Consider the following 72,089-nt stretch of genomic DNA (forward strand, 5'->3'; position numbering starts at 1 on the left):
CATTATTCAAAGGATAGATTCATCATCTTTGTTATGAGACTATAACTCAATTTGAGTTGGTATCTTAAATAATTTTCACATCTATATGTTGGAAACATGGAATATTGAGTTGCATGCTCGTTCATAAAGAGGTTTTGGTACAATTCATTTGTTAAATTACATATTTTAAATTGATTAACTTGAGGGGTGCAAATCATATATTTAGGAGACTGGGGGCCTATAGATAAGGATCACTCAAATTCTTTGTTTGGGTCATTGAAGTTTTGAAAGACGACACTTTCTATTTTTCTATTGTTAGTGGAGTAACGGTATGTCTTTGTTTTATCCTTATTTTTAATGTGCTATGTGACATTTCAGTTGTCCTAACACTTTGACATTTTTCAAGTTTGATAACATTTCTTATATTTGGGCTACCTATTTCCTCAAGCAGATGCTTAAAAATTTGAAAGATGTAATTTCAAGTTTGATCAAGTTAGTTTGCTATATTTTTTATTTATTCATTTCTTAAATAAAAAAAAATTGTTAATTTCATGATATAAGAATGTTATTAGCATGATGAAGTTTATTTTAGAAATTAATTTGTTACAAGATGCCATAAATTTTAGAAGCAAGAAATACTAATCAAATAAATATATTATTACTTGGTACAAAAGATTCTCTCTAAGAGGTTTTTTCATATCAATGAGTATTACTTGGAAATATAAAATGGAGGAGCTTAAACATCCAATAAGGCTTTTTTAAAGCTTTGAAAAATCATTCGTAGCATCACTTTTTTTTTTCCTACTCAATTCTTATTTTTTTCTTAATGACAAAAATTTGAAATTTGAAATTAGTCCTTACCTTTCACTCGTTATCTTTCAGCATGAATCTCAATGGTATTCATCAAATAAAATGTTGTTGTGAGATAAAATTCTTATGTTCTGTGAAATAATTTTACCTTTTTTATTTGAATTTTTTTCTTAATGTTTTTTTTTTTTTTTTTTTTGGTGATGAATTGAGAAATATGTTTTTTTTTTATTTCTCAATTGTATGTCATTTTTAATGTTTGTGGTTTCTCTATTTTAATTTCTCAAATCTTGAACCTATACATAGTATTAAGAGGAAATGAGGAAGAATTGAAGCTTTGATAAAGATGAAGATATTTTGCAGTGGATGATTAGAATTTTTTTCATTCCATACTTTTTTTTAGAGCAAATTGTATATAATTTAATGTTTTAGAAGCTTTAATAAGGGTGCATACATAAAAATTAGTATACCTTTTTTTTTCTATGACCATAAAATAGTATATAATGTTTTTGGACTTACTATAAATTTTTGTATTAATTTTTCTATTAATGTGATGAATAAAGGAATGTAGAAGAAGGTTTTAGAAGTAGTAAATGAAATTACCACAAAATGTGTTGGTCCATAAGGATTGTATAAAAGCGGCATAGGACATTAGTGATGCTATTTGGTGTCTCCGGTTTGCAATCAAAACTATCAATGTCACTGCATGAACCTTATGGCAGAGGAAAAAAGGAATTTTGTTATTGTACACACTTTTTGTTAGGGGAGAAATAGGAAGTGTGTTGCTTTATAAACTTGCAAGAATACAACAACCCTCACAAAATATGAACATATAGGAACAAGTGTCCTAGTGGTTGTAACTATTTGCTTTGTCTGCACCTTTTAATGTGATGCCTTGCAATGGCCAGTTTTCACTAAATTAATACGATATAGTCATAAAAATACTTTCATATGGCTACTGCTTGTGATCATTGTTATAACCATCTCTCCTTGTAATGTTAGGCGAGTATGATGGGAAGTTTATCTCTATTAGGATTTTTGGTTTAGACTTTCATTTTTGGCTTATTATTTAAATGTTTGAAATAAATGATTATTTGGATTGTTTAAGTTTGAGGTTGCTTTGACTAATAGCAAAGTGTTTGATATTTTTTTTTTAATAATTATTTCAACCTTTACTTTTAAAGTTAAGTTTTGAGGAATGTAGTGTGTTTTTACCTACTCTAAATAGGTATTTACTAATTGATAATTTTATAATCCAAAGAAACTTGTTTGAGTCATTTACACTTTGAGCTTTTGGGTTTGAAGTATGAAATGATTGTTATGTCCTTAGAGTTGGTTGTGGGACATGATAGAGTGGTATTAGAGTTATGATCTTATTAGGACTTTAATTTAGTTTGGGTTGGGGATAGATGAGTGATGTATTAGTTTAAGTTTCAACTTTGTTTAATATAAATCCTAAGTTTTTCCTTTTTATTCTAAATTTTCTAATTGATTTCTTAGTGACTAATTTAGGTGCGATACTATCTTTTGTTTTAGTATATTTTGTTGATTTGTTAAGTATGTTGGTTGTTAGGACAGAGTCCTTAAAAGCATAACATTATATAACAAATTCAATGCTTATTATTTATTTAATAAAGTTCTAATTGGACTTTAATCTATCATTTGTCTATGCATTATACCTTATGAGCATTCTGACTTGCACTCTTGCATTGTATATGATTTGTTTGCATTAGGAGTTACAAGGAAGATCCAAATTATAGGCTCCTTACAAGTAAATGATTTATTAATATTCGGTTCATAAACTTAGGCAATCAATTTGAGGTTGTTGTACACAAGTCTTAATTAGAGGGATGATTGTTCTTAGCCATTAGGATGGTTTTCCCATGGTAAGTGCACTAATGTGGATGGTTACATATTAGATACGATTTACAATGAGTCATAACGTAAGGCTATTGGATAATCGTTATCAAGTTTGTGCCAAAGTTAGTAATGACCTTCACCTATAGGTAAGATCCTAAAGTGATCATCTATTCCCTATGGATTGGGTTACTATTGACGGAAGCCAATAGTTATAAGTATTCTCAATAAAGACACCATGATATCTCTTAGGATTGAGATAGTGTGTCCTCTTAAGTGATCCTAAAGAGGTGTGTTTAGATAAACTATGACCTCTTTAAGTGGAACTTGACATAAGCTCTCTATGAGCTAGGATATGTTCATTGTCTACACTATAGGAAGATATGAAACTAAAGGACGATAGAGGTAATCTTGAAAGGATGATAACTTTCACCTTATTAGATTATGGATACCAGTTTATTAGGAGATTGCATATAATGGATTGTAGGTCATGGGCTTGAGCACTTAGTGTCTCGTTGTTATTTACATAGGATGCTAGAGTGTAGCTGATTATTTATGTTAGAATATTGAGTTAGCTTCAAAATTAGATATTGAAAGAGCTAATACTATCCTATGAGTCTCTATGGTCCCTATTCGAGCTCATGTACCTTGATGATGTAGTATGTGAGGGTTAAATAGGCTCTTGGTTTACTTATGTTCATAAGGGTATTTTGATCATTTGTAAGGTTACATAAAAGTTAGTGATAATATCTTTGAATTGGGTTAATTAATTAATTAGACAACTTTGTTAGGTTAATTAATCAAATTAAACTCATTTTGAGTTAGATTAAGTGACTTAAACCTAAGGTGGGTTTAAGTCACTTTAGTCCGTAGGAACCTTATAAACTTCTACCGTTTGAGTGCCAAGTTTCGAGGTTGAGTCATCGGGTGGAAAATCGTGGGTTTATGAGACTTCCAATGACTTTGTATTGTTCTTCATGAAAAGGAAATAATTTAGGAATATCCAAATCATTGGTAAACACACTAAACTTATTTTCTAAATCCTGAAATTCTTTTTGAATAAACATATTTCGTTGTGCATAGGATTTTGAAAAACCTAGGGAGAATTACATGCATCTAATTGATCCTGGGATAGAGAATGGAATAATCCGACTTTCCCTATAACTGGCATTGGAGCCCTAAGTTAGAAAAAAAAAAAAAACATGTTAGATCTTTTTTAGGGTGTGTTAATCCTTGTTTTGCAAGGTATTTTATTCATCCCATGACCCCAAGAACAAATGTGTGTGCATGAGATCTTTTAATCTTTTAGTATGAGGATTATGTATTGTGAGTATTGTGTTGGTTGGCTTTTTATGTTTCCTAGTTGGATTGCAAACAATGGGTATAGGATTTTGTCTATTATAAAAATCTTTTTTTTTTTTTTGTTCATTGCTTGGTTTATAAATTCCAAATTATTGGAGTATAGGATTTTGATGTAAGATTTAGCTTTTATCAATCTATGTAACGCGTGAGAGTATGGAAGCATTCCAAATGATCACAACGCGAGCTTGCACATTCCCCTATTGGAAAACGAAGTTATTTAGAGAAACTGACAACCAAAGATGTAGAAATCTATTCTCGGATTTTAAAGGTTTGCAGCAACACTTAAGCGACTAGATTAATGCTTTAATGGTCACAATGGTCAAGCGCTTCTTCCAATGCTTAAAGCACTTCAAGCATTCTTTTTAACACCTAAAGTTGTTTCAACTTAGTAGCCCCAATGGCCTACTTAGGGTTTGTAGGAGTATTTTTTTGGTATTTTTGTAAAGCCATTAACCCTATTTTTATTGCAAGTTTATTTTAGTATATTTTGGAGTTTGAAAATCTGAATATTTGGATTACCAAATATGCAACAAGTCCCTAAAACCATGAGATTTTCTTTTTTATTTTATTCCCTTTTATGATTTTACTTCGTATTGTATATAATAAGAAATACTTGCAAAAGATTTTTCAAAGCTAGTAATTTTGGATTCTCTTATAAAAAATAAATTTTCATGAGAACTCTTTGATTCATGCCTAATTGGTGTCTCAACTGATTCGTGTCCAACTGGTGCTCCTTGATTGAGGGATTAATCAACAAAATTTATAACCTATTACACCATATACTAGGGTAGCAAAGACAAAGCTACTATAGCATAGTGGCTCTAGGATCGTTCACTGGGATGGGTTTTCACTTCACAAATGATATTAATTCAAAGCTGAATTGGTGCCTTTTCATTTCAAGGTTAGCTTTAAAAGAAAACATAAAGATGTTTGAACAAAGATTGGTTTTAAACTAACCAAAAATAGTAACTGATTTTACTTATAAAGAAAAATGTTTCTTAGAGTTTCAGATCACTAGGCTCAGATTCCTCATACAAAAAGGAAAGTTCCGGTCACTTGTTTCTTTTCCTCGCATTGGAGAATTAACATATAGTTTATTCTCCAACCGGTGTTGTACAGATGCTTCCCATTAATGGGTTCAAACACTAAATCCCTCTCACTGATGCACCTTGCAATGGCTCATACCTCTCACCTAGCACTTGCCATTCAAGGTGATCTTTAACTTTGGACTTCCCGTCAAAAGCTCGCAAGAGATAACTAATGGATGTCTCCTTGGAGTCCAAAAGCTTACCAAGTGTTGGCAATTCTAGAAAATCCTACCTTCAACTCACCTCCCAGAGGCTCGCAAGGGGTAAACTAGTGCATCTCCATGGATGGAGATCACTTGCATTACCAAGTGTTGGCCCAGGTGATTTAAAGGAGTTTTAAGTTAACTAAAAAGACAAACACCATTAACGGGTCACTCTTTCTCTTCATTAAAAACTAAAACAACAAAACTTCCAATTTATGCATTCAGAAACTTACCCGACTTTCTTCACTCCAAGAGACAAAGAACCTAGCCACTCATCCTCTGAGGAAAAATCCTCAGAGTTTGGTTGGCTAGAAAGAAAAAGAACAAGAAAACAAAAATATATAGAAGAAACAGAGCAAGTGCTCTGTTCGTTGCTTACATATATCTATGATGGATTCTCCTGGAACAACCTCCTCCGAGAGTCCTCCTGAGAGTTTATATAGGAAGGTAATTTACCCTTCCTTGGATACTTCCTAACTAAGGAATTACATGAGTGGCTGAATACAAGGAGAAAATGGAAATTTAGACACACAAATATCAGAAGAAAAGATCTAAAAGAGTCGGTGCACAACTATCGGGAAGCTTCAGGACCGTTTCGCAGGTGAAAATGAGGTCTGCGAGATTTCGTAGGTGCACAAGAAGGGCTGCGAAATTTCTTTGCAGCAAAAGGCTGATTCAACACCTTTGTGAAGTTGACTTCCATCTTGTGGTGTTTGGCTTCCATCGCGGCGTGAAGCTTCAGGGGAAATCCATAGCACTGTGCAAAAAGGCTGCGAAACCATTCCGCAACAAAAGGGTGATTTCGCAGCACTTTTCTGAATCCTTCCTTCAACTTGGAGCAATTATCTTCCAAAGGCTGTAACTTCCTCATTTCAACTTCGAATTGAACACGGTTTGAAGCATTGGATTGTTGACTTCTTAAGCTTTCAAATGACATATAGCATGCATAAATTGGACATCAGGAAGTGCTCCAAAAGTGGCTGCAGTGACTGTCATCAAGAATGCTTCATGGCTGGATTCTCTTTGCTTCCCCTCTTTGCTTCTCTCCTTGCATTCCGGATTTGCTTATGGCAAAGGACTTCAAAGCTTTGGTTCTTCATGTTTTTGAGCTCTTCATTGCTTTGCCATGGATTCCAAATAACTCTCCTCAATCTTGGATTGCTTTGGTGATCAAATTACTAACAAAAACACCAAAACTTACACAATTTGATTAGAATTGATTGCAAGGGTCCTTAACATATCAATTGAGTTAAAAGGCAATAACTACTACTCAAAAGTGTTTAAAAGAGTTAATTATAAGCTATGAAATAGCACTTTTTGAGTAGTAATCACTCTTCCAGTGATTATTCATTTAAGAATTAGATGTTGTTATTATTGGATTGTCATTCATTTTGGAACTTTCCTATTATATTAGATTAGGTGCTTCTTCAAGCTCTCCTATAGAAAGAGAACAAAACCTAAGATGGTTGAGAGAAGAAGAATCATGTTTTTGGGAAAATAAAATTCAATGACAAGAAATATGATTGTAATTCCTATTTAGAAGATGGAGTGGTGTAGGCCCTCCATTTTTTTCTCATAATACATGTTCTTCATCATATTGATTACCTTTCAACTCATGCTTTTGTATAATACTAACGTAAAATCCCTTTCTACTTAGTCGTTCATTGCATTCTTGGTGGTCCACTTACTATTCAATTTGGTAATAAATCTTGGGCCACAAATCTTAAGACACTTTTTAAGATCTTTTAAAGGGAGTTTTTGAATCTATAGCGTGACTTTAAAGGTACACTAGGTCTTCTCAAAGTTTTAGTGCGATCAGACCTCATTCGAGCACTTTTCGGTGACTGTGAACTTGTTTTAGCATATTTTGGCTTGTGTTGGAGGTTCAACCGATTGCTTGAACAGTTGAGTAGCCCTCCACTGGTTGAAACAAGCAGTCGGCCTATTGATCAAGCTCTTTTAGGTATGTTTTAACTCTTTTTCGAGCACTATTTTTTAATTAATTTTTTAAGGTTCCCAAGAGTGTTTTAGGAGAACTTTTTAAGAGATTTAAACATGGTTCAATGTCTTTTTAGGTTTAAGGTTTAACTTAAGAAGGTTCTAGATGTTTTGAACTTTGGAGACGATGAGGACAAGTTTCAAAATCTCCACCATCCCTTATCCTATAGCAAAGGGCCTTAGGAGCTTAGTTTTGGGTATGATTTTTCATAGTGTTTTAGAGAGGAGATACTCTACCAAAATTGAGAGAGGAGGAAGAAAAACTCTCTTAGAAGGATTTTTGACTTAGTAGCCTACTTGAAGAGCAAATTTCGTCGCTTATAAGGAGAAACTTTGTAAATATAGTTTAATTTCATTTTTTTTTTATCTTTGATTTATAGTCCATTCTTTTTTTCTTTTGATTCTTTAAGGATATATATTTGTTGGGTGAGGATATTAGAGGTCATACATTGAATTTATTGGTTATTTATTCATGATCTATGGTTGTTCTTCTTTTTTTGATTCTTCTTGATTGTTTAATCTATGTTTTATCTTTTTGTATAGAAGTTTTGAAGTTTGGTTTGATTTGATTTTTATTTATTTTGAGTATTTTTACCCTTTTTGAGGTCCATTGATCAAAACATGAGATGAGGCTCATATGGATTTTAAATTCTTGATTTTTCTTGTCTTCATTTTGGGGGGTTTTGGTTTTCCTCTTCATTTTAAAGATTTTTGAAATTCTATTTGGTTAATTTTGAAATAAATTTTAAGAGCTAGAAATATTTGTTTATTTACCAAAGGGAATTTCTATAGAAAATACCTTTTGAGGCCTCTTTTGTCCATTTTTTTTTCTTTCAAATATGGTTGTAAAATTCATTTTCAAACCCTTTTAGACTAAAATTTCAAGTATCTTTAATGATTTTTTTTTTATGTGGTTAAAATCAAACATCCTTCCATAGGCTTTGATCTAACTATTATGATTGAGAAAATTGATAGTTGCTCTCATGATTTTTATAGTTTTAGAAGGTTTTTTCAAACTGATTTTCAATTGACCATTTTTAACCCATTTGAATCCCTTTAATGATCAATCGACATTTGAGATTGTGGTCATTTTAAGTTTAATAACAATTTTCATGTTCTTTGGTATATAATGCATGATTTCATATAAGAATATCCCCACCTATGGGTATTTCTTTGTGAATTCAACATTTTTTATTTTTATTATTTTTATTTTTTTTATGCTTAAGTGCTAATTTGACTTTCCATACCTCTTTTGAGCTCAATTTCATACTTATTTGGGGTTTGAGAAGGATTGAATGCCCTGTGGATTAGTCTATGACTCTTTCTTTTGGCCTACATCACTCATTTTTCAAACTTGTCATTTTAAGATTTTCTTGATTTTGGAAGCATGGATAAATCTCACAAATCTTAATTTAATGAAATTATCTCCAACTCTCATGAGCTTCCTTCTATGATCATTAGAGGGTTGAGGATGTGGATTTAATACATGGAAATTAATTTGGGCACTAGCAAAGTCCACATTCTTTGATTTTCAAAACTCACTCACTTGATCACCTTGTTTTTTTTTTACCTCTACAATGTTTTTCTAAATTTGGACTTTATGGCTTATCCTAAAATATTTTGAAGCTTTGATGATGTTTTGGATTTTCAAAATATACCAAATAATTTTTGTTTTGTTGGAAAAGCTTTCTCCAAGCTTATTTAATAAATTGGTTTTCCCAATTAGTGTCCTGATTCTATTTTGTTTTTTTACATCTAAGATGATTTTGTAAATTGGTGCTGACTCGTGAGTTTTAAATCATTTTTAATATTTTTATTGTATAGTAGACTTCTTAAATAAGGTTTTGGGCTTTAGTTTAATTTAAAAATTATTTTCCAAACTTAAGAATTAATTCCATCTTCCTTCGCTTGTTGTGTTGACTTGAATCTAGACTTGTGGTATGTTCTTTGAAATTTAGGATAATTAATGCATGCTTAAACCTCATAGAAATTTTTCATGTGATATAAACACTTTAAACATTCTGTAAATTTTTTTGTTTGATTTTGTCTCACCTCTATGCTTGTTAAATAAATCTATCTTTGTGTGACTTGTTGTTCTACCCTATTTTCAAATAATGATATATTTGGTTAAATTTGGGATAATTGATGCACGTTTAGACACTTTGGTCTTATTAATTATATTGTAAACACTTTGAACATGTTTAATTTTTTTGTTTTAATTTTATCTCATCTCTAACTATTTTATTGGGATTTATTTTGAGTACTTGTTTGTTGTCCAACTTCTGCATATCTTGTATAAACTTGCTAATCAATCCCCTTCTGCATACTTTTGACTTTCTTTGATCTTTAATTTATATTATAGACATCTTGTAGATGTCAGCCAAGTCTTCTCTTGTAGCATGATTCACTTTTGCTATCTTATTTTGATTTATTTTATGATTGTATACTTATTGTTTTTTTTTTTTTTTTTTTTTTTTTTTTTTTTTTTTTTTTTTTATCTCTATGTATGATTAGTGTATATTAACTTTGCTCCTAAATTAGTTATCTTAACTTCTTGATTTTAGTTGTGTACACGTTGTATAAATTGTTTGGCTCCTGATTTTATATTGGATCTCCTATTTTGCTTGTAAACTAGCCCTCTTGTGTGTTGCCCTACTTTAGGCATTGATACACTCTTTATATTTTTTTGTTTATTTCTGTTCTTTGATATGCGTGTCATGCCTTGAGTAATCTTTATCTCTTGCTCTTACCATCATTGCTTTATAGTATATTTTTGTTGTTGTCTTTTAGTACTTGTTGGTTTATTAATCAATTACCTTAGTTTCATCCGCTTATTTAATAAAAATCTCTTTAGGACTTAGAAGGATGTTACCTTATGGTACGTTTATAATAAATAACTTGACCCTCAGATTTAAACTCAATTTTTTGTGGACAAACTTTTTCTTTCATAAAGAGTCACTCTTAGGTTTTATTTGTGATTTTAACTTTTTTTCAAAAATAAAAAATAAAAAATAAAAAGTGGTGACTCTAACTTTTTCAAAAATCAAATTTTCACAATAAAAAATCGAGTATTGCTATCTAATAGGGACACATGAAAAATGTATGTCCATAGATGACCCAAGAAATCAAGGGATATGAAGTATCACAAGACTATATAAAATTACAGTGGGAGTGACCAATCATAATAATGAAACTCTCACTTAGTAATATTGATGTCAAAGATCTTGGTGAGACACTTAACTCAAATGAGAAATAGTAAAATCACTTAGAGTGGTCCCACTTGCACAATCGAGGGTTAAACATAAAAGATATGTTAATCAATGCCTTGAGATAATTTTTTTAGAAATATTTGGTTAAAAGGGAGGAAATAATCCCCAAAATCGAAAATATAACTCTTTCCATGTTTTTTTTCTAAAAAAGTAATCCATTTTGACATAAATGTCATTTTCTATTTCAAGTATTTACATGTAGGTTTTAAAAGAAATGGTTATTTTTACAAGAAAATAATGAAGATATTTTTGTCCAAATGATGCCAAAAAAGGGTGGGAGGTTAAATTTCAAAAATTGGGTTTTGAGATGCCTTTTAATCAAATAACCCATTTTTTTTTAAGGTTTAAGGTAAGTTTATTGATTAGAGAGAGTCTATACCCTAATAGTAAGTATCATAACCTCTGAAGTAAACTTCATCCTTACTATACTAGGATATATTAATTTTATTTTCTTTGTTTTATTTAATTTTACAAGACTCATTTTGACGGTTGTACACCACTTCTTATTTGAATAGATCATAAGATTTTGTGAATTGATTGCCACATCCTCAAATCCAAATTTGTTAAGCTAAAGAGGTAACATATTAAATTTGTCAAAAGCTATTTGATGATCAATATTTTGGCCCACCAAATTTTACATTAACGAATACAAATTAACAATACACGTCAATCCAGCAAAAACATGATCCCCCACCTTCCAAGTTGTAACCTTAACCTATGACAATCATATATGACCTTTAAAAAGTGCTTCTTTAAAAACTTTACATTAAAAAAATATAAAAATTTAAATCTTGAAACATTATGTTATTTTCACCAAGAAAACTTATATGTACAATGAAGTTTGAAGATGATGGAGGCCCAGCAGATTCACCAACTCGTAGGCATATTGAATCTACCAAATATTTCCCTTAATAAGCTACTCGCACAAGCTACCTTACCTAAAAGATCGAACTTTCTTTTTCTTTTTCCTTTTTTTTTCTTTTCTTTTTTCTAGAATATAAGAATGCTTTCTATTTCTATTTGTTTTTTTTTTTTCTTTAAAGAAATATTTGTATATAAAAATTGGACAAATGGTTCAAAGTATAAAAAAGAAAAGGTAAAGCAGAGAAAAGGAAAAAGAGAAGGGTTTATTTCTCAAATTCTCCGGTGACAGGTCTCACTGGTCTCTCTCCTCCTTTACAAAGCTATTACAGTGAGAAGCATATAACACTTTCGGCCATGGCAGCTCTGGCCAAGGTGGTGGCAATCATGATAGCGTCTATGGCCATCCTAGCGACGGTGGCTGGCGGGGCAACCCCAGTTATAGGCCCAACCCCCGTAGTGGGAGGTGGAACAACCCCAAACCCAGCAGAGGGAGGAGCAAGCTGGTGTGTGGCTAGGAGCGACGCCAGCGAGCAGGGTTTGCAAACAGCCTTGGACTACGCGTGTGGATCAGGCGCAGATTGCACTCCCATACAGACGTCCGGACTCTGTTATCTCCCAAACACCCTTCAGGCCCATGCCTCCTACGCCTTCAACAGCTTCTTCCAGCGCAAGTCCATGGCTCCTGGCTCTTGCGACTTCTCCGGCACCGCCAACATTGCCCGCACTGACCCCAGTTTGTGCCTCTTTCTCTCTCTCTTTTCCTCTCTCTCCTCCTTCTCTCAGCTGTCTAAATATTTTTCTTTCGTTTTCGTTTGTTTTTAGGCTATGGATCTTGCGTCTACCCATCTTCTCTAAGGTAAGTTTGCCCTTCTCTTTATTCCTTTCTTTTCCTTTTTTTCATTAGAAAACCCTCCAAAATCCCATTTAGAACAGGTTCTTTTTGTTATTGGTGTTTTTTTTTCTCTTTCTTTCATCTGCGCCTATTATTTAATCTTCTTCCCTCTTGAAAATAGAAGGTGATGAACCCCATGAATGTAGAGGACCCAGTTGAGGGCAGAGTGACAGACAGGAAGAGAGGTGTGGTACTATTCTGGGTGTAGTTTGGATGTATTACACGTGTCTATGTGCATGGGATGGATCGATAGTAGCCGTTGCTTTTTAAGACAAAAAGCTAATCTAGTGTCAGATCCTTACGATTTCCCTCTATTCCATGTCTCGAGATGCTCGCTTCATGCCTTTCACCCTTGTTTTAGACCGTTGGATTCGCCCCATCTGGTCTCAATTTCAAATCATCCGATGGGTATGACCCCACTGATCGATCAGGCGTTAATGAGTTATGAAACAGTGTGTTTTTACGTTATGCAATGGTACCATAATTTCATTTCACTCAACAGTTTTGGACATGTAAATACAACCGTTAAATTTCTGGCTATATTTAAGCTCTTCTTTTTTTTTTTTACCCTTTTTTGCGCTACGGGGTCCAGAAACCGATTTAAAAAACATTGCTTTTAAAATCAGTCATTTAAAAATATATATATTAAAATATTTTTTTCCTCACTTTTGAAAATTGCTAGCAAATTACAAATATTATTATCCTTCTTTTTTGTGTCCCAAAAAGAAGAGAAGTGATTATTATTATCGACACTACCTTGTTATATGATTAACACTAAATTATTATGCAACCTCTGATGATAATATAAATAATAAAAGTCGAGTGTTGATATGAAACTTTTCTGTGCTTTTTGAATTACTGTCTCCTACAGAGACCAGGTTACTATTGAATATGTTACGCATAATAAAAATTTGTGGTAAAAAAAAAAGGGTGCGCCATGATGTGTCCTGGATTTTGTGGTGTATTTGTGTCACCTTTGCAGTTGCCACTTGGGAGATGGAAAAATGTTTAGGAGAGGGTGAATATTGGCTATAGGTATGCTCTTATTGTTTCTACAGACATGGATTATGCTTCAAATTTTAATGGGTCTTTGATCTGTAGAGTACCCGCTTAACAGTGCCAAAATTCAATTAGTTTGAACATGTTTCATATTGAAAGAATAGTTCTTGTATCAAAGGTGACCATGCGGACGAATGATGTGTTTTTGAGATTTCCTAGCAATCAACTTACGGATCCAGTCGGTAATGAGTGTATGTGGAGTGGGAGTGCAAATATTCAGGTTTGATGAGAATGTGGCATGTGCAAGGTGGCCATGCTCAGGATTGAATATGTATTCTGAGCAGTGTCCTTTGGGAGGCAAAATGAAGGTGCTACATCCTCCCTCCTTGAAGGTTATGGGAGTTTGTCCACTGTCAAACACAACTCCCCTGCTTATCTTCCTACTGCCCTCTTTTCAATGCTGCCTTGCGTATGCTACTGATTCAAGCTTTTTCCCTATTAGCTATTGGAACGTCTTGGAAAGAGGCTAAATGCCTTGTAGGTTTTCCCTAGATGTGTTTTAAAACCAAACAAAAGAGACGTGGTTATTTATTCATTGATCAGTTTGATCAAAGTAGCATTGTTGCATGATTGTTGCTAAATGTTCCTTTTCTTGTCCCATTTAAGTTAGCCTAAATTAGCTTTTTCCCTGAAATCCCTAAGGATTCCCATTTGGGGACCAAAGGTTATATCTTTACAAGTGGTCCTAAAGTTAGTATTTCAACCTTGGCCTTGCCCCATTGTAGACTGGGGGTGGGAAAAGAAAATCTATATGCACCCTCAGTGACCAAGTATTATTGCACTGGATTGGTGCTTTGTCCAAACCTGAACTTTGTTGACATAATTGTCCAGATTTTGACAACCCTATTCACTTCATTTATCTATATATATGTGTGTGTGTGCACGAATGTGTGTGGAATTAAACCTGTAACCTCCTTAGCTGCATATTGAATTATGAACAAATATCATCAGATTGGCTTCATCCAAACCAACTATGTGTAGATATCTAAATTTTACCACCCTAAAAAATTATTTGATTGATCTAAATGTGATTCAGCTGCATAACATCAAAGATATCCCATACGAGTTGGCTTAACATGTCCAATTTGGCAAACTGACACCTGGTCTGCTTCTTAAATTAGATAGGGCAAGAGACCACTCCACAGCTGGAATATTTTTGTTTCTTTGTTTCTTCAAGCATCTGTTAATTTTTCTTGTGCATGACAATCAGCAGCTTTGATTTTGCATATCTGCAGCACGGCAGGAGGGATGTCTACTCCAGCTTCAACACCATCCACACCAGGTGTTATATATCCACCACCATCGCCGATAAGTTCTACACCACTCGCAGGCATTTCTGGAGGATACAATCCTGGCTTGGGCCCTACAGTACCAACCACCAACAATTCTGTGACTTCTATGAAGTTGTCTGTTTTTTCTATCTTAATGCACATCACTTTCTTTCTTGCCTTGCTATTTACTTTTCAACCAATGTTAGTCTTTTAAGCAGGGTATGCTAGTGTTCTAAGCAGAGTTGCATTGTCCTAGCTCTGGAACAGGCTTATACAGTTTTGCTAGAAGTTGGAGCCATCTTTGCTTACTGTCATTTAGCTTTCTTGAATACCATTCCTCATTTGGTTTTCTTTTCCCTTACTCAGGTAGATTAATGCACCAGAGCCAAGCTAGGGTATTTTTGCCTCCAGGAAAGCTTGACTTTTGTAGGTCTCACAAATTCTAATCAATCATTGAATTTAATTGTTGCAATTTTCCATTTTTAAAATACTATGAGCAGGAGAAACAAATCAGTTGGTTACCATTCATAAATCCTGTTTTATTATTTATGGTGGTAGTAGTTTGCCTAACCTAGCAAGCTCTCCGAGATGTTTAATTCCTAGTTTACAACCACAAAATTGATATAAGAATGTGGAGTACTAGATGAGTTATATAGGTAACTGCATTTCATTTAGAAATGTTTAGAAATTACACAACCAGTTTATACAACAAGGACTGTTTTATATGATTCTAAAACTTCACAATGACGATAATCGAGTTGGGCTGTTCCTCCGAGCCTATTACTCCTGTATGGTGCGGTACCCTTGGGCTATTCCTCCGAGCTTATCACTTTGGATGAAACCTTAAAACTGAAGAAGAATGGAAACAAAATGAAATAAGGAAGAAAGGTAAAACACTTGTATGGTTCTCTCTCTCTCACATACACGGTTCATAACCATGTTTCTGTATAAAACACTAGTTAGTGAGTCAGAGAAGATCCCTGCAGACTCTTTTGTTGGATTTAATTATATGGGTTCGTTAGAAACAAGCTTAAATTACCTTGGTTTCAACGGGGCACCTATCAGGTTGCCTTACAATGTAAATCTGGTCTCCTGCAAGGTTGTAAAAGTCCTGATTCCGGTGCCATGTCCATAGTGCAACGGTCTCATTTTTCATCTGCAAAACATACATTAGCATTCAGTTTGTGGTTCCCAGTGGTTAGCCATTTTAAAATGATTTAAGTGCCCAAACTCCTGTATGAGGTACCTCCCTAATAGGGATGCAACCTTCATGGATTTTCGATGCATTTCCTTTTGCAAACAGCAGTGATAGGCTCATCCTTAGTTGAGCTGGTTTCACTATTCAATGATACAACTTTATGGCATCTGTTGAAAGATCTAGGTTTCTGTCAGTTTGGACAAATTCCCTATAAAAAATTGTTCTCTCTCTCTCTCTCTCTCTTTTCTTTTTAAACATGACTAGTAACCTTGCAAAACAAGTGTGTTCGTCAACATAACTACAACTAAAATAGGTTCTAGTTCCATTGTAAAGATGTAGTCTCAACCATGTGGATATTGGTCCAGAGGATGATCTATTTCCAATTGTATAAATATTATTTGTTTTGGTCTCAATAGGATTTCACGGTTTTGAAACACATTTACATGATTAAAAGGAACTCATATGTAAAAAGCATAAGAAAATTTTTTCTCTTATCTAATTTAGGATATCACATACACCATCAACATTCAAAGATATGCTGCTCTCATAGCAGACCTTAATTTGTCTGGTGTAGAGGTAAGGTTGAGCCACCATAGATACTGAATTTATGCTAGGAAATCACATGTATGAAGGAAAGAAAAATAAGAGTGTGCATGCTTGTGTTTGTGGAAGGGATTGCAAGAGAGGAGGTACCTCTAGGATGCCATGGCCAAAACTGGTTTCTCTGTATGCACTATAATCAGGCTGCCGGTCCCAACAGAAGCGACCCGCTGCAGGGCCTGAAGTAAAATTGAATGCACAGAAGCCACCCATATATTTATCTGGTGTTGTAGATGGTTCAGGGCACTGACCAGGTTCATCAGCATGTGGAATCGCCATCTTTTCTCGATTACCGCCATCACCAACTGTGATATACACAGGGCCACAGGGGTCCAGTGTATAGTTATATACTCGGTTTGATCTCTCATAGGCATGAACCTGTTGCCCAATGAAACAATAGATGCCTGGAACTCATCAGGTTCACCTCTACTTCACATACAGATCAAGGGTCTCAACAGATGAAGTCATATATGGGGGGACCATCTTAGATTTCAGCTATCAAAAATATCATTGCAAGAAAGGACCGTCATAGAAATAGCTCTTCGTCCAACAACTCCAATTTGGGGATGAGGAAAATGGGATTATTATCAGATTCATAATGTGAATTTTCTCTAGACAAATGTCCATTTTGGTCTTTTAGCTCTTGCATGTAATCTTCCCTAGTAGCAACACTTGAGCAGTCCAAAGGGCCACTATTTAAAGTTCAAATTGTGATTGATGGTTTAAGGCCCCTTGTCAAGATTTGAGCCTATCTGCTATTCTAAATACATCATTTTCACGCGAAATAGAACAAAAGAAATTTATTGACATAAGAGGGGATATGGCACAAGTGAATGAGAGAAAGATGAGTCTTACATGTCCACTGAAGATGATGTCAACACCATAATTGTAGAGTAAATCTTCCATAGCCACTCTCATACACTCGGCTTCTCTGTAATGCGCCTTGTAGGTGCTGTACCAAGGTGGGTGCCAAGTAGCTACCAACCATGGTGTTACTTTTCTGTCTACCTTTTTCAGGTCTCTCTCCAACCACTTGTATTGTTCCTCTGTAATGGAAAAACTATAGAATCTTACAATGTGCCCGCTAAATTGACATGGCTACCATAAGCCAAATAATGTCCGTTCTTTAGAGCAGATTATGGCACCACCCATCAGACGATAGCGACCATATAAGGCAGACGGATTAGAAAAAAGAATGATCACATAAATTATAATAAAGAAGAAGGTAGCTAAAAATGAGAAAAAGTTGAAGCTATTCATTTACCTGATTTGTCATAAGAAATATAGGCACCAAGCATTATGACGTGTATACCCCCAGCATTGAAAGAATAGTAGAATGTAGATGATGATCCACTTTCTTTTGATGGAAATGCAAATCGAGAACTGTAAGCCACAAATGTCTGATTTTCAGCTTGTTCTTCTATCTCATGGTTCCCTTCTACCGCCATTATCGGAATTTTCGATATCAAAGGCTGCATAAACCTGAATACAAGTATCCCATGATTGCATTAGCTACATTACTACAAAGTTGTTTACACAAATTAACCAGAGAGGTCACTCCATCTGCATGCTTCAATTTTTAAAATCATTTTCTCATTGTTTCTTTCCCAATATAATTCTAAATGCAATAATTCGGAACGCCAAGAGAGCTGTAGAAAAAGGGTTAAGAGTTGCACCTTCCCCAGTAGTCCCATCGGGGCTGATAGGTTTCATGGATGGGAGTTTGTGAAAAAGAGCAAGAGTAGCAATCAGACCCAGTTCCATTTGTGAGATACATGTTAGCATAACATACATCCCCGACGAATACAATAAGATCTGGGTCGTTGCTCATCAAGTGACTAATTGTTGAAGTCGTATTGTATGTAAGGCCAAGGTCACCCACCACTGCTATTCTGTTGGGGTAACTCCTCGGACCAGATGCCGCCATGGTCTTGAAGTAGTGTATATCACTCAAGGCTGGTATAGATGCATCGCCACATTGATAATAATATACTGTATCAGGTTTAAGCCCTGCAGAATAGCATAACGAAGTTATGAATGAATAATGAACACAGAAAAAAAAAAAAAGCAATGAGAATTAGAGTTATCAGACCTGTGAGACGAACATGGTGTATAATTCCGGAGGTGTAGTTCTGAAGGCCTTCAAATGGATAGAGTTGGTTGTAAACCAGAGAATGGCCGTTGGACATGTGAACCAATCGATGCTTTTTCTTCCCATAAAAAACTTGGCTTGCTACACTTTTAGGATCTAATGGTTTTATGTTGTCCCCAATTTGAAACTCCCCTGCAAATGCAATCCAAAGTCCAAACCCAGTAAATTTATGATAGTGCCTTGTTCCATAGGTAGGAATAGGATGCTTGTTTCCATAGTTCCAATAATCCTAGTATCAACTCACTTATTTTCATGATTTCAGGAGAAACAAACAGTAATTTTTAGCCAAAAACATTGCCCTTGATCCACCATGGAATCTCAGCTTCACTGGGGTGTCCTATTAACAAGTTTGCATGATTTAAGTGCAAGTCATCCTTGTCGAAGTTTCGAAAACTTGAAATCTCAGCTTATTCAGATTGGAAGAAAAGGGAGATGTTCCATCCATTCCCACCACCTATTGGAGCTCTATTCCAGTAATTCAACAACTGCTTCCGTTTTGTTTTTCTTTTATTTTGCAGAAACAAAACAAAACAACCCCAACCCATGTTATGTTTTGGCTTCACTTTGAAGACTTGCGACAGAGTCCCACCAGTCAGAAAAAAGAGATAAAAATAAAAAAGAGGATGAGAAATGAAGTAAACCTGTAACCCAAGAGATCCAAACAGAATCATAGGTAGCAGAGAGGGTGACAGAGATTTGTTCAGGCTCAAAGCCTTGGACCGTCCTCTGAAGTCGAGGGTCAGTGTGAGGCAAATCCACAGCGTTTCCGCGGAAGCTGGTGTCAAGAGGAACAGTGAGGGGCTTGAAGGGCCCATCAAGAGTGGTGGGAATACCATCGCCATCAACACACAGGAAGCTGAATGCAGCCAACACAGCAAGCGAAATTGCACTCACTGATGCCACACCCATTTCCAAACTCCAATAAGGTGCCCCGAAACCTCGGATGCACACACACAGAAATTAAGATGGCAACAGGCTGAGAAGAAATATATCTAGACAATGCGATATATGCACATTAAATATACACTTTCCTAAATGACGAGTAACGTGAGGGTGGGAGTTACGCAGCATGGGCCTTGCTTCATGCTTCATCAATTCGCTCTACTTCCTCTTCCGCCCAACTCTTTTCCATCCAAATTCACTTTGAAAGTACGAAAAAAAGAATAATATTTCTTTTAATAAAAATTCGAGATTTTTGCCAATTTCTTCTTCAAGCTATTTCTATTGTAATAAATATTCCTACGTAATGCTTTTTCTTTACTTCTTAAAATCTCTAAGAACTATGTATGATACTTTCATTGGTTCTTTTAAAACCTACATTAACAAAAATTTCCAAATATTTACTTCTTCTATTCAAATTAAATACATGTATTACAATAATTTGCTCTACATATATTCCCCTCTTCGATTGTTATTTATTTCAATCACTTTATTATCAATATGCCAAGTATTTAAGTATTTTTTTAACTACCTAAAGCACTTAAATCTCAAATATTTTGTCTATATTTTTAACTTAAAAGCCACATTATAATAATTTTGTTATCCATATTTACAATCTAATAAGTGTTTTGTTGACCATTTTCATCTTTGTTTGTTTTTTTAAACCCAAATACTAAGGCCCTATTTGATGATTATTTTTTAAAACAGTTTTGAAAAATTCTTTTTTTTAATGTTTTATAAAACAAAAGCTTGTTTGAAAACCTAAAATATTTTTAACATGTTTTTAATATTTTTAAATATGTTTTAAAAATAATTTTTATATTCAGTACTTTATTTTTAACCATTTTACATGTTTGTATAATTATTTTCTAAAACAACACTAAAAAACCAAGTGAAAACCACATAAAACAATTAAAAAATATATCTAAAAATATCATATTTTTTATTCTTAAGAATAGAAAATGGAAAATAATTTATGATTGTCAAATGTGTTTTCTTATTTTATTTTATTTATTTATTTATTTTTTGTTTTGAAGAACATAAAACTATTATCGAAAATAGTTGCCAAACAATCCCTAAGAGGTCTAACTCATTCATTTAATTACTCTTTCTAAGATTCTTAAATGCTTATGTAATTTCTTTTTAGCCATGTTTGACATGAGGAAATGTGAAATGGAAATAAACATTTTATTTTCATTTCTATTTCCTAAAATAAGAATGAAATTGGTGATTCCAATTTTTGTATTTAGATGCACCTAAGAATATAAGGTTATAATAATTATTTGTTTCCATTTCACTGCTTAGTAATAATGAAAATATAAATGAAAAAAAATGACAATAATATTCTCACATATAGTTTTAAATATTTTTTTATTTAAAAAAATATCATTAAGAGTTTTCTTTTTGGTTAAATAATAATATTAATAAAAAAATGTTTATTTAATAAATAAAAATCAATCATCAAAAGTCATAAAAACCTAATTAAAAGATAAGGATAAAAAATAATCATTTTAAAATGTCATATATCATTTCTTATATTAAGGGAATCAAAATATCTCTTCTTAGACATCAATGAAAATTCCATTTATGAGTAAGATTTCATTGCTATTAAAATTATTTTTTATTTCATTCTTATTATCGTATAAGTTGTCCAAACATATGAATGAAATGGAAAATGAATGAGATGTTGATTCCTACTTTCCATTCCCTAGCACCAACCATCCTCTAATAGTTTATTTCCATCCACATGATTTCCTCCCTAATAATTATTTTAAATCACTATATTTTAGTTTCCTTTTCAGTAACTCTTGAAAATATTTTATTGCCCATGTTGGAAATCATTTGAAAAATTCAGGATCCAACAAAAAAAAAAAAGTCGTTTCACCATTTAATTATTCACCTTAGTTCCTGAATGGAACCAAAGCAAAAATTGAGAACCACTTCATTTCATAGTACATAAGTCTTTCACTTCTTTTCAGAGAACTTTTCTTCCCTAGTTCTCTTTTTTTTTTTTCAAAGAAAAATAAAGTGAGCAAGAGAGAGTGAGACTGAGAGAGAGAAAGAGATCTATCTCCTTTATTATTATTTATTTATTTAGTGGGGTGGTTTCTGGATAGTTTTTAACAGTTCCAACTCCTAGAAATTACTCCCCAAGATTTCTTATTTGGTTGGATTGGGATGGGTCAACCTGACTTGGGCACCTACTTAATTAGTGTCTACTCTCATCTTTAAAATGTTAAACTAAGGTGGCGTTTGTTCCTTGGTTTTTTGCTTTACTTAAATCTAAATAAAACTTAATAGTATTAATTATTAAATTATTTGTTTTTTATTATTATCTTTAAGGTTTATAGCTTCTACTAATTCCATAGTTTTATTGCTAAACTTTTGGTTCAAAAGGATTTATTTTTTGTTATGTTCTAATTACTGGTTTTTCTCCTAAACTAAAGTTTTTAAATTGTTTTAAAAGGTTATTTAATCTTTGTTCTTCTGATGATCCTGTCTTTCTTTGTTCTAAAAGTTTATCTACTTTTTTATTAACCTTTTCTAGTGTTTCTTTTAAATTTTGTTGTTCTAGCTTTATTTGTTCTATTTCTTTTCTAACAAAATGTTCTTCTTTGACTAATTGTTCTCTAATATAATCTAAGTTATTTCTTAAAAGATTATGGTTCTTTAAAGAAAAAAAAAACACAACAACAACAACAAAAACAAAAAGGTTAAATACACTATCTAAATTTTGAAAATAAATTGTGTGCAACATTAAGTTAAAACACAAATACCACCTAAGTTCTTTTGTGAAGTTTGTAAACATCAAAATTTTAGTTGATTAAATTACCACTAAATTGATCATCAAAATTATGACCTTCTAGTTCAACAAAATTTGAACTTGACGAGTGATGTATCATTCATACACAGTAGACACATGGCATGTATTCAAAAAGTGACACGTGACACAATTTGGAAAGCTATAAAATTAAATCTCACAAATAAATTCAAATCTTTCAATTAAAGATAAAAAAAATGAAAATAATAATTCTCTTGTTGACAAATTTCCTTAAGAAATGAGACAAGATACTAAAAATTAAGTAAGAAAATTCTTTGAATTAAGCAACCAAATCTTGGGGATTCCAAATTTCATTCACTAATTTAACCTATAAATAATGATGACTTTCTTCAATAAAAAGGATTGACAAAAAAAAAATAATGACTTCATACAAGAAAAGAGGCTTCACAAAAAGAAAAAGGTTTCACAAAATCTTCTTGCAAGTTCAAGAAATGGAAGAAGTATTACACACATGTTCTTTACCATTCAACAAGTTCATTGGAAAAAAAAAACCACTCTAGGCCCTTGATTAATCTTAAAAAAAATCAAGAGAATACTTTTGTCACTTACTTTCAGATTGTGATCAAAGTAAAAGAATAAAAGGGAACTATTCTTTTATATAGAATATTAATATTGAGATTGTACTCTGCAATTAATTAATTTTAATATAAAATTTTGTTCACATATATTTTTCCTATTATTTTGCTATTTTTGCAAGTCATGAAATTTGTTTGTACAAATTTTTGGCACACTCAATGAAATATCTTTACTTCTCATCTCTTTTGCTAAGAAATTGGTCACTACTAAGATGATGACATGTAAAAAGATTGAAACAACATATGTCAACAAGGGTAATGACAAGATTGTCATTGCTCAATTGACACACAACACCTCTATAGGCCCCATAACTTGTGTCAAAGCAAAATCGATTGCACCTTCAGCAAAGCTAGCAAATGAGCACACTCGTTTGCTTAAATTAACAGGGACATGCGACAACTATCGATCGTTCATCACCTTAGCCTCTTTGGGGGCAAAGGGCCAAAATCCTCATAGTAGAAAAAAAAATGCCTTTCAACACTAAAGGACTTTAGGATAAACCCCCTTACTCTATTATTAATGTCATCTTCAACATCGACTCACACATTGGATCACCGGCTGAGATTTCAAAGGAGGACAACTCCTCCAACCATTCCGACTATTTTACTCCTCTTCTTTCTCTATAACTATGTTGATAATGACAACAAGCACTACATTCGTAAAAAAACAATTAGTTGAAACGACTCTTGTCATTGCCAAACTCACCAAGACTATCAAAGAAAAAGATCTACAAATAGTCTCCCTCATGAATAAGGTTGAGGCATAAACACAAAATACAATTAAGTCAATATAAGGATTCACACACTCCTCAAGGATTGCATCTCATGGTGATATACATAACATGTGTCTAAATTGATGCAAGTTCGGAGGCAAACCATTGAATTACCTTAGTGGTGTCACCATATATGTCTAATAACTTCAAAACATGATAATGAACGCTAAGATCATAGTATGGTGGACAAACACAGAGTACACTTATGTACTCAAAACACTCGAGGAAAGTATTTACAAGTTTACATGAGATCAAGTCATCAATGACTTTCGATTAAACTTTGCTTCAAGAACACATGTTTACCACCCTTGGATCGAAATAAAGTTTAAGGTTGACACATTCTTCACTAAGACTATGGAAGAATATTAAACACATTACAAAAATGTCATTCATCCATCTTCAAATATAAAAATTAAGAGCAATTCAAAAGATTTTCTTTGTGAAAGATTTAAAAGTTTAGTTGAGAATAAATAATCTCTGACCCTCAATTAAATTTTGTTTCAAGAACATGTATTTATCATCCTTGGATCAAAATCAAGACAATTAATGCTTTTTGCTCGCATGAGCTTAAACTACATATAACACCAAAAAAAAAGTAAGCTAAGTTAAAAACTTAAAAGTGTGACTTAAGTGAAAGTTAGGACATGCTCGCAAGATTAAAATCCTTAGTCTTGCCAAAATTAAGAACATAAAAAAAAATGAACTACATTTGACTTAATCATCTCTTTGTGAAAGTAAATAGGCAACTTGGAGAAATGGCCTAAGTTCAATCACCACCACAAAAAAAAAAAAAAAAAAAAAAAAAAAAAAAAAAAAAAACAAAACAAAACAAAACAAAAAAGACAAAAAAACAAAATTGCAAGTGTTAAGTGTGGGCCTAATTTTAATTAAGTGTTAAAAGTTTTACACCTTGCAATATAAAGATTATGATTTGACTACATAGGTGTTAAGTGTAGCTTCAATTAAGTATTAAAGGTTGGACATCACTATGCATCTAAGTCAAGTCAATTCACATGAGTGAAGACTTTAGCACGTAAGTCACATTAAATGTTGAAAGGATGACACCACACAACATCAAGGTTATGACTTGTATGCATAGGTATTAAGTGTAGTCCAATTAAATGTTTAAGATTGAACATCGGTACGCATTCAAATTGAGCTAATTCTCATAAGTGAAGACTTTAGCACTTAAGTCATATTAAGCATCAAAAGTACCACATTGTCCAACATTAAGGTTATAACTTGTCTACATAGGTATTAAGTGCAGTTCCAATTGAATGTTAAAGGTTAGATATCAATACGCATCCAAACCAAGCCAATTTGCATGAGCAAATACTTTAGCACTTAAGTCGTATTAAGTGTCGAAAGTACAACACCATGCAACATCAAGATTATAACTCGTCAACATAGGTGTTAAATATGCTTTTAATTTTTATTAAGTTTTAAGAAGTTGGACACTACTATACTTTTAAGCAAAGCTAATTCATATGAGTGAAGATTTTAGCACTTAAGCCACATTAAGTGTTGAAAGTACAATATCGCACAACGTCAAAGTTATGACTTGCCTATATGAGTGTTAAATATGGCTCCAATTTTAATTAAGTATTAGAAGTTGGACACAACTATGTATCCAAGACAAGCCAATTCACATGGATGAATGCTTTAACACTTAGTGTTGAAAATACGACACCACTTCATGTCAAGGCTACAACTTAATTACATGAAGGTCAAACTTTAAATATTCATTTTTTTTATGGATATTTAAGTTTGTAAAAAATTAATCTTAGAGTGTTAAATTATTACCTAAAAGTAAATTTATTTCTACAAGGGATGAAGATCAATATATGTTTAGGAATGATGACTCTTTTTCTTCCTTGAAAAAGTTTACAAGTTTGAAGATGCACCAAAGATGAAAGACTTCTCGTAGAGAGTTTGAGATGGTTTTTTCAAATTAGTCTACTTCATATAAAAAAAAATATGGAGCATAAGTTGGAAGAGAAAATGCCTATGAAAAAAAAAAAAGGAAAGTAGATGTATAAATAAGAAATTTTCCTATTAACACAAGGTCTTTCCTTGGAATCAAGTCGAAAGAAAGGAAGAAAGCAAAATAAAGTTTGGGAAAGAGAGATTTTAAAATAGGAAACCTCTTATTAAAATATTTCTTTGGAAAAAAAATCAAAGAAAAATGAAAGTTAACTTGAAGATCCACCCCGTATACATGACAAGGCATGTACATGATATGACTTACAGTGGGAGCATTTGTAAACATCAAAATTTTAGTTTTTTAAATTACAACTAAATTATTCATCATAATCGTGACTCTTTAGTTCAATAAAATTTGGACTTAACAAGCGATGAATCATACAATTGGACATGTGGCATGTATTAAAAAATGTGACACATGATGTAATTTGGAAAACTACAAAATTAAATCTTGAAAATTAAATTAAATCTTCCAATTAAAGTTAAAAGAAAATTAAAAATAAAATATTCTCCTGTTAGCCAATTTTCTTAGTGAATGAGATAAGTTGCTAAAAATCAATAAACGAAATTCTTTGAATTAAATAATTAAATCTTGGGAATTTCAAATTTAATTATTTAATTTAACCTATAAATAATGATGACTTCCTTTAATGAAGGGGATTGACCAAAAAAAAAACTTCACATAGGAAAAGACACTATAAAGAGAATTCTCCGCAACAGAAGTAGACACATGTTTTTATCATTCAACAAGTTTATTTAGGAAAAAACCATTAAAGTGAAAAAATTAGGGAAAAATATTCTTTTGTAAAGAATATTAACATTGAGATTGTACCCCACAATTAATTAATTTTAATACAAAATTTTGTTTGCATATATTTTTCCTATTTGTGTTGCTATTTTTATAAGACTCCATGAAATTTGTGTGTAAAGAGTCCCCTTCCTTGACAAATTAACAAACAAGTTGTGGTTCTTGTCACTTCAATTGGGTGTGGGAGAGGTGGATATACTAACTGAGCTAGAGGTTGAGATTTACGGGAAAACATGATATAGGTCAAAGAGATATATATCGTGTGCATTGAAGTAGATTAATCCTGTGTTAAAGAAACGTTGAAATAAGTTTGGTAAACTTGTTTGGGCAAGTTCTGTGGCATGTGATAAAAGTGGAAAAGTTTTTAAGCCTAAGCTTTCCTCATTTGGTATGAAAGGTAGAATTGTCTTCTCAACCAAAGTCTTTTTTATCGAGTTCTACATCGATTGGGTCACCCTTAATTTTCTTCGCATTGTTTGGCTTATGGGACTTCCAAGAATTCAGAGTTAGTGCCCAGCTTGCAAGTTAAGCAAAGATCATAGGTCTACTTCTCATACTAAACTCAATAATAAGAGTTCTAATCCTTTTTATCCATTGATTACTCTACAATCACTTAGGTGGTGTTTGTTTTTTTGGCTTTTTGTTTAAAGCAATTTGTTTTCAGAATTTAAATTATTTGTTTTTCTACTTTTTCATGACTTCTTATAAACTTTTTACTAAATAGGAAAAACCAAAATATGTAGCTTTTTCTAAATAGAAAAAATAACATATTGGTTTTTCTTTACTTTATAATACTTAATAGAAATAAAATACTACAAAAACAAATAACATAATATTTAACACTATTAAATATTAAGGTTTTATTTAGAATTAAGTAAAACAAACAAACACCACCTTAGTTATATTTGTTAAGACAGATAGGAAGTTCTTTCTATATTTCAGAAATCATGTAGGATAAATGATGGGTGGAGTCGAGGCTTTAGATGAAGTGTCACGATGAACATGCAAGAGGTGACGAGGAAAGAAAGAAGGATGTTGCAGAGGACATGTATGAAAGTTGACACGAGACAAATGTGAAGCCACATGCAATATATTCCAACGTTGACATATGCCTCCAACCACTTTCTGGAGTTTGGTTGTTGCCAGGATGACGGTTGTACGTGTAGCTTTATTCTTACGTTATCGTGTGTTCTGTTCATGAAATATCGTTTGTTTTAGGTTTCTTTTACGCTGTTTCTTAAGATGTGTTAGGTAGGGCTTCACGTTACTCATGGCTGAGGGATGTGAGACGATAAGAATAGGTTCCTTATTTTTGGCTACTCTCTACTCTTTTAAGACTTCAACACACCTAAGCAATAGAGTTGGGTGATTTCGCCGCCAATGGAGGGTTTCCTTCTTTTCTTTACGATTATAGAATGGAAAAATCTAATATAATATGATTCGATTGATCGTTTTTCATTTTAATCGAAAATGATGTTACTTGCAAAATCGATTGGACATGGACAAAATGTTTGAATATTTTACTGAAATATCGGTGAAATATTGGATATATCGGGAGGAGTTGAAACTTGAAACGGGCACTAAAAATCAATTGCATAAAAAATCTTAAAAAAATCGAGAATATCACCAATGAGCTTTGGGTCAATAAATCGTCAAAAAATTGGCAGCAAGAAACAAGCTGGAGTCAACGCAAAAAATCTCCTATTAATCAGCAAAATTTTCAAAATATTGCTAATAAATCAACCATTAATCCGTCATTTTAAAAAAAAAAATGGTGATAAATAGTATATTTTTTAAAAAAATTCAATTCTCTTCTGTTTTAATATTTTTCCATGTTTTTAAAAAATCCCCTATGTGCTTATCTAATTATTTTTCTAATTTATCTTTTATTTTAAATTTATATTACCCTTTTATTTTATATTATCCTTTCATATTTAATTATTTTTTATATTTATCTCATTAATCCTATTTTAAAAAATTATTATCACTTTACTTTTAGGTTTTTTTTATTTATCCTTTTAATATTATTTAATTTTAAATGTTTTTTTAGATATTAAAAATATAAATTTATTCAAAATTTGCTAAAATATAGAAAAAAAAAATTAATGAGTAATATTTTATAAATTAAAATTAATTTGATAAGATAAATTATTAATATAATTTTTAATAATTTATTTAAATAAATTAATGTTAATAAGAAAAAGTTATCACTACATATTTGTAATAAAATTTTAAAAATTAAATCTCAAATAAAATATTTTTATATAAATCAATTTAATTTTTTATAGGCAATAAAACAGGTTTTAATAAAAGCATATTTTAATTTTTAAAATAAATGAATATAAATATATTAAAGGAATTTAAAATAATTTTTTCTAAAAAATTTGGTAAATAACCATATCTCGACTACACTTACAAAATAACTTTAACATGAATATTTTTATCATTTTTTTCTTAAGTTTTTCAAGCATTTCCATGAATTTGAACATTTTCGTTCTATCAATATATTTTTGTCAAAATATCCACTTATCAATATTATTGATATATCGATAAAATCCAAATATCAATATATCTCGTATTTACTGATATTCTCATCCGGTTAACTTGAATGGGAATGAGAATATATTTAGATTTGTACTAAAGTCACTCTATTAATGTCCCTACTTCCTTCCATACTAAGTCATTTCTTAATTTTTTTTAAGTTGCTCATAAAATAATAATGTTTTTAATACTTTATATAAAAACATTATTATAATTTTTATTATTTATTGTGTCATGCTCAAACATAATGGTTATTTCATACTTCAAACCTTGAAGACTCAAAATACAAACGACTCAAATAAGCTTCTTATATAACTTCAAATTTAAACAATGCAAATGGTAAACCATTTTTAACATTCAAACAATATGCCAAAATAAAATTCCAAATCCAAAATCCTAGAAGAAATCAATATCTCATCCCAACCATCGCTCTGGGCCATAGATTAGAGGGCAAGAGGTGTGTAGTAGTAATATATGAACTGATAGGGCGCATCATGCTATTCATGTCCAAGCAGTCGTATCTCTCTGGATATTAATGAGTTGTTGCAAAAGAAATAACTCCTCAGTGTTTCAATTAAGCTGAAGAGATTCCAGGACAAATGGGACCCAGAATTTCCACATTTTCTCAGGAGTGTGGAAAGTGTACAATTTTGAGCTCATCACATATCAAAAAGGAAAAAATTTTAAAATGAAAAATAAAAATAGAATGGCTATCATCATATATCTCGCAATTGGCGTTATACACTCACATCTGCTGCTGCTGCTGCTACTGCTCTCTCTCTCTGTCTCTCTGGTGAGGGTGGGGGTGGGTGCTTAGTTTCATCCCCAGACAGTCAGTCAATGAACATCATTAGGGGCATGCAAAGCAGACATCCATATCTCTCTCTCTCTCTCTCTCTCTCTCTCTCTCTCTCTCTCATACATTCGTCCCAAAACTCACAGAAGCTCAGCATCTCATCATCTGCTGAGAGGACACCACCATCTCATGTGAAATTTCTTCTTCTTCAAGGCTTCAAGGGAAGCTTGTTATATCTTTTCATAGAACAAGATGTAGGCCTCACATCGAAGAACTTCATCCAGGGAAGTTTCACGCACAGAAGCATCACTAGCATAATACCACACACCCCGTCCACTTTCTTTTTTAGCCTGCCCACTGCTCCTCTCCCCTCCTCTCACATATGCAACATAGTGCCCCATTCTTATGCTTCCAGAATGCTCCACTACTCCAACCAGCCGATATTCATATTTTCCTTTCTCTACACACCTGCAACATATATGCTCAAGATGAATCCTCATTTTATACACCACTTTCTGTCATTCATAAACCAGTTGCATACAAAGAAATACCATAAATTTCTACTGATGATTTATCACTTGATACATTATATGAAACAATCCTTAATATGTCCATGACATTGATGACAAAATGCTGATTTATATCTCAGAGGTGTTGAAGCTGTTAAAGTTTTTCAGGATATCAATAATACCACTAGATAATTAAAGAACACTTCAATAGAATATTGAGACAATTCTTTTTTACCATCTTTTACATATACTGTTCTATTTCATTTCTTTATTAAAAAGCTAGAAAAATTAATAGCGGATATTATTACCTCATAGACAAAGGAAAGAAGATATCACAATGGAATTTGAAAGAAAAAAAAAAAAAAAAAACTAACACTAAAAAAGAGTGAGAAGAATTAATTAATGAATGAACCTTGAAAGTAAATTGTTAGTAAATATCAAGATAAAAACACAAGGGAAAAAAATGATACAACAATAGCCACCAATTGAAGGGGCTAAAAATCTCTTGAAGGTCTTTAAAACCGAAGCCCCCTCTAAGCCAAGAAGTTTTCTCATTGAATGGCTATGGCCCATCTATAATATGACACCTCAAGTCTTCTAGGAAGGTCTAAACTTTCCCCATAAGGCAGATCATACCACCAAGGTCCACCATTACCAGTATATTATTTTTATGGCATAAAAAATTGTGCCATCCTTCAGTTTATTCACTTCAAGGATCTTTTAGTTTAGCTCGGTTGTTTTGAAAGAGAGGGGTCTAAGTTTCCTAAACATTGTAAATTCTCTCATTGTCATAGCACGAATAAAAGTTCCCCTCGCCATTGTTGATAATTGTGATTGGCATCTCTCTAGCACTTTGTTTTTGTTTAATTACAAGTGGGTCTTTTTGATAGGCTTGTTTTAGCTATTTGATTACAAGTGATTTTTACATATATGGATGACTATTTAAGTGACATGCATTTATTACAGATAAAAGAGTGATGTCTTTTATTGTTTTAAGAACCTTGATCACATAATTTCCACTAATTTCCACTAAATTTAATACTAAACATCAGAATTCTTTAATTGGATAACAATGGAGAATATGTACAAGGATATAGGTTCTTCCTTCTTCAATAATTGCATTCTATATCAGACAACTTGCATTGATACTCCCCAAAACAAACAAGCAGAAAGAAACTCCATTACTTTTTTTTTTTTTTCCTCGTATGATCAATCTACTAGTAAACTTTATCCCAATGCCATGAAATGTGTGTTCATTGAGTTTCCCCAGTTTAGAAAATGAATATAGCCATACAAGGTTTGAAAGGGGTAAAAGCCCAAGGTTAGAAAGGAAGACCAGAATTTGGACTTATGCCATCCAGATAAACCATGCCTAATCATTCCACCCACACCATAAAAATAAATAAATAAAATAAAATAAAATAAAAAATTAATATATTTAATGTCAACCATACCAAAGAATCAAGCAGATTGAAGATACTAAAGTAGAGAATCCTCAAGCACCAATGTTTGAAAGAATGAAGATGCAAGCAATCTTCCATTCAGAATTAAATATGCCAAACAACTTATAGTCACTAATAAAGAGAGTTGACATCTGTTACCTAAAATCAGTAAATCTAAGCATTAAAATGTTCTAATCTTGGTTTATTCAACATCTCTCTAAAATAAAAGATTTGAAAACAACTATTACACACTACATAGCAACACTCCAGTATGCAAAATAAAACATGCTGTCCATCTTATCTATGCAGCCGTTAACCATTCTGGATGACTCAAAAAGCTACAGCACCAGTCCCCCAAGGTTGAAAGAAACTCGACCTTGAATTTATATTACTTTCCAGGTCTACTGAAATCCCAAACAATACCTTCCACTCCTTTGAAATCCTAAGTGGATGAATTGACTACACATTAGCCTTGGTTCTCATGAGATAAATCTTGCACATCAGACATGGGTTTGTTCCCCTTTCAATGGCCTTATGAACAATTTTTTTTAAGGCATATGCCAACAACATGACATGACTATTTTATTTTTTTTCAATTTTTTTTTAGAACTGTATTAAAAATGAATAAAAGCACATGAGAAGGATGAGGAGTCCTCCCCATAGTTACAAAAAGCTGATAAAAAATGGCTAAATCTTCCACAACACAAGAAGACCTAGCCAACCAGTTTAGACTCAAAAGAAATACAAAAGCCTCTCCACAAGCCCACACAAAACTCCTCTCATTGCCATCCACAAGCCCACACAAAGCATGGCATGTCTCTATCACAAAGGCTATTTCAAGAAATGGAATTAGTTCCATCCTTGCACCTTTGTAATCTCTACTAAATAATCTCTTTCTATAAAACTTCCCAAAAATGGTCAAATTTCACCTTCTTATTACAATTGTAATAGAACTCTCCATGCTCTAACTTTATACCAATCATAGGAACATCAATATCATCCAAGTACCCATCATGTATAGAAGGTAACTTCGTCATGTTCAAACTTTCTCCCTTTGGACATTCAATGAACATAAGTGAGGCTTCTTAGTCAACAATTACATATTGATCATTAACTATTATTAAAGGTCACACTTACATCATTCGTCAAACACTTTACGATCATATGAATATATGATAACTTCATTATAAAAGTGAATAATACAACTCACTTAAATTAACCTCATCAAGAACATCATAGATTGTTGGGGAATTGTAATCAATCTATTGGATTATCTCTACCAAAATTTTCATCCTCAAGACTATCTTTCAATATGTCCAAAAGGTAATGGTTGCCTTCTTGAGTCTCTATATGAGCCCCTAATATTTCCAGTGCAGAAGCATTTGCACAGCTCACCACAAATCTTAAATTATATACCTTAGTTCTACGGAAGCTCAACCATGTCCAACCATGATGCAATGAGCTTCTAAAGGTTTATTAACAAAAAGGAACAAAAAAGGCAAAGTTGATGGAACCAAGAAGTTTGGTAATTTGAAGGGCCGTGGTAGGTTGTTCTATTTACAGTTCAGCTTCTTTATAAATTAAAGTCATATGATGAAAATTTCTTCAAGTTCTTATATATTTTTTTTTAACCTTTCTAATTTCTAAAAAATTCCTATTTTATGTTTTTAATTCCATTATTTGAAAGATTTAAAAGTTTTGAAAAATTAAGAGTTCTAGATTACCATATATGTTGGCTTTTTTTGTTATGGTTTTGTTGAACTTTAAGATTTTCTTCAAGCCTATAAATTAGGATTATGTCCCTCTTTGCAATTCCCAAGAAAGTGAGGATCATATAAAGAAAATTCAACGAGACTTTTGTGGGGAGATGCCAGGGAAAGAGGAAAAATCCATTTGGTAAATTGGTTAGATGTTTTTAAGGATAAGAAGTACGGAGGGTTGGGTCTAAGATTGGAGGGCCTTAATCAAGCCTTGCTAGGCAAATGATTGTGGAGGTTATCTTTTGAGTAGAAGAGCTTGTGGATACATGGAAAATTTAGGGAGATGGGCGGGATAGACTACTTGAGGGGTAAGGGATCCTTTTGGGATGAGCCTAAGGAAAGACATCAAATTAGCTATCCGAATTAGAAATGGTAGACGTACAAGATTTTGATGGTATAGATGGGCGGGGGAGTTTCAGTTAAAAGATGCATTCCCTTCGCTTTTTAGAATAGCTTTCTCCAAAAATGCTACAACAGCATATTTATGGGATGGCAAGGGAAGTGGTGGTAGCCATTGGGAGGTTCAATTTAAAAGACTCTTCCACTATTGGGAGATAAAGGAGGTGACCCAATTTTTAGAGCTTATTTTCCCTTTGAAAGTGTAAGGAGAGAATGCTTTACTTTGGAAAGGTGATAAGAGGGAAATTTCAATGTCAAGTTGTACAACAAATCCTTACGTTCTAAGAGTAATTTAGTATTTCCAGCCAAAGAGATTTGGGGATCCCAAGCTCCCCTTAGAACGTATTTCTTTTTGCATGGGAAGCTGTTTGGGAGAAGATCTTAACTCTAGATATGTTAGTGAAGATAGGATGGTTCATGGTCAACAAATAAAGCCTTTGTAAATACAACAAAGAATCAGTTGATCACATCTTGATTCATTATGATAAGACAGGTGATATGGACTTTTCTATTAGCAGTCTGGCTTGAAATGGGTGTTTCTGGCTTCAATGAGAAACCTCTTCCTTGAATGGAAATTTAAGGGGTTAGATAAGAAGAGAAGAATTGTTTGGCACATAGCTCCAATTTACTCATTTTGGGGAATTTGGAAAGAGTAATCAAAGAACTTTTGATGATGAAGAACTCTTGGATCAAAGATTGAAGGAATTCTTTATTAAATCAATATTACATTGGTCCCATACTTCACTGGAAATGAAGTACCCCTCTATTTAAGATTTCTTAGATGCTCTTCCTTGTGGATAGTTTGGCTTTTTTAGTAAGCTAACCTTGCATATGTTTGGTGCTTCTCTTGTGATATTTTGTGTATACTGCCAGTATACATCGGGTGACCCCCTCTTTTTTACACTTCTTAAATACATGCTTTTGTTGTCTATCAAAAAAAATAAAACAAGCTTCCGTCAAAAGATGATTTTTTTTTTTTCTTTTTAATAGGGAAAGAGGATAAATTCAATTAAAAAGCACCTAACACCCAAAAAAAAGGGGGGGGAGGAAAGTGAAAACAAAATGAATGGTAACAACTTTTGCAAGTTTTTATGTCCTTTAATGATTAAACTCTCTTACTTTTTTTTTTCCTAAGTAAGACTCCTAAAAGACCTTAGTAAGAGTTAGACTTTTCCATTTTTCCGTATATTTTTCTTCTTCTTCAATTTTACTTTTTTTCCACTACCATAAACCCTAATCCCCATTCACCACCCCAAATCCTAAAAGGCCGAAACCTAAGTCCATTGGGGATTTTATTAATGCTAACCTACCTAGGGGTATCATAAATTAAACCAATAGGATTTAGGCTCCAATACCTAAAGTTGATAGGAACAGAATCTAAACCTTATTTGTCCAAACTAACACCTTGCTCAATTCAAGCACAACATCAATCAACAGTAAGAAAGCATCATGAAGCTCAAAAATACTAGGATTAGCCAACCCTAGGGCACCACTTTGTGATTGAAAGAAAGCTACATGACTCATCTTCTATTTAAAGTCAATTATGCCATATATAAAGTTATATAAATTTTAAAAAAAGACCCTGATGAAACAGGAAAATTAAAACAGGCTATACATCTTATATGCATGCAGATGTCAAACATCTGCTCCTTTACTTATCCATTAGCAAGAGGGCTCTCTCTCTCTCCCCCCTCTCTCTCTCTCTCTATATATATATATATATATCAAACATAAGAAGCCTGTCCCTCTTTTACTAATCTAGAAAAAAAAGACAACACAAAACCACTACAAAAACTATTAAAACATAGAAGAAGCCCATCTCTCTCTTCCTTGTCCAGAAAGAAGGACAATGCAAAAAAACTACTGAAACATAAAAGAAGCTCACCCTCTCTCTCTCCCTCTCTCTCCCTCACACACACACACACACACCAAAAACCAAAAATTGATTGAAATGAAGTTAGAACTCATCATCCTCCTTCTCATCTTGAAGATAAACTATATCTCTCACAACAGAAATGCAAAATTCATTGAAAGGAAGCTAAGGCCATGTTTGGTAACCGTTTCTCCAAAACAATTCTGAAAAATAGGTTTTAAGAACAAATTTTTATTTCTCTAATGTTTTGTAAAACAAATGTCTATTTGGAACTTGAAATGTTTTTAACTTGTTTTCTATGTTTTAAAAATAACTTTTTTATGTAGTGTTTTACTTTTAATTATTCTCCATATTTGTATGATTATTTTTTAAAACAACTAAAAGATATTCTCCAAAAACACCCTATTTTCTATTAAGAAAAGAAAATTGATTTATGTTTTCTGATTGTTAAACGCATTTTCCTATTTTTTTTGTTTTGGAAAATAGAAAATTGTTTTCAAAAACAGTTACCAAACATGGCCTAAACCCCTCCAACTTCCTTCACTCCCTTGGGGATTAAGGGTTCCCTTTGAATTCACTTCATAAGAGTCTTTTGTTGTTGAAAAGTAATGGAATCTTCTCTTCCAAATCCTTTTTCCCAAAACATTTCTAAAGATCATCACCTTCAAGTTGTTCATCCAGAAAATTTCCTTGCAAGCACCCTTAAAATCAAGGCTCTGGTATAGTTAATATCAGACAAGAAAGTCAATCAGTGTGAGAACCACCAAGCTAGAAGGGCTGAAAAAGCTCTTCAGAGTCTTTAGATCAAGCATCTAGAAGGTCTGAGGGCATTCCTCTTGCTATTACCATGTTTAATTGTAGTTTGATTAATCTGAACAAAGTATTGAGTGTGAAGGCTATGAGCTTGCTAAGAACTGTCCCACTTACACCACACGCCACTCCATGCTCCACCCCAGTGCCTTCAAGCTGAACCTGATGGATGCTAGTTTGATAATCCAAGTCAATGGGAATAATAAAAGAACTTTTACAAATCCAACTGAGGGAGAAACTTCCAGATAGCTTGAGATGGGTAACAAAGGGCTATGTTATAACACAAAAAGATTCTGAAGAGTGTAAGACCATGAAAAGTCTTGGAAAAGATGCTACTTTAGGGTTAGGTAATTTAATCATAAAGGAAACTTCTCAATTGCAATAAGCTAGTTGAGGATAAGGATGATGATGGATCCTAGGGACCTCCCGTATGTTGGATTACTCATTTCTCTAGAATTGAGTGTTAGGTGGATGAGTAGGTAAGAGTTTAGAAGATTAGACTAGCTAAGAAAGAAGCACTAACAAGCATTACCTTTTGGGCTCAATAGTAAGTAAGATGTTTATTAGTCTTTCCTCTCCATTTTTATCTGTTCTTTTGTAAAGCACACAGAAAGTAATTTTATGGAATGATTTTACATTATCACTTTGTAAATTCTTTTACATCAATAAATTTCTGTTTCTATACAAATAAGAATAAATAAACAACTCAGTAAGGTTTCATTTAATTTAAAAATTTTCTCCTCTACATCAAACATGCTTGTTGGTTAGATGACTGATAGCAAGTACCTTGGAACCACAATCATAGACGTCATGTTTGAGAGGAACTTCGAATATTATGAATTGCCCCTATTATATGATCCACTCCATATCAAATTTGATTGAGCAACAAATGAATATAAGATTCAAGATTAAGAAACACAATAATATACATACTTGTGCAGGGAATCTAAACTTCAAACATTTTCTTGTTTGGCCAGAACAAGAAGTTGCAATTTCCTCAGTGAAACAAGGAAACAAAATGTGAAATATTCTATGACACATTTTTCTTGTAATCTTTTAATGATACTATAGATAGGTAATCCACAAACCAAGACCAACACAATTATTGTTGTCTTGCATTATAACTTCAGTATATAGCGGAGGTTAGATAAGTTTATTACTTATTTTATTTACTTTCTGACATGTGAGTCCTGCCATTTCATTCGTTAGAAGAAGCATTCTAAATTTTGATTCAAGCCCATAAGTCACCATTCAACCTTTTGTTGCTCACCATCCAGTAAATATAGGTACTTATTTTATTTACTTTCTGACATGCAAGTCCTACCATTTCATTTGTTAGAAGAAGCATTCTAAATTTTGATTCAAGTCCATAAGTCAACATTCAACTCACCAAAGCTTTATCCCAACTTCTAAAATTTGACTGACATGTAGAGTATAATTGAAAAAGTGGACATGGGACTTTAGAATTTTAATTCCAATTTTCATCTCTTTTGGAATTGACAGTTACAATTGTTTGGATGAGAAAGAGAAAAAGAATAAGTTAATAGTTCTAATCAAAACATATATAAAAAAATAATGATCAAGTGGAACCCATATAGAAAGAAAATAACAAATTATAAAAGTCGTGTTAAAATAAAATGGAGATGCTCATTGAGCAACTGTGAATCATTGATGAAACATTAGATAAATGGTAGAAAGAAATAACTAGAGAAAACAAAAAACCAATCAATATCAAACAAACTTAAGAATCTAAAAGTTCCAAGTACTTAAATATCTTTCACAGCAATTGAATATCTTTAAGGGTGAATAGAAACCTTTGTGAGAATAGGCATGCTTTTCATTGAATTCTACTTGTGTTACTCTAATGTTTTTAGAACCAAACCCGTCATTAAATTAGAAAAGTTATTAGTTTATGACTTACTGGTCAAATCAATGGTTTAACCACGTTCGAACCCTGATGTTAGAATGACATCATGAATATATTTATTAAAATTAAAAATAATTATAAGAAATTGAAAATATATTTAACTAATTAAAAACCTTAATCATGTTTCATTTTTTACCTTTAATATTTAATTAAATTATGATGAGGATTCATATAAATACATCAATATTTTTAATTTTATTAAAGAAAATATGTATAATATTTAAGATAGAAACAATTCTATTATTTAATTTTATTTGTAGATCAAACGTTATATATTCTATTATTTTATAATTTTAAAAAATATTAAATTATTTTCATATTTATTTATTATTATAAAAATTACCCATAAAAAAAACTACTTATTATTATAAAAATAAATATGAAGTTAAATATTTATGTTTATTTAAGAGTTTTAACTAATGATAATTTTAAATAAATAAATAAATAATTAGTGTATTTGCAACAAACATTTTTAACAACATCCTAAATTAGACCAGTGGTTCCCCTTCTTCAAGCACAAATGCAACTAGTGTTTCAATCCTGCTGCTGCAATAAAAAAAAAATTGGGCATTTCTGTAACATTTTCTAAAGCTACCCAATATTGGAAAATTAAGAAATCAAAGGGGTCCTCAAATTGAAAAAGCTGGGAAATGGGCTTACAATCAACACAGCCCAGCAACCATATAAGAGACACTCTGGCCTGCCCCACCACCAACCATATAAGAGACACTTTGGGCTAGCCCCACCTGTGCTTGTTTTGGGCTGATTTTAAAATATGCCCAAGCCAAACGTGTTCACACAACTTGCCACTTTGTGCAGGCCAACGGTTCGACTTCAAGCAGTTCTCCACTGGTTTAGCATGTAAACTGTCCAAAAGTGAGAAATGGATGAGAGAGGTGTCTGGTTGACAGTTCAACTGGATGAACCCACTAATCCAGTCCCATTTTTTAAACATTGGCTACTCTGTTGCTCAATCTCTATCCACATTACAGAACAATGTAGACGAGAGAAATCGAGAACCAAATGAAACTTGAATCAGAAATCCAAGAGTAGAAAAACCTAAAGAGAGAAACTAGAGAGAAGTAAAAGAACCAAAGGAAGATGATTTGCAAGCAGTCAGATTTTGATGGAGTTTCTCAGGTCAGTCAATTGTTCCTGTTCTTAAAACTCTAGCCCCATTGAGTAGCAATTTGTTACCCAACCTAATATATATCCATACATACATATATATAGACACACACACACACACAAGGGTTAGAATTTGTAGGTCTGATTTCAAGTTCATCCCCTAAGTCTGCCTTCAGTTCCACCTTCACTTCTGTTATCAAATCTCAGCCTTACAGATTTAGTATTTTATGGTTATGGTAAAACAAAACTCTAGAATGTATTATGGATAATAGTTAGACACTCAAGACACAAGTCTGCCTATCCGGCGTTGAAAACACCTAGGCTTGATTTCCCTATGCTTAATTTGGTGCATTTGGAGAGAGTATAACTTAACTCTCAATGAAGAAGAGAAGTCATATCAAAAGCTGAAGGAGACACTCATAAAGGTCTTTTTAGACTAGTCTAGGATCCCGCTAGGGTTGGATAATCGCACACTTTTTTACTTTTTTGATAATCTAAATTGTGGATAAAAGGTTATAAGTTTGCTGTTTTTTTGAATGGGTGTGTTCTTTAGTGCCTTTTGTATACACCCTGTAACACAAAGGTGTACTACATTTACCATTTGCCTATGAAGAAAAGAGGGGAAAAAATCAATCTAAATGAGAGAAAAATTTTCTCATTTCCAATACACGTAGAAATTTATGTGTAGAGGATAAGTTCTTCCCTGAACAGGGTGCCATAATTGTATTCCAACTTTACATTTCCTCACTCTTGAACACCATACATTCCATCCTTTTGACATTAGTAATTCTACCCCTTTGGTTAAACCCTTGAAGTAAGTGTCATTGTCATTTATTGAAGTGCACCAACAACACACATACACACAAACACATATTTCTCAAGAAAAAGAGAAACAATAAAAGAGTAGTGTTTCCCATAATCAATACACCAGTTGTTTCAAAGACGGAAAATAATGCCTATTTCAGACAAGAGGGTGCCTAAAACTTTAAAATAAAATAAAGCACAGCAACAACATAATCATCATCATCAACAAGGGTATGAGTTCAAAATATCCTAATGAAAAGTTCAAGTGTGATGGGGTACCTGGGTTCCATAAATGGCCTAAGATCAATTGAATCTTTGAAAACCACATGTCCATTCAATTTATTATAGCGCCCACGAGCATCTTGGCTGAACCTCTTCAGGTGAATGGTCAGAATAGGTGGTGCCTTATTAATGAGAATCCTTTTAGTTGCATCCCTCTTCACTTTTACACTTTCAGAATCCATCTCCTTGTCCTCATCTTCTTCTGATTCAAGCTCCCCAGTTAACATCTGTGAATTTCTTTGCTTACCAGTGTTACATCCAACACTATTAGGCTCATGAACACTACATGAATCACTGGCTGGATCACTTAAGCTTGCTTGACTGCAGGTTTTATAAGTATCTGAAGAATGTGATAGATCTGGAAGAGCATAGTTCATCTCGCTTTTTCCTCCTTCGCATTGAGAAACAACTGGGTTCACCTCAACTGTTTGGCTGGTTTGGAGTTTTAGGCCGTTTTGCTTTGAATCATCATCACTTATCCTGTCATGTGGTGCCAAGCCACCCAGAATATTATGACCATCATTTTTTACATTTTCATTATCAATGTCTTTGACTTCATCAGGAGAGATGTCCTTGCACAAACCAAATGGGCCATTTTGAATCTTATCCTCACTTCCATTCATCTGAATCTTAGATATAGTATTTGGCAGGTTGGTCCTTGTTTTTATCCTCTGGTCCCGCAAAATTTTTGAACAATTCTCACAATGCCAAGCATGTTCATTGGAGAGAAGCTCTGGCTTTGTAAAATAGGTCAGACAACTATCTATTGACACCATGGAATTGGAATTATCAACTTCATCTGGATCAGACTCGCTGCTGTTTCTATTTTTGAAACCAGTTCCCACAACTTCATTTGCGTCGAAGCTGTTATCGCCTAACAATGGTTGCAAATTTACCCCTGAAGCTGACTCAGGCTCATCAAATAAGCCACCAAAACCATCAAAATCCAATAACTCTTCATTGGAGCCTGAAACTACTGAAGGCCCAACTTGTCCTGTTGTGATCTCTACAGTAGTTGATGTTTCTTCCTTGTAGGGAAGCAGCAAAACTTCAGAACTTTGAATTTGCACTGGGAGTTCTTCTTCCCATGAATTTGCAGAACAAGAATCTATTTTTAGATTTGGCTCTCCCTTGTGTGGATAAACCTGACTACTAAATTCAGAGGCATTTTGCAATAAGACATCATTCTGAACATTAACCTGGTTCCCTGAATCTTGAATAACTGAAACATCTTTATTTTGTGAAGCCACATTATGAACATCAGATACTGCTCCTGGATCAAGGTAATCCAACCATGTAAAAGTATCAGAGCAATCCAACAATGTAAAATCATCTGATGGTGCAGCTTTGGTCTCAGTAACATTCTCAAAGACTTGCTTGTTCTCAAATTCTTCCGAAGTAGAGATATTCTTTGAAACTGAATCCTTGACATCAGCCACGGCACATGGAGAAACTAAATCTGACCCTGCAGAATCACCTGAAGATGACACCAATTTTTCTGCAACAGGTGCACTAGATTGAATTTGGTTGGAAGAATCACCATCGGATGATGGGTGTTGAACGCTTTGAGCCGCTAGAGAATCTGCATCCTTGTTTACTTTTGAACGAACCCTTCCAGCTTTCTTTGGTGGCAGCTTTGTTTTCTTAGGGCGAGATACTGGTTGGGTCTTCCTAGATGGAGGCTTCTTTGTTGGAACTGGAAGCGAGAGATCCAAAAATGGCTCATACACTGTTGAGGAGTGCCCACATTCCACACAACAAACAGTACTGGATATTTGGCCCCCAAATATTGTATCCACAAAAGTAGGAGCCTCATTTGGTGAAATCCCATCTTCTTGAGAGGAGTTTGCCTGTTTTCTGGCACCCAACTCTTCAGTACCCAATCCATCAAGTAAACAACGGAGCAATTCATGACTGTCCTGCTGCTGATATCCCCTAAACTGGGGAGCCTTGGCACATACACACCCAAAAACAGATTTGGGATTTATTACGTTTCTCAATCCTGTGCCCGAACTTGTCTCATCAAAGAGCTTCCTAAATGCACTAGTAAGAGGCCCTATAGAACCATCCAGCTTCAAGAAGTAATCCCGCAAATTGTTCATTGCCAGAAGATTTTGCATAATCGAATTAAAAAAGCAAGTATTGCCAATGTTGATCAAGCCTCTTACTACGTAAGAATCTCTTTCATCTAAATCACCTGAAAGAGTGTTATCTGGTATTATTTCAAGGTTGTTATCTGGTGTTTTTTCATTCTTGACACTGCCACCTCCATACCAAACATCCTCACCATCTACAGACGGCCCCTTCACAGATCGCCCCTTTACCAATTTCACAATGTCCAATAACATATCATTTGCTTCCATTTTGTCAACTGGAATTACCATTTTGCATGGGAAGCACCAGCGGAGATGAGGGTTTTCAAATTGGATCACCAGGGGGTGACGAGTTAGCCTGGCATGACGAACTGCATGGCTCTGAGGGGTTGTTGGCAATCCAACACCTCCACAGGCAAAATGCCCACATTCCAAACAGACCCAAATAGCTTTTGACTCCGATTTTGAATCCACGGAACCACCCCCTTTTTTCCCATGTTTACCCTTAGCTCTATTGCCCCGCCTATCAATAGTTCCTTCCCTGCAGTCTTCACAACGAATAGGTTCTGGCAACCCAAATTTTGCCGAGATTTTACCCAAATCAACACCCTTGTTAAAATGGATGCATGGTTCTCTCCCTTTGACCACTGTATTTCCATCAGCAACAGTCTCGGAACTTGGATTACATTGTTGGGGAACATTTTTCAGTGAAGAGGCCGAACCCCTCTTCTCCTTGTGGGCAGTTCGGCCTTTCTTCTTGACCTTTTTCCCCATTATATCCTAAAACCAAGGCATCAAAACTATAAACACTAAAGGGAATATTCAATAATCAACAAAAAGACCACATATAATAAACCAGAAACCAAACTAAGAGCCAACTCCATTTCACATAGATTGTAAAAAGGCTTAAAACGATACTGTTTCAGATTGTGATTATTGAGAAAAACCCAGATGATAATCCAGATTTAAAAGCGTAATTAAGAGCAACCCAGATGACAAAATAGAAACAGAAAACAAGAGGACCAAACACATAAGCCCGTAATCCGCTGCAATATCTACAAGTCTTAAAAGACAATACAGATTGGGCTTTTTAATAGATGCCCAGATGATAATTTTGATTGAAAAGCATGAATAGAACAACTACGAAGCAATCATAGATGTGAGGAGCAAGGGATTCAAGAGACGGGGAAAAAAATGAAAAATGAAAAAGGAAAAAGGAAAAAGGAAAAGGAAAAAGTGGCAGTGAAGAAGGGATTTACCTGAAAATTAAGCTGGAGAGGAGCAAGATTGCCTCAGCAAATCTTGAAATGGCTTAGCTTCACATGGAGAGAAAGGAATGAGAGTGATGCTGAAAGACAAGGATCTGAGAGAGGCGAGAGCGGTGTGCGTATTTCAAGAGGTTTGGCGCACCCTCTGCTTCCACCCTCTCTCAAAGAGAGACTCAGAGAAGGAAAAAAGGGAGGTGAAAAATACAGCAGGGGTAAGAATCTGGGTTTTACCTGCTTGGACAAATCTGTAATAAAACGGAAATATAGTGGCTAAAGCAATTTAGGGAATGCCTGTATAAGTGATAGTATACTTGTAAAATGACAAAAGATGCTGTTAAATACATCAATATTCACTATTTTTATATTTATTATACTTTTACATCATACCAATTTTTAAATAAAATTATATAAAATGACCAAAATACCCTCTTTATTGGGACTGCCACTCACAAAACTTAATCATGAACTTTTGTTCTTCTCTACTCTCCATGTTTCTTTCCTTCCTTACTTTTTCATTAATTTTTGTTAGACTAGAAAAAAGAGCTAAAGTCTAAACCATAGATGATGGCAATGGTCATATCTGCAACTACAATGTTTATAAACCACCACTAACATGCTGCAAACTCAAGTCACAACTGCAGCCCTACCGACAACGCCCCTTCTAATATTTTTTCCCTTTTTTTAAATCCATCTTCATCTCATAATTTTTTTCTCTTTATAACTTAAAATATATATAAAAATATTTCCGACAATCTTTTTCATTTTACAAAAAAGAAATATATAATATTATAATAATATATTAACTTAGAAAATATTTTATATAATATTTTTATAAAAAAAATTACACTAATCAAGAATTTGGAACACTTTCTAACACAATCAAACCAATATTAATATTTTTGAAACTAAAAAAAAAAAAGAAAAAAAACTAATATTTGTATTTGGAAAATTAAAACATCAATATTATCAAAGACTAAAGCAATCAACGTTTATCTAAACTAAAACAATCAAACTAATATTAATATTTTCAAAAATTCGTTTTTTAATATATTAAGAAAATGGTTTTTTAATATAATAATCCAAAAATTCCTTTTTTTAATAAATCTAGAAAATTGTTTTTTTAATAAAAATGTTCAAAGTTTATAAATTCCTAAAGTTTGTTTAATGAAAATTATGAGAATAGTGTTTTAAAAAGTGTTGTTTAGAAAAATGTTTTTTAATAAGTTTCTTAACTGAAAATTATGTTTTGATAAATGTTCCTTAGAAAATTATTTTTTAAATAAATATTCTTTAGAAATTTATTTTTTAATAAGTTTATTAACTGAAAATTGTGTTTTAATAAACGTTCCTTAGAAAATTATTTTTAATAAGTTTCTTTGTTAAAAAATTATGTTTTAATAAACGTCCCTTAGAAAATCATTTTTTAATAAGTTTGTTTACCGGAAATTATGTTTTAATAAATATCCCTTAGAAAATTGTTTTTCTATAATAACTTTGTTTATTGAAAATTGTGTTTTAATAAATTTCACTTAGAAAATCATTTTTTTTTAAATAAGTTTGTTTACTGAAAATTGTATTTTAATAAATGTTCTTTAGATTATCGGTTTTTTTAATAAGTTTGTTTATTGAAAATTGTATTTTAATAAATGTTCTTTAAAAAATCATTTTTTTAAAATAAGGTTTGTTTAATGAAAATTCTTAAAATAAGTGTTTAAATAAATATTCTCAAAGTTTGTTTTCATAAAAGTTGTAAAAGTTATAAAAGTTTTCAAATTTGGTTTAATTAAAATTTTCAAAATAAATGTTTTAATAATTGTTCTTAAAGTTATGTCTTTTAAATTTACTTAAATTTTGTTTCCATAAAAGTTTTAATAAGTCTATTAATAAATTTTCAAAATAAGTGTTTTAATTTTAAAAATTCTCAAAACTAGTTTATAATAAATTCTCAAAGTTTGTTTTAATAAATTCTAAAAGTTCTTTAATAAAAACCTTCAAGGTTAGTCTAAAAAATCTTCAAAGTAAGTGTTTTAATAAATTTTATCAAAGTCCCTAAAATTTATTGTAAATTAAAGTTTTCAAATATTTGTTTTAAATTAAAGTTCTCTAAGTTTGTGTTTTATAAAATGTTCTAAAAGTTTGCTTGATAATAGTTCTAAGATTTTGTTTTAATAAAAAAGTTTCAAAATAGTTTTAATAAAGTTCTAAATTTTGATTTAATACAAAAATCCTAATAATTGTTTTAATAAAAATCTAAAGGAAATCAAAGTTGTAAAAATTTGTTTTCTTAGTAAATTAAAATTTGGCTCCTGTAATTAAATTAAATTAAGTAAACCCCATTTTCCTTGTAAAAATCACTTTTCCAAAAATAGAATTGATGTTTCTTTATAATTGTGGAATCTTATTTAAAAAAAAAAAAAAAGTGTAAACCAAAATCATTTCTTTGTGAATAGAAGATCAAATTGAAAATTTTCTCTTTAAAAAATTTAAATTCAATCAAAATTCTTTAAATAAAATCAAGACTTTTTTTAATTAATTTTGGATGTAAATAAAAATTGAATCTTTTGTAAATAAATTGAAATTTTGTGAGTAAATAAGTTTGAAATCTTTAATTCGGAATTGTTCCCAATATAAATAAATTTATTTTGAACTTCCTTTGAAATGTTGCAACTTTAACAAATAATTAAATTCTATTTTGTGCATTTCACATTCATTAATTGTGTACATTCTTGTGTACTCTTTTTTTTTTTACCTCATGACTTATATGTATCTTGTTGTCTTGTTATTGGTATCCTCCATTAATTAATCAATTATCATGATTCCCTTCATTCGTTTAGTAGAGGTCGTAGGTATATGAGCTTAGAAGGGTGCTACAGATTAATCATTGTACCTTTTCAATAGGTAACCTAATCTCTAGACCTAAACTTAGCTTTTCAAAAATAGGCTTTTACAAAACTTAAGGAGTCATTTTTCTTAGGGTTTTAGTTTCTTATTTTATTTTCTTTTAAAAAATAAAAAATAAGTGATGACTCAAGTTTTTACAAAAATATAGTTTTTAAAGTAAGTCTTGTCAATCAAGTGGGGGACGCATGAGAAAAATATGGGTTCACACTAGGATGTTCCTAAATGGGTCAGGTGTACCTAGGTTAGCCAGAGTGTGCCTAAATGAGCTTGAGTGAATCTATGTGGGCTAGGTGGGATCCTAAATGGGTCAGATGTGTCTAAATGGGTTAGGGTGATCCTAAATGGGACATAAGGGTGATAAGAAAAGTGCCTAAAAACCCGAATATGCCTTAGTAAGTTGTTCTAAAGGTGCACCGAAATATGCCTAAGCAGGTTGTCCTAAACGTGCACCTAAATAAGCTATTCTAAAAAAGAAAAAAAATAAAATAAAATCCCAGATCTAACTTTGAGCTACTAATGATCACAATGAGGAACCAAATAAATCCTTCATCTAAAGTCTCCAAGGTAGCTCTCTCCAAAATAGCTCAGAAATGTAAGCTATATGACCAACAATGGGGCACCAGCAAACTACTGTGGAGTACTAAAAGAACACCTAATAGGGCATATGCTAAGAAGAGAAAATAAAGGGTCTACAACATCCCCGTCTTGCCTCTCCTCATATTCCATGAGTCTTGACTCGCTTATTTTCTCATTTAAGCTCTTATTGCTCTTTTAAAATCTAAACTGATTTGCACTTGCACCATTTTCTTCCCTTAAATAAGAGATAAATCTTCAAATAAAAGTTAAACTTATGGCTAGGGTCTTAGCATCAATTTAGGTCAAGTTAAATTATTTGAGTGTCTTATGACGGTGCATAAATTATATCAAATATGTGCCATTGGAGCACATATTTCAGCTCCAATCAATGTCTCTTCCAAAAATTTTCAAAACAAGTCAAAATTCTTTTTAGAATGAGAGAAGGGAAGCAGTGTAGGTGAGTCAAGGGAGGCAAGATGACATGGGTGTGGCCATACCTAGGGGCTTTGATGCAAGACCCCAAATGCGAGCAAGCCATATGAGCAAGTCTTGGTAGCACCCACACATGGGCTCAATGTTATGTTATGGTATGTAACCTATGACCATAATGGCATGGGGAGTGATGAATCTCCTGTCTAATCAATGGCATAAGGTCATAAAGCCTTATGAAAAAAGGCGGCTTGGTGAGCCATGGACGTAATGTCATGGAATGTTGTAGCATTAAAATGAGCTTGGATGAGACATGAGGATGTAACAACAAAGTCAACTCAAACGCAATGCCTAATGCTTGGCACAAAGGCTCAATGCCTTGTGCGCAAAGATGAGAAGTCATAAGCACAATGTCACGACTCATTGTTGCACTAAGAAAGGGCTTGGATATGGCATAATGTTGTAGCAACAACTTGATGGAGCACATATGAGCACGGTTAACACACTCAAGTAGCAATAAAAGTGCCATGAAATAAGGGAAAGATTGACACCATGGCATGTTACAAGGAGTGCAAGCCAAAAAAAGTCTTGACACATACATGATCTACATAGCAACGTATGCGATGAGTTGCGTAGTGATGCAATAACAAGCTAATTGGATGCTTGGTCGATTCAACCATATAAGTGGAAGGATGTAAATGGTAACCATATGAGGAATTTCAAATAGATGAGAAATGGGCTGAAGACATTTGAAATATCTGAGTTATATTCAAAGTGGGAATATAATTTGAGTTTGAATATGAGTTTAGATTCTTATTGTAATTATAATCTAAGAAAGACTAGGATTGCTTCTCTAGTCCAAATAGGAATGATTGGTGCCATGACATATGAACAAGGGTTTGGGAAGGGTTAGTATTGTTGGTTTCTAGTAAAAAAAAAAATAATGGTGTCACACCTATAAAGGAAGGCTAGAGTGCCTTTTGAAGAACATGAGAGGGAAAAAGCTTTCTTAAAACATAGCATGAGAGAGTATGAACTCACCATAGAGAATGTGGGAATCTTGCTAAGGGCTATGTCTTGTATTATTATTTAGAAAAGAAATAAAATTCAAGTTGGGGATTAAGCCTCATAACCACATGTTTTTTTTTATAGGTTTTCTTTATTGCAAGCTCATGTGGATGTAAGTAGGTTAAGTAAGAGGGCTTTTAAGCACCGCAATGTGAAAAACTTGTGGGGAAAGTTTGTGCCCATGACACTTAATGGCTTAAACCCTCAAAATTTGCATATTCTCTTACAAGCAATTTTAAGAGTTTCTTACTAAATCTTTATTTGAGAGTTTTGGAATTATGATAGAATAATGTTGTTCTAAGAATTTCTTAAGGTTTTTTCACAATAAGTTTTACCATTTATTTTTATTCCAAGATCATAGTTTATCCATGTTAAACTAGGAAAATTTGTTTTAAGAATTATAAATTTTTTTCTCTTCTAAAGGACTTGTTTTCTCGGTTGAGACATTGTCTTTCCCTATTGAGCACCAGTCAAGGGCTGGTTGAAGCTCAGAAAAAACCAATGGTCACCTATAGTGCATTTAATGCCTAGCGACTATTCAATCGAACAAACTAGAGCTCAATTAATCAAGGCATACTTTTACAGTTTAGGGTGTCTGGGATTTGTTTCCTATAAATTGAGAGCTCCTATGCATTTATTGATAAGAGAGTACCTGCAGTGAATATCTTAACTATTCTTTTCTCTTTTTTCAAAGAACTAAAATTAAGCTAGATTAAGTGCATTTAATCATTTCTTACTTGAGAAAGGTTGAGTAATTGAAACTTCGAGCTAGAATTAAGCTTGAAAAGACTTGTAAGTGCCCATTGAGTCCAAGTGTAGAGCTTGAAGTCTTAGAGTTGGAAGCGTTGATTTAATGTAACCCTCACTCGAGTTTAAGGAGAGTGGTCGTAGGTGAAAGTTTCCAAACCACTACAAAAATGAGTTTGCATCTATTTTTATTTCTTCATTTACATTTATTGCTTTATTAGTCGATTAATTGAAGTGGTTTTCTAAAAAGTGTTAACCACCCAATTCACCTTCACTCCCCCTTTTGGGTGTTTGTCCTTAAAATAATTAGTATTACTTCACACTTGTTTTCAATGATCAATTCTATTTGTTTGAATCCTTTGATGAAGACATTCAAAACACATGTTGCTATTTTTCTTTCAAATTCATTAGTTTGTTCAAGATCAGAGAAAATTAATTGATGAGCTAACTCATAATCTAAAAGAAAATGAGTTAACTCAATATGTTTATTTTTCTATTTGATTATTATCGAATGATGGTTGTCTAGGTCAATATTAGTCTTACAAATACTATGAGTAAACACTTACAACCTTGTCTTTCTAATGAAATTTCTCTACACAAGGCATCAAGCCTTGGACACTCAACTTTGGTGTTGTCATAGTAAGTATGCCAAATAAAACTCGTTCTTTAAATAAGTATTCCATAGGCATTATAATTAGCAATGAATTGTATTATATATTCCTATTGTACATAACCTATAGCTTTAACCTTTAAACTTATTAACTATCTACACAAGACATCGACTTTTGCTCTCCTCATTCCCCCATTTTTTTTGGATGCTATAAGTGAACATAGTTTTCAATGAGTTTTCATGTTTTGTGAAATTTCCCTGTGTATTTAATTTTGCACCATCATATTAATTGTTTGGCTCAAGCTATTCTTTTGGCCTTGAGTGACATTAACTATCTTGGGTCTTTTGGTCTTTATCCCGTGGGGGCTTTAAGGCTAATGCCGCTTAGGCTATGCCGTGATGTTCTTTATATTTATGGTTTAGGCCATATTGGCCATGCCATTTACAATTCGACTTATTAGTCGTTTACAATCTAGCTTGTTTAGCTATTAAAAAATGAAGTAGAAACATGGTTTATGCACAACTTGTTTATTGATAGTATTTCCAAGGACGGAGCAATGACGTTCTGTCTAGTGTCTGCAAATGGTACTCCCCTACTCCTCCCGTTTTGTGTACAATATAAGGCCTTTCCCAATTAGGTTAAAACTTGTTAGCTCCTATTTTGGCTGTGTTTTCAAAAACTTTTTTCAGGACCATGTCACCTGGATGGAACAATCATGGGTGCGCTATCTTGTTGTAATGAACCACTGTTTTTTTGCTGATAAGAGGCTAATCGAACAATTATGACCTCACATTCCTCATCCGCCTAATCTAAGTGCACTTCAAGATTTCCTTCATTGGCCACTAATTCTTGCACCATTGTCCTAACCGTGGGTAGCCCTATTTCGGTGGGAATGACAATTTCCATTTTGTATGCAAGGGCAAATGGGGTGACCCTAGTAAGGCTTCTGTTGGTGGTTCTGTAAGCCCATAGAAAGCTAGACAATTCGTTTACTTATTTACTTTTTTTCCATTTCTAGTCATTTCTTCAAAAAATTTAACAACGTTTTATTCGTCACTTCTGTCTACCCATTGCTTTGTGGATACTGAGATGTCAAATAAACATTTTTGATCTTCAATTCCGAACAAAACTCGTGAAAGGTACTACTATCAAACTACGGTCCATTGTTTATGAAAATTGCATGAGGAATTTCGAATCAACATATAATGTTTTTCTAGACGAACTTTGTCATGTCTTTGTCTTTGATGTTAGCATAGGCTTCAGCTTCTACTCACTTGCTCAAGTAGTTTGTAGCTACAAGCAAGAGTTTTTTTTGAGTTGTGTCGATTGGTAATGGGTTGACTATAACCATCCCCCATTGAGCAAACGACCAAGGGCTGACTACTGGGTTAAGGTAGTTGGATGGCAATCGAGGGATAGGTGCATGCTTTTGACATTGATCAGATTTGTGGACATAATTCTAAGCATCCCATTTCATTGTAGGCCAATATTAGCCTTGTGAATAGGCTCAATGAGCTAAGGTTCATCCTCTTGGGTGGTTGCCGCATACATTTTCATGTAATTCAGTCAAAACATATTGAGCTTCCGAATCGGTTAGACATTTCAAATAAGGCCCCTCAAAGGACCATTTGTACAATTGATTGTTAATCAAAGTAAATCAGATAGCCTTAATATGGAGCTTATATGCTTGTTTCCCGTTCTCCGGAACTTCACCTGTGCGGAGATAATTGGCAATGGGATGCATCCATCCTACACCTGCATGGGCCACATCATGGACTCGTTCTGAAGCAATAGAAGGCATGAGCTGGATGTAAATTGACAACATGATAGATTCATTAATGGGCAAGGCAACGACAACTCTGACCAATGCATCTACTTTTCTGTTCTTTTCATAGGATATACGTTTAACTCGCCAATTAGACAGGTTAGCTAAACATGATTCCACACTACTGAGGTAGTGAGCCATACGTTCGCCTTGGCCTCATACTCTCCTTGGATTTTCCCGACCACTAATTGGAAGTCACTTCATATTTCTACCTTCGATGTTGCAAGTGCCAAGGCGAGTTCGAGGCCAACTATAATTTCCTCGTATTCAACCTCATTATTAGATGCGAGAAAATCAAAATGGACGAATTGCTCAATTTCCTCCCTAGTAGGGGAAAGTAGTATAAGCCCTACTCTAGCCCCTGATATTCGTGATGCTCCATTTACATGCAAAATCAGTTGGTGGTGTCAGTCTGCACTCATTTTTGGGGTGGCTTGGCTATAAAGTCTATGATGACCTGACTTTTTAGTGACAAGCAAGGCTTGTATTATATGCCATACTTGCTCAACTCAATAGCCCATTTCATCATTCGTCCAAATAGAATTGACTTGTGCAAAGTGACCTTCAATAGTTGATTTCTCAAGATTGTCACTTGATGTGCCTGGAAGTATGGATGGAACTTTTTAGTGGCAACACACAATGCTAGAGTTGTCTACTCTACTTGAGAGTAATGAGTCTCAACATCCATCAATGCTTTACTCATGTAGTAAACGGGTTTTTGCTCATCTTATTGGGCTTGTTGGAATAAGACAATATTGACTACATAGTCCGAGACAACAAAATACATGTATAGTTCATCTCCTCATTTGGACTACTTAAGATGGGAGGTTCTGTTAGGCAATGCTTAATAGCATCAAAAACACTTTTGCAATCCTTTATCCAACCAAACTTTTGGGCTCCGAGTAGAGGAGTGAAAAACAGGCGAAGCTTATTAGTGAATTGAGTTATAAATCAGCCCAAGGCTGCAAAATGGCCCGTTAGTCGTTGCATTTCTTTCTTAGTGGACGGAACAGGTGTCTCAAGCACGACCTTCACTTGGTTCGTGTTAATTTTGATTCCTCAATGAGTCACCAAAAAGCCAAGAAACTTGTCTACATTGATGCCAAACGGACACTTAAGAGGGTTAAGTTTCATATTATACTTCCGCATTAGGGCAAATGCTTCTTTCAAGTGATGTATGTGTTCCCTTCGGGTTTTGCTTTTGACGACTATGTCATCAATGTATACCTCCACTATTCGTCCCATCAAAGGTTTGAAGATTTTTGCCATCAACCTCTAATACATTGCACCTACATTTTTTAGCCCAAAAGGCATGACGTTATAGCAGTACAGTCCATGAGGTGTGATAAAGGCCGTTTTTTTTTTTTAATTAGAACGGAACATGAAGATTTAGTGGTAACCGAAGAAAATGTCTAAGAATGAGAGGATTCTGTTTCCAAACGTAGAATCAACAATTTGATCAATTTCGGGCAAAAGAAAGCTATCATTCGGGCAAACGTCATTTAAGTTTGTATAGTCCATGCACACCCGCCAAGTTCCTCTCTTCTTTGGTACCACCACGACGTTAGCCAACCAATTTGGATAAGCAACTTCTCAAATAAAGTCAGTGACCAGTAACTTATTGATTTCCATCTGTATTACTTTCTGGTGCTTCGGGTGAAATCTTCGGACTTTCTGTCTCACTGGATGCATGTTGGGGTAGAATATTAAATTTATGAGCAGCCACAAACGGGTCGATTCCTAGCATATCAAAATGGCTCTAGGCAAATATATCCACATTTCGATGGAGTAAGGCTTCTATGTTACTACGTTCCTCCATCATTAACAAAGAGCTAGCATTGGTCGTATGACCTTCCTCGTCTGATAAGGTTAGGGGTAGTAAAGGATCAGTAGTCGTGGATCTCTTTTTGCATGATGTTGTAATTGTTATTGACTTTTTACACTTAATGATTTAGGTTCATCTCCAGCTGGGTCTATTTGCTCTATTTCTACAGTCACCTTATAGCATTGCCAAGCAGCCAGTTGGCTGCTAATCAAGTCCACTTGCCTAGTTTCAGTGAGGTAACTTACCATTTGATGGTATATGGATGGGATGAATTTCATTTTGTGCAGTCATACTCATCCCATAATAGCATTGTATGGTGATAAGTCCTCTATTATTAAGAATCAGACATTTAAGGTGACCGGGCCAGCTTAGATAGTAAGCATGTCATCGCCTAGGGAGACTGTTGATGCTCCATTGAAACTAGTCAAAATGCGACCAGGATTTTCCAAAGCAGACAAGGAGTACCTAGTTTGCTTATAAGCTGACATTTGCAGGAGGTTGACGAAGCTTCCTAGATCAATTAGAATTATGCGCACATCAAACCCACCAACTCCAAGTGTTAGGACTAAGACATCCTCGTGCGGAAGGATTATCCGATTAGAGTTAATGAGAGAAAAGGTAATGGGCTCGTTTATCGGCCGAACATTGTCATTAGTGAACGTGCACTGAACGGTATGTACTCTTTCTTTGAAAAAAACTACATGAACTAGCCTTCACCTCTGTCTCTGGGAGTGGTACTTGTCATCTATGAGCCCTCTATGTATATAGTTAGTGACTACTCTAGGTGTTGTTGGAGACGGAGAGGCATGTTCGACTGTTCTTTCTTCATCTCATCCGTCGGGGGCAAAGACATTTTGCTTTAGGTGTTCAACTTTAATGAGCTTTTCTACTAGGTAGTGTAGGTTCTTGTGCTGCTCCGTGGTATGTCTATGCTCTTTATGGTAAGAGCATCATCGTTTTCGGTCTCGCTTGGCCGGATCAGTCTTAATTGGTTTTGGCCATCTAAACTTAGGCAACTCTTGAATTAGCGGAAGGAGTTGCTCATAAGAGACGGTCAGTAGAGTGAGCCTGAGGGGCTGCTACTATCATCCATCCTGCTTTTGTTTCCTTTGTTTGGACTGGTTGTTTGGAGACTTTGATATTCCAAATTTGTTTTTTTTTGTTGGCTGGTTCGTGACCAAAACTTGCTGAGAAGTAGCTCGAACATCATCCTCGAGCATAACATACTTATCCGCCCATCTAAACAAATCTTCCATCGAGGCGGACGACTTTTTGGTGAGAGACTCAAAGAATGAAGTGTTAGGGCTTACACTCCGCTTGAAGATCTAAAGGATGACGTCCATGTTGTAGGACTCCACCTAAACTGTATATCTGAATTGCTTCATAAAGTCCCTCGGTGCTTTGTTCTCTTACATCTTAATGTTCTACAAGGTGCTTGTATTCTGCTTTTGATGTGCATAACATAAGTAGTGACCGAAAAATGCCTCAGAAACATCATGAACGAATTGATAGAGTTTTGAGATAGGCAATGAAACCACGACAAGGTCGAACCGTGGAAGTTGGCAGGAAAGACTTTGCAGAGCAGCACATCGTTCCCAATGTTCAATGTCATCAACTAGTAGTAGTGCAACAGATGATCAAAAGGGTCACTTGTACCATCGTACATAGTGAACTTGGACACCAAGAACCTTCTAGGAGGCTCGTAGCTAATGATATGAGGGTCGAATGACGTCGAGAGTATATCATCCAACCATCAGCTGATAGAGCCTAAGAGTGTCTTTCTTGTGGGCTTAGGAACAACTGGCAGCTTCGGTTGCGGAGACTAGAAGCTTGGTGATGCCACCTATTTTGGTTGGCCCAACCAGGTCTTCAAGGTGTCAGAAATGCTTGAGAATGTTTGAGTCCGTTGGTCTTGGGACCCTAGGTGGGCCCTTATGGCATCTGACAGGCAGGAGCCTCATCGCTATCTCCTTTTCTGCTTTCCTCTGTTGGAGCTAATAGCCTCGTTGGGGTGGGACTGGTCAGTCGAGGCATAAGCCTATTCGAGCCAAGTAGGAGAGCAACTAAAGAAAAAGTCTTCCTCATGCATTTGGTGAGACGACTCTATGTGCTGTAGGGATGAGCGTGTCATTTGGTTACGACTTCGGTCAGGGTTGGTCGGCTAAGAAGGGGTGCGATGGCTCTACAAGTGACGCTCATCAGCCATTTGAGCTCGCAACTCCTGATTTTCTATTTTTAGTTGTTCGGCTTGCTAAAGCAGTGACTGCATTTGACACTCATTTTTTTCTTCCTTTCTTTCCATTCGGTTTGCCAAGCTTGGAATTGGTCGGCCACAGTGGCTGATTGGGATGCATTAGATGTATTGACCATCGTGCTAATATGCTTTTGATTTGATGTTCTCACAAATGACGCCAATGTTGTTGCACAATCCGAGCAAGTAGTCTCGTTTAGCTGCCATGAGCTGGATGAAACAGTTGACCAACAGTTCCATCTAAGTTCCTTAAGATCCAAACAACTATAATTCTTGCACAAAGGTTGTCCGAATGGTTTGTCCGAGCATGCTCGCTAATGCTAAAGTCAGTAAGTGGCTTAAGCAAGTCAAAGTCTTTTATAGAAAGGAAGCGCTCTTACCATTTGTAAAGTTTGCGTGGTTATTTATACCTTTTTACAATGTAACATCTTTCTAGGTGTCTTAATAGCACCTTAACTGCGTTTGATTGTGCGATCTAATGACATTGATTATCGATGCATAGCGATTGTCTTGTCATGATGAGCCGCTGAGAATGGAATGTTTCCCATAACGACCGTAGTTAATATGGCGCATGTCAGGCGTACAATCTGCGCATTAATGGGTGTTTAAATGCATAATAGACAGTCAAGCCTTAGCCATGCTATATCCATATAGGATTTATTCATCGGACCTACTTTGAGATGGATCAATTACTCAACCTAAAGGCAGTAAGGCCATCCGGCTGAGGGCAGTTTCCCAGACGGCTTCTCTAGCCAAATAGTTGTGAGAAAGTGGTGGATTTCAGGACGACTTTGCATAAAGGGTTCCACAATCACTAGTGTATCATATCCATAGTATGAACAAAATTTGCATAATTCCTTTATACTATCTTGTCTTTCTTTTTCATTCAACTCTTAAGTTTGAGATCTTTATGGAGAACAAATCCTTCATGATTGATAAATATAATTAATTCTCCATAAATTAATGTCTCATAAAGAATTCTTCCATATGTTTCAATTCTTTGTCTAATGTTTTCTGCAAATAATTTAGGATTAGGTAATCCTGGTATAAATCTTTCTTTCCAATAATGACTTCAACAATCCAATCTTGTCATAACTTTGACTAAAAACATATCTTTATACCATTTGAAATCTTGAAGGGTTGGTCATCTACGATTATCGAGTATTTCTAAAGTTCCTTCTTGAAAATAGATTGGATCTCTTATGAAATTTTTATTATTACAAATATATAAAGGATTAACAACATCGTCTTCATAAGTTTGAATAGATACTCGTTCTTTGATCATTATTTTTCTTATATTTCATATTTATTCTCTTTTACTTTAAGTAATATAATGATCCCAACATCCTTTAACCAATGAATCTTATGATTAAAGCATGGGCAATATGATGATCATAATTATTAGTTTTGATTTTATAGGCATTAACAAAATCATCATTTTGTGAAGTAAATCGATTATTTGATGTTCACTCATATCATTGAATTGAGTCATTTTGAATGGTACTTCTATCTTATTTATTTCTAAATTGTCTTTTGTTATGGTTTGACTTTGACTAACTTTTTGTGATTTAATTGATGTATTATTTTTAGTTTGTATTATTAGGTTAAAGACATTAATATTAAGTTTATCTAATCTAAGAGAGTGTTTAGTAAAATTTAATACTTATTACTTAAAATAAGTGGTGTTTTTTTTTTTAATTTAATGTTAAATACAATTTGCTTTTAAACTTTAGATTGTTAGTTTTTAACTTTTTATTAATTTTAATTTTTTTATTAAATAGATAAAGGTAAAATATTTGAATTTTTCTAAATGCTAAAAGTAAATCACCATAACTAATGCCAACTTAGTTGTGTTTCCTATTATGTCTCTTATTTCCTATTTCTTCTCTTGTAATCTCTTATATAAACTGTGTGTATAGTCAATTTTAAAAAATAGAACTTATTATTTTTCATCCATATTTCGTGTCATGGTATCAGAGTAGTAGGTTTTTTAAACTTGGGCATCATTCTAGCCTTCATCGCCATTTTTTCTAGCCTTCATAGCTGGATTTTTTTTTTTTTTTCGCGATCTGCCTTAATTCCCAAGAGAACAAGTTTTTTCGTGGAAGATGTCGGAGGTTGCAGAGATGACTACTACGACACAATCGGAGGAGATTGTTCGATCTCAACAACCCAGGGAATTGCAAAACATTCAGGCTGCGTATAGATTGGATGGAAAAAATTACCTTAAACGGTCTTAACTTGTTCGCACTGTGCTGAAAGGGAAAGGGAAGATCAACCATCTTATGGGTACAAGGCCAAAACTAGGAGATCCCCGTTTTGAAGCATGAGATGAAGAAGATTCTATGATTATGGCGTGGCTGTGGAATTCTATGACTCCTTAGATTAGCGACACATGTATGTTCTTGGCTACGGTTAAGGATATTTGGGACGCAATCCAATAGACGTATTCAAAAGCTAGAGATGCAGCTCAAGTATATGAGGTTAAGGTGAAGACGATTGCTACAAAACAAGGAAGTAAAACAGTTATTGAATATGCTAATCAATTGAAAGCTTTATGGCAAGAACTTGATCATTATAGGGTGATAAAAACCAAATGTCCTGAGGATGCCGTTGTTCTAAAGGATTTCATTGAACAAGATAAAGTCTATGATTTTCTTGTTGGGCTTAACCCATAATTTGATCAAGTGAGAATCCAGATTCTTGGCAAGTAGGAGGTTTCATGCTTTAATGAGGTGGTGGCATTGATTCGAGGCAAGGAAAGCTAAATGAGTGTTATGCTTGAACCACAAACCTTGGATGGATCAACCCTAGTTGCAAAAACAGAATATTCAGAGCAAGGAAAGATTGATCTGCCTAAACACTTAGATAGAGACAATCAGTGGAAGGAGAACAAGGACAATCTCTGGTGCACCTTTTGTAAGAAACCAAAGCACACAAAAAAGAAGTGTTGGAAGCTGAATGGTAAACCACTAAGTCGTGAATAGGGAAATCGTGGAGGGCAACAAAGGCCTCAAGCACACATGATAAAGCAACCCAAAACTGAGGAAAATTCAACAATAGACGGGTTCAATAGTGAAGAAAATGAGAAGCTAAGAAGCTTGTTGGGATCCCTTGACAAACCTACTTGAACTTGTTCTTTGGCTCTTTCAGGTACACCTTCACTCTCTTTTTGCATAAATGCCTCACATAGGGTTTATGATGACTCTTAGATAATAGAATCCGGTGCCACAGACCATACGACCTTTAAATCTCAACTTTTTCCATACCTATACCCCAAACCTAAGTAACAAGAAAATTGCGAGTGACACTAGCTGGTTTTTTATCACCATGGGTTGACACATGAGGAAGGTCAAGAGGTTCTGATTACTACCAAAAAGTGCTATTTTGTAGACCTAATTATAATGGTTTTAAGCACCTTTGTGTAGTAATCATATTCATTTAACCCAATTAATTCATTAAGGTCCTTAGTAATTGGTTTTAACCATTTTGTGGCAAGTTTACATGTTTTTATCGGCTTATGAATCAATTCAAGCATGCCAAATGATGGAGGAGCTAATTAGACAAGTTAAAGCAAGGATTTTGGAAGTTTATAGGCTTGAATTTCAAGTGGAAACACGAGCACAAGCAAAGAGAATGCAAAGAGGAAAAACAAGCAAAGTGAAGAGGAAAACAGAGGACAGCAGCTGCAGTCTTCTTTCGAACTTTTGGAGCACTTCCCGAAGTCCATTTTCTACATGCTATATACCATTTCAAAGCTCAGGAAGTCAAGAATCCAACGCTTCAAACCGTGTACAATTTGGAGCTGAAATGAGGAAGATATGGCCTTCGGAAGACAACTGCATCAAATCTTGTGAAAATTTCGCAAGGTGAATTTCTCCTTGCGAAATTTCGCAAGGAGGATTTAGGCACATTGCGAAAATGCCGAATTTCCTCTGTTTTTCCACGCACGCACCACCGACTTCCCATATTTTTTAGCTTGATATTTTCTCATGTAAATTCCTTTTGTAACCTTGTAATCAACCAATGAAAAGGTTGCTTTTGTATTAGCTTTTGTAATTTAGCTTGTTATTGTCTTTAAATAGAGGTGAAGAGCCTTAGACAAAAAAAAAAGGCTTGTAACCCGTAACCTTAGAAATTATAAGAGCTCTTTTGTTCAAAAGCTTCTTTTCTCCTTTATTTCTCATTTTCTTAGTAGCCAAACATCCCCCCAAGGATGAGAGGCTAAAACCTTTTAGTTTCTTGAAGTAATGGATGCCATGTGAAGCTCCCGTGTGAGGATGGAGATTTCCAAGCCATAAATGTAAGTAGCCAAGCATCATAAATGTTTTCATTCAAAGTAAAGCTTTTAATCCCTCTGACTTGCTTTGAATGGCCAATACTTGATAACCTTTTGGTCTCAATGGATTCTTATTGTTAGATCCATTGACGTTCATTAGTTATCTCCTACGAGCCATTGTATTGCAAGGGGAGGAGATGTCCTATATCAATAAGAGAGCATTTATGAGGTTCAGCTACCCTTTTTGTAAGTTTTCAAGGACTAAAACTTAGTTGTTAAACTCATACCGGTTCGGGAAGTAAGCATCACCTTAGTTGCTTCCCCAACTCGAGGTGAAAAGTCCCAAAATCTCCATTTTTACACCGTGAGTTAAGCATGGCTATCCAAAGCTTTGAGAAACTTGTTTTTACACCCTTTTATTTTAGTCTTTAATGTTAGCTTAGATTAGTTTAAATCTCTCTAAAACATTTTCATCTTCTTTTAAAGCTAACATCCATAAGAAAATCACCTATTTTCCTAATTTGAATATCACTTGTGTTTGCGAAAACCCTTCCCAGTGAACGATCCTAGAACCACTATGCTATAGTAGCTTGGCTACTTTAGTAATAGTATTTAAGGTATAAATTTTGTTGATACGCCTTTAAAGCTAAGCTACCATGAGTCGCATCAAATGGCGCCGTTGCCGGGGAAGGTGCCACAAGCACAGTGAAGCAACCATTAAGGGTAACTTGTGATCTTCATCACAAGTTTGGTGAGTTTTCTTCTAATTTTTTGTTTTATTAGTTTATTTTTTATTTAGTTAAATTTTTTATTCTCTTTTCTTTTATTTTTGTTTTAATTTCAATTTGTGCATTCCTTGTTGGATTCGAGACCAAGAGGGAACCCTGGTACAAGTTGAAGAAAAGAGCCTTAGTTGAATATCATTTTTTAGAAATGGAAATTCCACATGAAGATCAAAGCTCTCATTATGATCATGAGAAGGACAAATTTGCCTACTTATCCATGAGGGATCGGATTGAATTAGGGAAAAAGCAGGTTCAACAAAGCCAATGGGGTAGTAAGAATGCTTTGAATGAAGACATGAGCATGAAGGCAAAGCTAGCATCTATGGCTAGAACGATAGAAGAGTTTGAATTGAGAAATGTGCATACTGAAGCACAACCACAAGCCATGCCAACTTCATTTGAGTATGTAAACCATCCCAACCTTACAAGCCAACCTCAATATCAACCAAAGGACAAATTCGCATACCTATCCATGAGGGATCGGATTGAATTGGGGAAAAGGCAAGTTCAACAAAGCCAATGGGGTAGTAAGTATGCTTTGAATGGAGATGATTCATATGAGCATACGGTAGGGAAATGCCCTACCATTCCAACTATGAGAGACATGCGCGGTTACCAAAGCTCCTACACCTCAAGTTGGAATAACCATCCCAACCTTACAACCCAACCTCAACTTCAATCATCAATGAGTACATCTTCATTGGAGCAAGCCATTTTGAAGATAAGCAAAGTCATGGAGGACTTTGTAGGTGAGCAACAAAAGATCAACTCTCATCTTAATGAAAAGATTGATAATTTGGAGAGTTCAATAAATGTAAGAATGGAGGAGGTTTATAATGATCTATCACTAAGGATAGAAAAAATTCAAGACTCCATTGAGAAGCTCACCAATCTCGACATAGCAAGGGGGAAAAGGAAGCTTCCTCTTCAACCCCACCATAACCTTCAAGGAACCAATGCAAAAAGATCAAGGAAAGTGTTGATGATCGACATTTTGGTGGGGGATTGCTATGACAACTCTATGGACCAACCTTTCATTGAAAATCATAAGGTTCAAGATGATAAAGGGTTACTTGAACCCTTTAAAGCATCCACTTCTCCAGGGAAGAGAAGAGAAACGAATTCCCTTGGACCAAATGGGAAGGATGCCAATTTTGTTTGGGATCCAGGGGGATTTCAGCATGAAGTGGGTGTGTGAGTGAGGATGAGCTAAATAGTTCATCTTCTTTTTGGGGTACATGCTATCAGCTTCATTTAAATTCTATGCTTTTTTTTTTAAATTATGCATGTTTTAGTTTGAATTCTTAGCTTTAATTTAGTTTTAATATGTTTTTAAGATGAGTTTTGAAGTGTTCATGCAGGTACGAAAGCTCACAAGCTCACAAATGTGGAGAAAAAGGTGAAATAGGGGAGAAATATATCTAAGTCCAAGCTTAAAACCCCATTTCGCAACTTAACAAGTGAGTTGCAAAATTTTCGCAAGGTGAATTTCACATTGCGAAAATTTCGCAAGGTGAATTTCACATTGCGAAATGCACATTTTGGCAAGATGCAAAATGCAACCTCTCGGGATTGCACTTTCGCAAGGGGAGTAACCAGTGCGAAAATTTCGCAAGGTGAATTTCTCCTTGCGAAATTTCGCAAGGAGAGTAACCAGTGCGAAAATTTCGCAAGGTGAATTTCACCTTGCGAAATTGTTTTCAAAGCCAAAAATCTCCAATTTTAACACCCCTGCAAGCTACATTCAAATGCCATTGCAACTTATATGAGTATACCATCATGGCATGGACCCTTTGAGCCTTGTCCTCAGCTGCTCAAAGTGGGGCCCACTCATCATTTTTGTAAATATTTAGTATAAATTCCTCTCTCATTCAATTTTTGAATTTTGAAAAAGGTGGTTCAACCTTTTCAAACTCCAAGTCCACATCACATGAGGTACCACTTCCTTCCTCCTTATTTTCGATTCAAACATTGAGGACAATGTTCATCTCGGTTGGGGGGAGAGATGAGGAAGTAAGTATTAGTTTAAATTTTTATCATACTTAGTTAAATTAGCTCTTTTTAAAATTTTTAAAAATTTTTGCTTTAAACTCCATGGATATTAAGGATTAACTCTCAAAATTAAATGAGAGAAGTCGAGTTTCAACTTGATTACATGAGTCTTAGAGTTTGTATTATGCTCTTCTAAAAGTTGATGAATTGTTGAAACTCCCATTGCATGCAAACTTATCTCTTCCACCTTAAGTTATTCGCACACACATACATTAGATTCCGGTTATAAGATGTGAAACTATCTCACCCTCTAAGCTTGAGAAATCATAATTTGACACCTTTAACCTCTCTTTAATAGTGTTGGGACACCTCATAAAGACCAATGAGTCTTTGAAAAAATAGAAAAAAAAAAGAAAAAGAAAAAGAAAAAGAAAAAGAAAAAAAAAGAAAAAAAAAAAGAATAAACTTCTTTGCTTGCCTTGAAACCTGAGCATGGTCCGAAGGGGTGGCGAAAGCCTTTAAAGCCTGGTGCCCTAAGCCTTTATTGGTTGGGAGTCACCGATCCTCTGCTTGTTACATGGGTGAATTGGTTAAGTTTAGTAAGTGAAAAGAATTGTGAATAAGAGGTGCGTTCCTAGCCTATCAAGAGATGGTTAATTTTGCTAAGCTTAAAGAAAGACTTAGGTTGGGGGGAGATGATAGTTATCCATACTATACTCGGAAGCTAATCACATTAACACTTAGCTTTTAGTGGAAGAATTTGATTTGGATCTTTTGAGAGTGGAAATTCTTTTGATGCTTAAACTTGCATAATATCCATTCTTTGTACTCTATGATCAAGTGAATGCTTTGACAACTCTTATTATAGGTTGAGTTTAACATCTTTATTGATCCATGGATGTCCATCATGCCACTCATATCATTTTTTGGAGTGATTTGCATGATCCCTTTTATGTATATTATTATAGTTTACTTAGTTTTTATCTCCTCCATTGCTAAGGGACTAGCAATGAGTCGGTTGGGGGGTGTGATTACTACCAAAAAGTGCTATTTTGTAGACCTAATTATAATGGTTTTAAGCACCTTTGTGTAGTAATCATATTCATTTAACCCAATTAATTCATTAAGGTCCTTAGTAATTGGTTTTAACCATTTTGTGGCAAGTTTACATGTTTTTATCGGCTTATGAATCAATTCAAGCATGCCAAATGATGGAGGAGCTAATTAGACAAGTTAAAGCAAGGATTTTGGAAGTTTATAGGCTTGAATTTCAAGTGGAAACACGAGCACAAGCAAAGAGAATGCAAAGAGGAAAAACAAGCAAAGTGAAGAGGAAAACAGAGGACAGCAGCTGCAGTCTTCTTTCGAACTTTTGGAGCACTTCCCGAAGTCCATTTTCTACATGCTATATACCATTTCAAAGCTCAGGAAGTCAAGAATCCAACGCTTCAAACCGTGTACAATTTGGAGCTGAAATGAGGAAGATATGGCCTTCGGAAGACAACTGCATCAAATCTTGTGAAAATTTCGCAAGGTGAATTTCTCCTTGCGAAATTTCGCAAGGAGGATTTAGGCACATTGCGAAAATGCCGAATTTCCTCTGTTTTTCCACGCACGCACCACCGACTTCCCATATTTTTTAGCTTGATATTTTCTCATGTAAATTCCTTTTGTAACCTTGTAATCAACCAATGAAAAGGTTGCTTTTGTATTAGCTTTTGTAATTTAGCTTGTTATTGTCTTTAAATAGAGGTGAAGAGCCTTAGACAAAAAAAAAAGGCTTGTAACCCGTAACCTTAGAAATTATAAGAGCTCTTTTGTTCAAAAGCTTCTTTTCTCCTTTATTTCTCATTTTCTTAGTAGCCAAACATCCCCCCAAGGATGAGAGGCTAAAACCTTTTAGTTTCTTGAAGTAATGGATGCCATGTGAAGCTCCCGTGTGAGGATGGAGATTTCCAAGCCATAAATGTAAGTAGCCAAGCATCATAAATGTTTTCATTCAAAGTAAAGCTTTTAATCCCTCTGACTTGCTTTGAATGGCCAATACTTGATAACCTTTTGGTCTCAATGGATTCTTATTGTTAGATCCATTGACGTTCATTAGTTATCTCCTACGAGCCATTGTATTGCAAGGGGAGGAGATGTCCTATATCAATAAGAGAGCATTTATGAGGTTCAGCTACCCTTTTTGTAAGTTTTCAAGGACTAAAACTTAGTTGTTAAACTCATACCGGTTCGGGAAGTAAGCATCACCTTAGTTGCTTCCCCAACTCGAGGTGAAAAGTCCCAAAATCTCCATTTTTACACCGTGAGTTAAGCATGGCTATCCAAAGCTTTGAGAAACTTGTTTTTACACCCTTTTATTTTAGTCTTTAATGTTAGCTTAGATTAGTTTAAATCTCTCTAAAACATTTTCATCTTCTTTTAAAGCTAACATCCATAAGAAAATCACCTATTTTCCTAATTTGAATATCACTTGTGTTTGCGAAAACCCTTCCCAGTGAACGATCCTAGAACCACTATGCTATAGTAGCTTGGCTACTTTAGTAATAGTATTTAAGGTATAAATTTTGTTGATACGCCTTTAAAGCTAAGCTACCATGAGTCGCATCAGGTTCAAAGGACTCACAAGGACTATCTTCCATCATTGAAATCTCCCCCTGAAGAGAGGACTTGGGGAAAAAAAGGTTTATTTTCTGTGAAGGTGACATCTACAGAGATGTAAAATTTTCTGGCCCAACACTTGTATCCTTTTTTAGTGGATGAGTAACCAAGGAAGACACATTTTATGGCTCGGGGGTCTAGCTTGTCTCTATGTTGGGTGTGGACATGAACAAATGCAGTACACCCAAATACCCTAGGAGTGAGCCCATTTGAGGTTCTAAAGTGTGGATAGAAACTCTTAAGTATCTCTACGAGGCATTTGTTGTCTAATACTCATGAGAGAATTCTATTTATCATGTATGTGGCAGTAAAAATAGCTTCCCCCCAATAAGACTTAGGAACATTCCCTTGAAATAGTAAGACTCGGGTTGTGTTGAGTAAATGCCTATTTTTCCTCTTGCTACCCCATATTGTTGGGATGTGTTAACACATGATGAGTCATGAAGAATGCCCTGTGATTGAAAATAGGGTGACAAAATTTGGTTGAAGTATTCTCTAGCATTGTCAGTCCTAAAGTTTTTTATTTTAACCCCAAATTGGTTTTGAACCATTGAGTGGAAATTTTGTTACCCAATCTAAAAGTAAAAAACACAACAGGTTACTAGAAATTTTGTTACCCAACACACGGTCTATATATATTTTTTAATATTTAATAGAAATAAAATATTTTTAAAAAATAACTTAATACTTCATTTAAACATTATTTAGTTTTAAGTTGTATCCTGAATTAAGTAAAAAAAACAAACATTACTTTGTCACTTGTTTTTCACTTTTATTTATTAAGATTGTTTGGAAATCATGAAATGGACATATTTGCCCTCAATAATTTTAACTAATGCTAATATTTTTACTAATCATAAGTAATACAATTATTTGTTAAATATTTATATTGTCGTAAAAATATGAGATGACTGAACAAATATTTATTATAAAAAAATGAGTTGTGAATATAAAATTATAGTTATAAAATATATTTTCCTTAAATAAGAACAAATGAGTTTTGAGATTGATAATAAGCTAACTATTCAGATTTAATACTTAAAATTAATTTTTTAAGTTGTTTTATTAAATTATTTTATCAAACATATTTAATATATTTAATAACTTAAATTAAGTTATTAAATTATATCAAATTTTTAAGTGGATTTACCAACTTGCATTAAATCATTCAATTTACTTAATATTATTTAAATTAAATTTATAATTTCTTACAAAATTAAAATAAAATTTATTTTTAAAATAAATAAAATTTATTTATTTAAACTATTTTTTGTGTCGTTTAAAAATTGTTTTAAAAAATATTTGCTTGATAACGAGTAAGAAATTATTTTTGTGTTTTAAACTTAAAACAATTTCTAAAAATAAGTTTGAGGTAACGTGGCTTAGGCAGGATTCCCAAGAAACCTCCACAAAATCAACACAACAAATTTTCCCATAAATCAACGGTGTTGATTAACTGACTCCGCCTCTATAAAGGACTCTTCTGCCTAATCATTGACCTTCTGCTTTTGCAACACCATCCACAAATCTCTCTCTTTCTTTCTCGAGGATTGCAGCGATGACTCATATCCTTGGACTTTCTTTGATTTTATTGTTTTTCGAATCCGTTTTTTGTGTTTCCAATTCGCAATATCTGTTTTTAATTTTTTCAGTTTTAATTTTTTTTTGGAATTAGATCACTCTGTTTGTGTGTTATTCCCTAATTGGATATCACGCGGTAACCAGAGAGATCGGGATCGGGAAAGGGCTCAGTCACGGAACCCCAAGGGCGGCAAGGGCAAAGACGATGGTTTGACTCCCGAGCAACGCCGAGAAAGGTCATTTTCCTATGAAACTTCTACTTTTATTTTTTCTTTTTTTAGTGCATTCTTGTGTGTTGAGTTTGATTGTTTGGATAGGGATGCTAAGGCGCTTCAAGAGAAGGCAGCCAAGAAGGCGGGACAGGCGGCCTCGGGAGGAGGTGGCGACGCCGGAGGTAAAAGCACGAAGAAGTAGTATAAGCTTGTTAAATCGAGATTTTAGGTGCTTTATTGTCAATGGTTGAATTTCAGAAAGGGTTGGATTTGATGCCGTAGTCTGATCTTGAACAAATATGTGTTCTCTTTGAGATCTGCTTGTTAATTGACTTTTTGATCTTGAAATATTGGCTTATGGCGTATCATTACTTGTACTATTTGTTATATTAGTATTTCGATCGGTGTGATTTCAGAAGATTATAATTCTCTGGTGTTTCTTTTATCATGATTGGGTTATTGTCATTTTATTTTGGGAAAAAGAACATGATGGAGTTTATTAGGCTATCTTTCATTTTAGGTATATATCTTTCTTTACATATTTGATAAGCATGGAGAATTTATGTAAATATGCCAACAGGAAGAAACCTTAGTACACATGGAGAATGATCTAAAGAAAATTATGAGATGAAGTAATGTATTTGATGTGAAAAAGTTATTTTGTGTGATAGTCCAGTGTACAAGTATTGAAATTTAAGATATCGGTGTCTTAACCCGTAAAAAATTTATGATCATTTACTTGGAACCAATGTTTTAAAAGGCTATTAAGGCTTATGCCTTGAGGCTATAGCCTTAATAGAGGGTAATTGAGGCTTAAGGCTCACCTGATTGAGGCTTATGGCCTTGAGGTTATAGCCTCAAGGCTATTGGGGCTTAAGCTTCAATTATTCAAAAGGTTTTAATGGGTTTAGGGTCTTTATCAGCTTTTTGTATACATTTTTTAAGAGGTTTAAGCCTCAATATTTATTGTTTGTAGTGACTTGTGCTTTTACGGGGTTTTGGTGTGAATTTTTAAGTTTTGTTTTTCATCCAAGATTAGGGTTAAGCATTTTAAAAAATAAGGGCTTAGTTGACTACCAATTAACCCTTTAAATGGAAATGAAAGGAAGGAAGAGATTGGGAGGAATAAATAAAAGAATTGTTGGTGACCAAGTTTATATATAATCATTATCCTATTATTAATGGATAAAGAAAAAAGATCACCGTAATTAATGGATAGAGAAGAAAAATGAATTGACATTAACATTGATGGAGAGGATGATGAAGCAATTGGATATAATTATGGTTCATTAGATGATTCTACTAGTAATAGTGATGATAATTTTGAAGATCATTTGATAAATGCATGAGAGAGAGTTGTATTTTAGAAGAGAAAAAAAAAACTAAATTAAAAAATAGTTTTTGTCTTATTGAATTTTCATGTGATTTTATTAGTACTTTTCTGATTTTTAAGATTTTTTTTCTTTTTAATATTGTTAAAGTTGAGGCTTACACTTTATTCCACCTCAAGGCTTACGTTTCACCTCATGTGGGCAAAATGGCCCAAGATCGCCTTTAGCCTTTTAAAATATTGCTTAGAACCCTCTTGTCTATGGGACATACTTTATCGTTGTCATTAATTCTGGATGTCCATGAGTCAATGCATGGATCCTTGATATGGGTTAGGAGTCTGCTGCTTCCAAAGAGGTGTCTTTTTGTTAAACTTATAGTTGTTTATATTTCATATAGGATTAGATAGTTTTTTATTTTATAATTCAATGATAACAACTTGAGGCAGTTTGGTTTGGTTTATATGTCAAGTCATGAGCTTAACTTGAAACAAATAATTTGAAGTTGACAGCCTCAGTTGGGCTCATGTTGATTCGATTTGGTTGTACAACCAATGTGTTTTTCTTATTTCATCTTTTCTTTTTTCCTTTTTCTCCACCCTTTCAACAGCATTGCCCCAAGTGTTTTGCTATCTGATTTTATCACTTTTACTGCATTTTCTTTTCATTTCTTTTACTCACATTTTCACCAGCCAATTAAACAATAGCCTTATTAGATTTGGAGCACTCCTCACTTACAAACAAGGGAAAGTGAAGTTTGAGTTTATTTTCCTTAATCATTTATTGTCTTAGTTACCAACTGAGATCCAAAAGTGTCCAAATAACAGAATGGCCTTGAACAGTGGTGCAACCAAGAGGAATGCTTCTTGATGGCCTTGAAAAAGTAAATTTTCAAGAGATGAAGTAGGCTTTGCATATTTTACAGGTCTTTACGATGAGCTTGGTTGTGCAATCCCTCAATGCGATCCCAACTTGAATTGGGAATGAGTTATGTCTTTTAACTGTAAGGCCAACAACTTAATTAGTTTGCTCAATCTCATCCAAAAATCACCTTGGATCCAGATTTGGTCAGGTTCAACCTGACTAACTTGCAACTGTAATGGAAAACCATCTTGCAACTTAGTCTTTGTTACTTTTATGATTGAGTCAGTATTTTTGAGAAAAAAAAGAACTCAAGAAAACACATGCGTGAGTGAACCTTGTTGTCACACAATAGGAAAGCACCTGTTGCACTTGGACTGGTTTAAGTGCTTTTTGCTGTTAAGTCAACCTTACTCAACCAGCCTTAGATATTTGTCTGGGAAACCAACTTTATTGCTGTTACTTCTCGCACCTCTTTTCACAAGGTTAGGGAATTTGACATTGTTTTTTGTCACCCAAATTCCTCATTAAATTGTTTCTGTTCATCCATTTGGAGATGGATGATAAAAGCAGGTTCTCGAGAACAATGCTGAACAATTTCATCTGCCTTCATGCACTAGAGCTGCCTTTTTAAGCATCCCATCCTTAACCCAACTTGCGCCATCTTTTTAGTGCATTACCATCAGCCATAGTTTTGGAAGGCCCAGTTAAAGTATGCCTAGGCTCAAGGCATAACCACTCCCAAGTAGTAACACCTTACTTGCCAAGACATGCACCTTGTGAAACAGTTGTGCCTTGTCTACTTTACTTTTTCTTTTTAAACACTTTTATTCTTGAAATTTCTAATTATATATTACAATTTATATAATTTCATTGCATTTTTATTGAATGCTTTTTTTAAAATGTTTGGTATCCAAATTTTTTTATTGATTGGATTAAATTTTATAAAATTGATATGCGTCCTAGGTCAAGTCACACTTCACTGGGGCATGCATCTTGTTTTGCACCTTAGGCCTAAGCTGTAGGAGACTTTTACACCTTAAGTATGCTTTGCGTGTTTTAAAACGATGCCATCAGCACTACCATAATCTCTACTATGCCTCAGCCACTGGAGCAAGCAAAGGCTTACTGTGATCAATAAGTTCTGGTTTCTTCAAAATTTGTGTGACCAGAATCTGTTTTTGATAGACAAAAATAGAATATATTAAAAGCACCCAAGAGAGGATGACCACCTGACTAACTGTTATATTTGTTCACATTCTGGTTAGGCAAATTTTGCTTAACCAGAATGTGAGCAGTTACTTAGGTGGTCATCATCTCAAAACAATCCAGTCTTTGACTATATTTTATCTATATATTAAAAGGATGTTTAAAACTTGAAATATAATTTAAAATTCTATCCAGTTTAGTTCTTTTTTGTCTTGAAGTCCATTGCCAACCTGTCTTTTATAATTAGGTTGGATACAGACTGTACACTCTTTTATACAGGTGTGCTGATAAGGGATTCATGTTGGATTTGGCTCTCCTGCCTACTCGATAAGAACTCTTCAATTATATTATTTTATTTTAATTTTATTTATTTGAAGACTTTTGCAACCTTGCCCTTATAAAGATGCTTTGAAGATATGGCTTCTGGTCTAAACATGGATTTTTAAAGAAAGAGAGAGATTAAAGATAAAAGATGAGAGGGGGGAGATGAAGGGATAGGAATGTCAACAGATAAAATTTGGTCAGATAGAATCTGCTTGTGTGAGAGGATGTTTAGAGATGAGACATGAATTTTTAGGGAAGTCTATTTAGTTCTATTTTCATTTAGGCCTATTTGGTATATAGGTAGCAATCTGCATGCATTGGTCTTTCTTTTCTTTCTCTCGGTGCGTGGCTCTCTCAATAGGATGAGCTGCTTACTATAGTTAGTTGTAGCCTCCATGTTCTCCAAAGCTTCCATCATGGCCATCTAAACAATCAGCCCTTTCGTACACCAGATGCAAGACTTACCTGGT

General features: G+C 33.9%; 4 protein-coding genes across 8 annotated transcripts; 2 read left to right on the forward strand and 2 right to left on the reverse strand.

The window, feature by feature from the left end:
* Nucleotides 1–11,693: 11,693 nt before the first annotated feature.
* Nucleotides 11,694–15,121, forward strand: LOC117913975 (PLASMODESMATA CALLOSE-BINDING PROTEIN 3). 2 transcript variants are annotated; one of them, XM_034829122.1, is made up of 3 exons: nt 11,694–12,160; nt 12,250–12,283; nt 14,592–15,121. In XM_034829122.1, the coding sequence occupies exons 1-3, from the start codon at nt 11,782–11,784 to the stop codon at nt 14,875–14,877; spliced, it is 699 nt and encodes a 232-aa protein (XP_034685013.1). In that variant the 5' UTR covers nt 11,694–11,781; the 3' UTR covers nt 14,878–15,121. The 2 variants fall into 2 exon arrangements, with proteins under 2 accessions (XP_034685013.1, XP_034685014.1); XM_034829123.1 differs by having other exon boundaries at nt 11,696–12,160; nt 14,614–15,121.
* A 194-nt stretch (nt 15,122–15,315) lies between these two features.
* LOC117913974 (purple acid phosphatase 15-like) lies at nt 15,316–19,558 on the reverse strand. Of its 4 annotated transcripts, XM_034829119.1 has the most exons (9): nt 19,241–19,558; nt 18,540–18,731; nt 18,124–18,457; nt 17,712–17,929; nt 17,303–17,493; nt 16,699–16,825; nt 16,541–16,626; nt 15,689–15,805; nt 15,316–15,498 (listed from the first exon to the last, which is right to left on the reverse strand). In XM_034829119.1, the coding sequence occupies exons 1-9, from the start codon at nt 19,506–19,508 to the stop codon at nt 15,493–15,495; spliced, it is 1,539 nt and encodes a 512-aa protein (XP_034685010.1). In that variant the 5' UTR covers nt 19,509–19,558; the 3' UTR covers nt 15,316–15,492. The 4 variants fall into 4 exon arrangements, with proteins under 4 accessions (XP_034685010.1, XP_034685009.1, XP_034685008.1 ...); XM_034829118.1 differs by having other exon boundaries at nt 16,541–16,825; XM_034829117.1 differs by lacking the exon at nt 15,316–15,498 and having other exon boundaries at nt 15,680–15,805; nt 16,541–16,825.
* Nucleotides 19,559–29,376: 9,818 nt separating this feature from the next.
* Nucleotides 29,377–44,321, reverse strand: LOC117914592 (ubiquitin carboxyl-terminal hydrolase 2). The gene is made up of 3 exons (XM_034829977.1): nt 44,143–44,321; nt 40,788–43,663; nt 29,377–30,324 (listed from the first exon to the last, which is right to left on the reverse strand). The coding sequence occupies exons 2-3, from the start codon at nt 43,655–43,657 to the stop codon at nt 30,087–30,089; spliced, it is 3,108 nt and encodes a 1,035-aa protein (XP_034685868.1). The 5' UTR covers nt 43,658–43,663; nt 44,143–44,321; the 3' UTR covers nt 29,377–30,086.
* A 23,247-nt stretch (nt 44,322–67,568) lies between these two features.
* On the forward strand, nt 67,569–68,326 carry LOC117914034 (small EDRK-rich factor 2-like). The gene is made up of 3 exons (XM_034829192.1): nt 67,569–67,669; nt 67,819–67,921; nt 68,003–68,326. Exons 1-3 carry the CDS (start codon nt 67,663–67,665, stop codon nt 68,097–68,099), a joined length of 207 nt encoding a protein of 68 aa, XP_034685083.1. The 5' UTR covers nt 67,569–67,662; the 3' UTR covers nt 68,100–68,326.
* Nucleotides 68,327–72,089: the final 3,763 nt, after the last annotated feature.

The sequence above is a fragment of the Vitis riparia genome, chromosome 5 (genome assembly GCF_004353265.1).
Source record: "Vitis riparia cultivar Riparia Gloire de Montpellier isolate 1030 chromosome 5, EGFV_Vit.rip_1.0, whole genome shotgun sequence".
Taxonomy (NCBI): domain Eukaryota; kingdom Viridiplantae; phylum Streptophyta; class Magnoliopsida; order Vitales; family Vitaceae; genus Vitis; species Vitis riparia.

Bases quoted from the DNA above. Each gene is read 5' to 3' on its own strand.
- LOC117913975 (XM_034829122.1), top strand. From the start codon at position 11,782: ATGGCAGCTCTGGCCAAGGTGGTGGCAATCATGATAGCGTCTATGGCC. The intron at 12,161-12,249 runs GTTTGTGCCTCT...GTTTGTTTTTAG, and splicing joins CATTGCCCGCACTGACCCCA to GCTATGGATCTTGCGTCTAC. The intron at 12,284-14,591 runs GTAAGTTTGCCC...GACAATCAGCAG, and splicing joins GTCTACCCATCTTCTCTAAG to CTTTGATTTTGCATATCTGC.
- LOC117914592 (XM_034829977.1), bottom strand. From the start codon at position 43,657: ATGGGGAAAAAGGTCAAGAAGAAAGGCCGAACTGCCCACAAGGAGAAG. The intron at 30,325-40,787 runs GTACCCCATCAC...TATATGTTGCAG, and splicing joins AGGCCATTTATGGAACCCAG to GTGTGTAGAGAAAGGAAAAT.
- LOC117914034 (XM_034829192.1), top strand. The intron at 67,922-68,002 runs GTCATTTTCCTA...TTGTTTGGATAG, and splicing joins CCCGAGCAACGCCGAGAAAG to GGATGCTAAGGCGCTTCAAG.
- LOC117913974 (XM_034829121.1), bottom strand. From the start codon at position 19,508: ATGGGTGTGGCATCAGTGAGTGCAATTTCGCTTGCTGTGTTGGCTGCA. The intron at 18,458-18,539 runs GTCTGATAACTC...GCTATTCTGCAG, and splicing joins ACACCATGTTCGTCTCACAG to GGCTTAAACCTGATACAGTA. The intron at 16,858-17,274 runs GTGCCATATCCC...GAACCTGATGAG, and splicing joins CATCTTTCTCTCATTCACTT to TTCCAGGCATCTATTGTTTC.